Raw genomic sequence first — 72,089 nt, forward strand, 5'->3', positions numbered from 1 at the left:
AGCCTACTAAAGCAATTTCAAAGTGTTTAAATTGGAAGTGACTCATTTATATTATCCAGCATTTACTATACTGATGATATTTGTTTGTTTTTTATAAAAATGATGTATATATCTTTTGGTAGTTTTTTTATGGTTTAGAGGTGATTATTTGGAGAAAATACCGTTGGTTTTTGGAATTTGCTTCTAGCTTTTCTTCCTGGTCTTCTAATATATGTTTGATTGAGATTTTTGTCGATTGATTTCTCAGGTTTGGTTTCTAAAGCTGCAATCAAAAAAAAAATTGGACAATGTTACAAATGATTTTTACATGTTTCATGTAAATTAATTATTTAAAAAATTTGAAGGTGTGGCAAATGTCTAAATGACTCTTTTTCAATTGAATTTTATAAATGTGTTTTGAATGTATACATTTTTCACAAACACTGTCCAGCACTTACCCTACTGATGCACTTTACTGGAGTTAGAATAGTAACTGGCACCCCTACACTATCCAGCACTTACCCTACTGATGCACTTTACTGGAGTTAGAATAGTAACTGGCACCCCTACACTATCCAGCACTTACCCTACTGATGCACTTGACTGGAGTTAGAATAGTAAGTGGCAGCCCTACACTATCCAGCAGTTACCCTACTGATGCACTTTACTGGAGTTAGAATAGTAACTGGCACCCATACACTATCCAGCACTTACCCTACTGATGCACTTTACTGGAGTTAGATTACTAAATGACACCCCTACACTATCCAGCACTTACCCTACTGATGCACTTTACTAAAATTAGATTAGTAAATGACACCCCTACACTATCCAGCAATTACTCTACTGATGCACTTGACTGGTGTTAGAATAGTAAGTGGCACCCCTACACTATCCAGAACTTATCATACTGATGCACTTTACTGGAGTTAGAATAGTAACTGGCACCCATACACTATCCAGCACTTACCGTACTGATGCACTTTCACGGTGTTACAATAGTAAGTTGCACCCCTAAAATATACAACACTTACCCTACTGATGCACTTTCATGGAGTTATAATAGTAAGTGGACCCTACACTATATAGCAATTACATTACAGATGCACCTTTCTGGTTTTTTGAAAATAAATGAAAACATCAACAAATTCCAGCACTTAGCCTACTAAAGCAATTTCAAAGTGTTTAAATTGGAAGTGACTCATTTATATTATCCAGCATTTACTATACTGATGATATTGGTTTGTTTTTTATAAAAATGATGTATATATCTTTTGGTAGTTTTTTTATGGTTTAGAGGTGATTATTTGGAGAAAATACCGTTGGTTTTTGGAATTTGCTTCTAGCTTTTCTTCCTGGTCTTCTAATATATGTTTGATTGAGATTTTTGTCGATTGATTTCTCAGGTTTGGTTTCTTAAGCTGCAATCAAAAAAAAAATTGGACAATGTTACAAATGATTTTTACATGTTTCATGTAAATTAATTATTTAAAAAATTTGAAGGTGTGGCAAATGTCTAAATGACTCTTTTTCAATTGAATTTTATAAATGTGTTTTGAATGTATAAATTTTTCACAAAAACTGTCCAGCACTTACCCTACTGATGCACTTTACTGGAGTTAGAATAGTAACTGGCACCCCTACACTCTCCAGCACTTACCCTACTGATGCACTTTACTGGAGTTAGAATAGTAACTGGCACCCCTACACTATCCAGCACTTACCCTACTGATGCACTTGACTGGAGTTAGAATAGTAAGTGGCACCCCTACACTATCCAGCAGTTACCCTACTGATGCACTTTACTGGAGTTAGAATAGTAACTGGCACCCATACACTATCCAGCACTTACCCTACTGATGCACTTTACTGGAGTTAGATTAGTAAATGACACCCCTACACTATCCAGCACTTACCCTACTGATGCACTTGACTGGAGTTAGAATAGTAAGTGGCACCCCTACACTATCCAGCACTTACCCTACTGATGCACTTTACTGGAGTTAGAATAGTAACTGGCACCCATACACTATCCAGCACTTACACTAATGATGCACTTTCACGGTGTTACAATAGTAACTGGCACCCCTACACTATTCAGCACTTACCCTACTGATGCACTTGACTGGTGTTAGAATAGTAAGTGGCACCCCTACACTATCCAGCACTTACCCTACTGATGCACTTTACTGGAGTTAGATTAGTAAATGACACCCCTACACTATCCAGCACTTACCCTACTGATGCACTTGACTGGAGTTAGAATAGTAAGTGGCACCCCTACACTATCCAGCAGTTACCCTACTGATGCACTTTACTGGAGTTAGAATAGTAAATGGCACCCATACACTATCCAGCACTTACACTAATGATGCACTTTCACGGTGTTACAATAGTAACTGGCACCCCTACACTATTCAGCACTTACCCTACTGATGCACTTGACTGGTGTTAGAATAGTAAGTGGCACCCCTACACTATCCAGCACTTACCCTACTGATGCACTTTACTGGTGTTAGAATAGTAAGTGGCACCCCTACACTATCCAGCACTTACCCTACTGATGCACTTTCACGGAGTTATAATAGTAAGTGACACCCCTACACTATTCAGCACTTACCCTACTGATGCACTTTCATGGAGTTATAATAGTAAGTGGACCCATACACTATATAGCAATTACATTACTGATGCACTTTTCTGGTTTTTGAAATTAAATGAAAACATCAACAAATTCCAGCACTTAGCCTACTAAAGCAATTTCAAAGTGTTTAAATTGGAAGTGACTCATTTATATTATCCAGCATTTACTATACTGATGATATTTGTTTGTTTTTTATAAAAATGATGTATATATCTTTTGGTAGTTTTTTTATGATTTAGAGGTGATTATTTGGAGAAATTACCGTTGGTTTTTGGAGTTTGCTTCTAGCTTTTCTTCCTGGTCTTCTAATATATGTTTGATTGAGATTTTTGTCGATTGATTTCTCAGGTTTGGTTTCTTAAGCTGCAATCAAAAAAAAAATTGGACAATGTTACAAATGATTTTTACATGTTTCATGTAAATTAATTATTTAAAAAATTTGAAGGTGTGGCAAATGTCTAAATGACTCTTTTTCAATTGAATTTTATAAATGTGTTTTGAATGTATACATTTTTTACAAACACTGTCCAGCACTTACCCTACTGATGCACTTTACTGGAGTTAGAATAGTAACTGGCACCCCTACACTATCCAGCACTTACCCTACTGATGCACTTTACTGGAGTTAGAATAGTAACTGGCACCCCTACACTATCCAGCACTTACCCTACTGATGCACTTGACTGGAGTTAGAATAGTAAGTGGCACCCCTACACTATCCAGCAGTTACCCTACTGATGCACTTTACTGGAGTTAGAATAGTAACTGGCACCCATACACTATCCAGCACTTACCCTACTAATGCACTTTACTGGAGTTAGATTAGTAAATGACACCCCTACACTATCCAGCACTTACCCTACAGATGCACTTGACTGGAGTTAGAATAGTAAGTGGCACCCCTACACTATCCAGCACTTACCCTACTGATGCACTTTACTGGAGTTAGAATAGTAACTGGCACCCATACACTATACAACACTTACCCTACTGATGCACTTTCATGGAGTTATAATATTAAGTGGACCCTACACTATATAGCAATTACATTACAGATGCACTTTTCTGGTTTTTTGAAAATAAATGAAAACATCAACAAATTCCAGCACTTAGCCTACTAAAGCAATTTCAAAGTGTTTAAATTGGAAGTGACTCATTTATATTATCCAGCATTTACTATACTGATGATATTTGTTTGATTTTTATAAAAATGATGTATCTATCTTTTGGTAGTTTTTTTATGGTTTAGAGGTGATTATTTGGGGAAAATACCGTTGGTTTTTGGAATTTGCTTCTAGCTTTTCTTCCTGATCTTCTAATATATGTTTGATTGAGATTTTTGTCGATTGATTTCTCAGGTTTGGTTTCTTAAGCTGCAATCAAAAAAAAACATTGGACAATGTTACAAATGATTTTTACATGTTTCATGTAAATTAATTATTTAAAAAATTTGAAGGTGTGGCAAATGTCTAAATGACTCTTTTTCAATTGAATTTTATAAATGTGTTTTGAATGTATACATTTTTCACAAACACTGTCCAGCACTTACCCTACTGATGCACTTTACTGGAGTTAGAATAGTAACTGGCACCCCTACACTATTCAGCACTTACCCTACTGATGCACTTTACTGGAGTTAGAATAGTAACTGGCACCCCTACACTATCCAGCACTTACCCTACTGATGCACTTGACTGGAGTTAGAATAGTAAGTGGCACCCCTACACTATCCAGCAGTTACCCTACTGATGCACTTTACTGGAGTTAGAATAGTAACTGGCACCCATACACTATCCAGCACTTACCCTACTGATGCACTTTACTGGAGTTAGATTAGTAAATGACACCCCTACACTATCCAGCACTTACCCTACTGATGCACTTGACTGGAGTTAGAATAGTAAGTGGCACCCCTACACTATCCAGCACTTACCCTACTGATGCACTTTACTGGAGTTAGAATAGTAACTGGCACCCATACACTATACAACACTTACCCTACTGATGCACTTTCATGGAGTTATAATATTAAGTGGACCCTACACTATATAGCAATTACATTACAGATGCACTTTTCTGTTTTTTTGAAAATAAATGAAAACATCAACAAATTCCAGCACTTAGCCTACTAAAGCAATTTCAAAGTGTTTAAATTGGAAGTGACTCATTTATATTATCCAGCATTTACTATACTGATGATATTTGTTTGTTTTTTATAAAAATGATGTATCTATCTTTTGGTAGTTTGTTTATGGTTTAGCGGTGATTATTTGGAGAAATACTGTTGGTTTTTGGAATTTGCTTCTAGCTTTTCTTCCTGATCTTCTAATATATGTTTGATTGAGATTTTTGTCGATTGATTTCTCAGGTTTGGTTTCTTAAGCTGCAATCAAAAAAAAACATTGGACAATGTTACAAATGATTTTTACATGTTTCATGTAAATTAATTATTTCAAAATTTTGAAGGTGTGGCAAATGTCTAAATGACTCTTTTTCAATTGAATTTTATAAATGTGTTTTGAATGTATACATTTTTCACAAACACTGTCCAGCACTTACCCTACTGATGCACTTTACTGGAGTTAGAATAGTAACTGACACCCCTACACTATCCAGCACTTACCCTACTGATGCACTTTACTGGAGTTAGATTAGTAAATGACACCTCTACACTATCCAGCACTTACCCTACTGATGCACTTGACTGGAGTTAGAATAGTAAGTGGCACCCCTACACTATCCAGCACTTACCCTACTGATGCAATTTACCGGAGTTAGATTAGTAAGTGGCACCCCTACACTATCCAGCACTTACCCTACTAATACAATTTACTAAAATTAAAATAGTAAGTGACACACCTTCACTATCCAGCACTTACGCTACTAATGCACTTTACCGGAATTAGAATAGTAAATGGCACCCCTACAATATCCAGCACTTACCCTACTGATGCACTTTACTTGAGTTAGAATAGTAAGTGGCACCCCTTCACTATCCAGCACTTACCCTACTGATGCACTTGACTGGAATTAGAATAGTAAGTGGCACCCCTACACTATCCAGCACTTACCCTACTGATGTACTTGACTTGAATTAGAATAGTAAGTGGCACACCTACACTATCCAGCACTTACCCTACTGATGCACTTTACCGGAGTTAGATTAGTAAGTGGCACCCCTACACTATCCAGCACTTACACTACTGATGCACTTTACTGGAGTTAAAATAGAAAGTATAACACAACTTCACTATCCAGCACTTACCTACTGATGCACTTTACCAGAGTTATAATAGTAAATGGCACCCCTACAATATCCAGCACTTACCCTACTGATGCACTTTACTGGAATTAGAATAATAAATAACACCTTCACTATCCAACACTTAATATACTGATGTACTTTACTGGAGTTACAATAGTAAGTAGCACCCCTACAATATTCAGCACTTACCCTACTGATGCACTTTCACGGAGTTATAATAGTAAGTGACACCCCTACACTATTCAGCACTTACCCTACTGATGCACTTTCATGGAGTTATAATAGTAAGTGGACCCATACACTATATAGCAATTACATTACTGATGCACTTTTCTGGTTTTTGAAACTAAATGAAAACATCAACAAATTCCAGCACTTAGCCTACTAAAGCAATTTCAATTTTTTTAAATTGGAAGATATTTATTTATATTATCCAGCATTTACTATACTGATGATATTTGTTTGTTTTTTATAAAAATGATGTATCTATCTTTTGGTAGTTTTTTTATGGTTTAGAGGTGATTATTTGGAGAAATTACCGTTGTTTTTTGGAGTTTGCTTCTAGTTTTTCTTCCTGGTCTTCTAATATATGGTTGATTGAGATTTTTGTCGATTGATTTCTCAGGTTTGGTTTCTTAAGCTGCAATCAAAAAAAAAATTGAACAATGTTACAAATGATTTTTACATGTTTCATGTAAATTAATTATTTCAAAATTTTGAAGGTGTGGCAAATGTCTAAATGACTCTTTTCAATTGAATTTTATAATTGTGTTTTGAATGTATACATTTTTCACAAACACTGTCCAGCACTTAAACTACTGATGCACTTTACTGGAGTTAGAATAGTAAGTGGCACCCCTACACTATCCAGCACTTACCCTACTGTTGCACTTGAGTGGAATTAGAATAGTAACTGGCACCCCTACACTATCCAGCACTTACCCTACTGATGCACTTTACCGGAGTTAGATTAGTAAGTGGCACCCCTACACTATCCAGCACTAACCCTACTGATGCACTTTACTGGAGTTAGAATAATAAGTGGTACACCTTCAATATCCAGCACTTACCCTACTGATGCACTTTACCGGAGTTAGAATAGTAAATGGCAACCCTACACTATCCAACAGTTAGACTACTGATGCACTTTACCTGAGTTAGATTAGTAAATCACACCACTACATTATCCAGCACTTACCATACTGATGCACTTTCATGGAGTAAGATTAATAAGTGGTACACGTACACTATCTAGTATTTAATTTACTGATATACTTTTTACAAGTTAAAATACTACGTAGCATATTTACACTATCCAGCACTTACCTTAGTAATAATTCTAATTTTTTTGATGTTTGTTTTTGGCTTTCTTTGACGAGATATATTCTCAGTTTGATTCTTGATTGGAGGGCTTCAAAAGATAAATTTGAGTATCTTAAATGAATTAAAAAAAAATTGGGAAAATTTCAGAATTTTTTTTTAGCGAATGATAATTGAGAAGTGCATATTTGACTCTTGCTTTCTGAAATGTAATCCTATTTTTATTTTTAAAAAATATTTACCTTTTTAAAATTATTTTTATCTTGTTGTAAATTGAAAGGATGTTTTTCATAAACCAAGATAGTTTATCTGTATGAAAAAAAAAAATAAGAAATATGGATTATTATTTACTAATGTTTGTAAAATATTTAGCCATGTTTTTTTGGTAGATAGATAAAAAAATACCTTATTGTAATTCGCACTGAGTTATGTTGATTTGTAGAAAATTAGCTTTTGTTGAAAAGAAGCTTATGTATTAGTCTCACTTGTTTGGAGAACTGTTTCAGAAAGAAATAAAAATTTGTCGTTGCTTAACACAATTTATATTATTTTCTGAAAATATTACTGTCAGATGAAATGTTAAGAACGTTTTTATAAAAAATACATATATATTAACATTGAATTCTTCAGAGATATTTTTAAATATAATCAAGTATTTTTTTAATTTATGGCTACTGTACTATTATTAATCGTGTTAATAAAATTAAAATGTTTAATTTAATGTTGTTTAAATGTTCTACATAAACATTTGTTTACTTCGTTTTAATTACTTACTTGAATATCCTTGAATAAACGCTTTAAAGTTGACTACAGCAGATCGCTAGTTGGACAGGTCAGAGACACAGCTTTTGATGTCTGCTTACTCTGGGAGTTGATAATCAACTGAATTTAAAATGGTGTCTTGCTCCTATTTATATCTTTTAGTCACTAGCATCATTAATTTTTGACTTTACACCGTTAGTTTTCTAATTTTAAATTAAAACATATACTGAGGAAACGTATAATTTAAAATGTTTACTTTTAAAGTGATGTTTTAATACTTTCGTTCCGTTTTGGCATCCATTTTGAGACTACTGTTTATCTATAATGCCATGGAAATGGTTGATGGACTTCTTTGTAAACATCAGTACTTAAAATGGCGGTTCTATATATCCAATATCTTTCTGTTCATATAACATGTTTGTTTGTGATATAATATGTCATGTTTTAAAAATAAGATAACTTTTCTCTTTGTGAAATTAGTGAATTTTTATAAATGCGAGTACTAAAATTGTTACTCGACTATTAATTTTGTTACTCGAGTAATTTTTTTAAAAAATGTTTAAATTCTGAGCATTTCTGTGCAGTTTATCTCCACATTTTAAAACACTTCCCCACCCAAAACCCCTAATTTCCCTGCATCCCGTGCCAGATTGTATATATCTTAAATAAAAAATTAAAAATAATTGTTACTTGAGTATTAATTTTGTTACTCGAGTATTTATTTAAAAAAAATCCTTAAATATCTGAGCATTTCCGTGCAGTTTTTCACCACGTTTTAAAACACTTCCCCACCCAAAACCCCTAATTTCTCTGCATCCCGTGCCAGATTGTATATATCTCAAATAAAAAATTAAAAATAATTGTTACTTGAGTATTAATTTTGTTACTCGAGTATTTATTTTAAAAAATCATTAAAAATCTGAGCATTTCCGTGCAGTTTTTCACCACGTTTTAAAACACTTCCCCACCCAAAACCCCTAATTTCCCTGTATCCCGTGCCAGATTTTATATATCTAAAATAAAAAAAAATAAAAAACATTTAAATGCGTTGTAAAAGTATGCGTTGTAAAGCATTTCGTTGTAATAGTACTTTTCTATTACTTACTCTATATTGCGTTGTAATAGTATGCGTTGTAAAATATTGCGTTGTAGTATACTATGCGTTGTAAAAAATGCATTGTAAAAGCATGCGTTGTAATAGTATGCGTTGTAACGTCGTACATCCCTCCAGAATATTCCTGAATCCATCACTGTGTTGTCTGGGGCCCAAAAAAATTCTGTGCTTGATTTGTCCTCAGCTTACCACCAGGTGCCTCTTCATCATGATTCAAAACATCTTACCTCCTTTGTTACACCTCTTGGAGCGTTTCGTTTTGTGAGAATGCCGTTCGGGTTGGCATCCGCGGCGGCATGTTTTCAAAGGATTATGAAACTGGTGGTGGGTGATGTTTCTAATGTCATTTTTTTTAAAGATGATATTCTTGTTTTTGGCAAGGATGATAATGAGCATGACAGTGTGTTGAGAACTGTTTTGAGTAGATTGGCTGATAAGGGCTTAACTGTAAAACTTACCTTGGCCATGTGATCACTGGTGAAGGAATACAGCCTAAGTTGGAGTTGGCTAAGAGAATTGTTGAGGCTCCCACTCCAAGTGACAAAGATCAGGTTAGATCTTTCCTTGGTCTGGCTGAATTTTATGCGAAATTCATTAAAAAATGTGCGTCTGTTGTTGAGCCTATTAGGAATCTTTTTAAAAAAGGTATTCATTTTGAGTGGAATGCTGGTTGCAATGATGCGTTTTTGGTTGTTAAAAGGACGATCAGTCAGTTACCTAGTTTAGGTAATTTTGATACTAAAAAAAAGACCTTCTTAACTACGGATGCAAGTCTGTCAGGTTTGGGAGCAGTCCTCTCTCAGTATGACAATGGCGAAGAAAGAGTGGTAGCGTTTGCCTCTAGGGCTTTGAAGAAAGCTGAAGGACAGTATTCGTGTAATAAATGAGAGGCTCTTGCTATTGTTTAGGCAGTCAAGCAGTTCAAGTTTTATTTATGGGGTATTCCTTTTTTGGTAAAATCTGATCATAAACCATTGGTACAGGTGTTTTCGTGTATGGAGAGTGAAAGATTAACCCCGAGACTTAAACGTTGGAGTGAGGGGTTGGAGGAGTTTAATTTCATTGTGCAATATTTTCCTGGGTCTTTAAATAAGGCTGAGGATTGTCTTTCGCGGTTGCCTCTACAAGATCAAACTGAACATCTGGAGATGGGTTGTGTCAATGTTTCTTGGGTGTGCGAAAGTGCTATTTCTATGGAGGATTGGGTTTGTGCTCAATCTGGCGATCAGATTTTTCCCTTAGTAAAGGATTTGGTGATTAATGGTTGGCCTAATGATAGTAGAGGTATTGGCAATGACCTTTTGCCGTTTTGGTCTGTACGAGATGAGCTTACCATTGTTGATGATGTCTTGATGAGAGGTGAGAGGTTGATTCCTCCTTGTCTAATGAGATCAAAGTTAATCAATCTCGCCCATGATGGACACATGGGTAGAAGTCTTAGCAAAGCACGCTTACGAGAAAGATATTGGTGGCCCAATATGGATGGTGAGGTTGAGTGTGTGGTTAAAGACTGTTATCAGTGTTCAATCAATGACAAGTCTAAGGTAGTGAGTAAGGCCCCATTGTCACCAGTGTGTATTCCTGATCAACCTTGGTTCAAATTAGGTTTGAATATTATGGGTCCATTTGATTTGTTACTACCATCTGAAAGATTTGTAATTCTTCTCGTGGATTATACATCCAAGTGGGTGTCTACCAAATGTGTGGGCTCAGTTACTACTAAAGTTGTGATTGATTTTTTGTGGGATGAATTTGTGTCTGAGGGTATTCCTAAGTGCATCATAACAGACAATGGTGTACAATTTGTCTCCACTGAAATGGAGACCTTTTTGAAGGACCATGGTATAGTGCATTTTAAAACTGCACTTTATGCACCTCAAGCCAATGGTCTTGCGGAGCCTATGAATCGTGTTGTGAAAGAGTGTGTTCAGAGAGCTATTGATATGCAGATTCCCCTTAGAGAAGAATTGAGAGATACTTGGTGAGCCCATCGTACCACTGTTAATTATGTTTCAAAATCTTCTCCATTTTTTTTGTTGCGTGGAAGGCAGGCTTGTTCTAAATTGAATCCTGCCTGGCTTCCTCCTCAATCTTCTCTCTCTTTTGATAAGGGGAATGTGGAGGATAGAATTCATCGTTATCAACAAAAATATAAAGAACGTTATGATGTGAAGAATTCTACTAAAGTTAAATTGTGGAGTGTGGGAGAATGGGTTCTTGTAAAAAAAAAAAAAGATATTCCAAGAAAGGTATCTCTGAATTCAGGGGGGGCGTGGCTAGCAGCTGATGAGAGCGGACGCAGCCTAGTGAGGCTCCCGACCCTCGGCCTGCTTATCCGTACTAAATCCGGAACTGGACGTGGAATCCCCGTGAATTTCGGGTCGATTCCACGTTTCCCATCTGTGCCTGCTCCGGTCAAGCGACTAGCCGGCAGACCAGCCACAAAGAGCACTAAGAGCTGAGGAGTGCCCGGGAAGACGGAGCACAAAATGGCGACGTCCGGCGGCTGCAGACTGCAGACTGTCGTCGGCGGAGGCCCGGAGCGCCACTGAGCGGAGCCCGCGGACCAGTGAGTTAGGGATTAACCCCGAGCGGCGCTCCGACGGCGACGGACCCTGAGGGAACGGGCGCAGAGCCCAATGGCCTGAAGGGACTCTGGCCCCGTAAGACCCGGAACTTTACGCCCCGGCTTCTGGGCCTACAGCCCGTCTGGTGATAGCACGTCAACGCTTGGGGGCGCAGTGAGAGCGGAGCCTCGGGCGAGCGGCGAGAAGACCGGAAAGCCCACGTCGTCGGCAGAGCCTTGCCGAGGGGCTGCCGAGATTCAGGGAAGGCAACACCGGACAACTGCTGGGAGTCCCGAGGGGGAGAAAGAAGCAAGGAGAGAAGCACGGGGCCTGCCCGAGAAGCCGACTGCCTTGACTCTGGGGAGGCTGGTGGGGGACCCGGACATCCCCAGCAAGACACTGCTCGGCTGAGTGAGGAGCCCTGTGCCCTGGTTCTGGACCCGGCTGCCCTGCGGGCGCACTCACGTGTTCCACTCCCGGGGGCTCCCGAAGCGGGAACCGGCGCCCTGCATCGACCCGGGGGAGCGCTCGGCCCAGCATTGAACGACGGGCCGATACACTGGGAGAGAAGTACGCTGGCGAGCGAGTGCCCCACCACCCCCGGAAGTACGACAACCGGGCAAGGGCCTCGGGGCCTCCAAACAAGGGGGATGTGACAACTGACTGGTACCCCTATCCTGGACCAGTGTGGAGACTTGGCGGCAGGCTACAACGAGGACCGACTACTCCGATCCTGGAGCGACGACCCGACTCCCTGGCGCTGAGATCGGCTCCCGCCAAGGACCGCGAGTGAACGTTCGGAGATCCTGTGCAGCAGCCGGAGGCGCAAACGACCACAGAGGGAGGCGGTCTCCAGGAGCAATACCCCAAGAAACTGCTCGAGAGCCCGACCCGAGCGCAGACGAAGACCGGACTACAGCTGGGCTTTATCACTGGGGAGAGCGACTGCGGATACCCCTACTGATCCGCTGAGGGAGGAACGCACCGCCACGGCGACAGGGCCCTGAAGCGAGACACCCACCGCCACCAGGGGGGCCCCGACCGCGCGGAACGTGAGACGCTGCTGCCTGGACGGCGCTTACCCTTACTTAGACCTGCGGACCGACCACCTGCTGCGTGGCCTACCTATCTCGACCTGCCCAGCCGAGCTCGGCTGCTACATCGGAGGTGTAATGGGGAAACCGCGGGGACCAAAAGGGGACGGGGGCCCGGCCACGGAGGCCTCAGAAGACATACAACAACCCCAATCAGAGTTGCAGCTGATGCAAGACAAAATCTTTGAAGCTATTGCAGCCACGAAAGACGCTCTACATCAGGACATTGCTCAGGTAGCGACGGGCCTGGGGCTTCTGAGGGCGGACCATGGGAAACTAGCCGATAGGGTCAAAGAAGCGGAGATCACTCTAAAGGACGTTGTGCCGGGACAAAAAGCATTGGAAGGAAGGCTCACGGATGCCCTGGACCGCATCCAAGCACTAGAGAGGAGAGCGGAGGACGCAGAAAATCGCAGCCGTCGGAACAATGTACGCTTAGTGGGCCTTCCGGAGAAAAAAGAAGGGACGGACATGATGGGTTACTTAGACAACTGGCTGCGAACAGTGGTGGCCCCGGAGGGCCTGTCCCCCTTCTTCACATTAGAGCGAGCACACCGGGTACCGGCCAGGCCCCCGAAACCGGGTCTACCCCCACGACCGGTGGTGATCAAATTGCTCCACTACAGAGACAGAGACTGGCTTCTGCAGCGTGCAAGGGAAGCGGGGCCATTCCAGGTCGATAACAGTAAAGTCACGCTATTCCCGGATTACACCTTTGAAACACAAAAACTACGAGCCTCCTTCCTGTCCATCAAAAAAGAACTGCGCACGGAGGGGCTGCAATACTCACTTTTATTCCCGGCAAAGCTCCGAATTTCAATCGATGGGAAAGCTTTGTTCTTCACATCATCGGCGGAGGCATAGTCCTGGTGGGACACTTACAAGGCTGGAACGGACGGGGCCCGCTTTCGAGGAGGAGTTCCAGCGGGGCTCGGTGCGACGATCCAAGCGGCTCCGGAAACGTGGACAACACCGGAAAAAGCCGACGGAATCTCAAACAGAAGAGGAGCGGAAAGCGGCACTGCAAGCGGTAAAGGAGGTCTCGGGCGTGGTATCGGCGCCGCTGGAAAGAGAATTGATCTCGGAGGAAGCGAGAACGGGCTCGGAAACTGAACTATCAGAAGTGGACAGCACAAGGGGTCCGACAGTAACGCCACAGACCGCGGAAGAAATCTTCGGCAGCTGAAAACGGGGACGTGGGGGGACTGGCTGCAACAGTCTGGCTGGTATGGCAGGTGCGACCGCTTGAGCAGGCAGCCGTGAGACTGGACTAACGTGAGTCTGGATGTATATTGAGGGGCGGGGGCACAGGGAGGCGACTGTCCATAGCGGAGGCTAGTACACGCGCCCAGAGGCCCGTAAGGCTGCCGCAGTACAGACTGCGGAGTAGGAAGTTTTGAGAGCACGTTGCTCACTTGTTTGGATGGGGGTAACTCATTTGCAGTTAGGTCCTGTTCTAGGGGGGGGGGGAGCCTAGGGAAGTTGGGGTACCTCGGTACAGGGACTGGGGAGAGGGGGGAGGGACTGAGCTGGGAGGGACCGTAGCACAGAGGGAGGTGGGGGCGAGGTTGTTGGGAACGGGTGGGAATGGTGTCTTGCCTGGTGTCTGGCCGCTGTTGGAAATGACCTTAGACCGAACACATCGGGATAATGGATAGTGTGGGGTCGTTAAAATGTGTGTCCTGGGATGTGCGGGGTCTGAATTCAATGACAAAGAGACACAAAATCCATTCTTACCTTGTCCGCAGAGGGGTTCACATTGCCTTTCTACAGGAGACTCATCTAATTAAAAAAGAAGGGGCTGCACTACAGAGGAGGTGGAGGGGCCATCTGTTCTACACCACGTATTCAGCGTTTGCCAGGGGAGTACTAATTTGGATTCGGGCCGGGGTTCCCTTCCAGGTCACTAGACACACTGTAGACCCAGAGGGGCGATTTGTAGCAGTCGAAGGCTTGCTCAGGGGCCGCGATATAGCACTCTGCGGCATTTATGAACCGAACGCTGAGCAAGCATCATATTTTACTAAACTATCCAGGCTGTTAGCTACCTATTTTACTGGACCGGTGCTGATGGGGGGGGACTTCAACTCTATTGCGGACACCACCTTAGATAGATCACACCCACCATTGCATGCTTCCCCAATACACAGGTTGGCGAAACACAGATCAAATTGGCAAGAAAAATGGGACCTGACTGATGTATGGCGAGTACAACACCCTGCAGAGAGGGACTATTCCTTCTACTCCAGCATGCACGACCTCCACGTCCGTATAGATGCATTCCTATGCTCCCAGCCGCTATTGCCAATGGTTGCCCGGACAGAATACCTAGCACGCACGATATCAGATCACAACCCCTTACTACTCATGCTAGCTTGGATGAACGGGATTACTCCGATCCCGACGTGGCGGCTTCGGCCAGACACGCTGGATGACCCACCGTTCAGCGCAGCCTTAGAAGTCAGAATCTCACAATACTTTGCAGAGAATGGGGAGACTACCTCCTCCAGAGCCGCTGAATGGGATGCATTCAAGGTAGTGATAAGGGGACACTGTATAGGGAAATCTGCGGGTGCACGACGGACACTAGTAGACGACTTAGACAAGGCTGAACGGACATTGAGAGATGCAGAGAAGTCGCGACCCAACCACCCCAAACTGCAAGATAGGGTGTGTGCAGCGCGGGAGGCGGTGGCAGTGGAGGTAGAGCGCCTACGCAGATTTGATTAAAAATCTTATTTGACTAAGGCTCTTGCAGAGGGGGATAAGACAGGGGCACTCCTAGCCTGGCTGGCCAACCCCACTCGGGGTAATACCCCGATACTATCCCTGAAAGGATTAGGCGGGGAGGTATATAACACCCAGCCGGACATATTGAGGTGTTTTAGAGACTATTACGGCAGGCTGTATGGGAAGAGCTTGGAGATTCGAACCGAGGCGATAGAAGCCTTGTTAACGGAGATCCAGCTGCCTCAACTAGAAAAGGAACACACTAAAACCATCGGGGGCCCGATCGACCTCACGGAAATCAGAGGGGCCATAAAGAGAATGGCGCGTAATAAAACGCCAGGAATGGATGGGCTGCCTGTCGAGTTTTACGGGAAGTATATAGATTTACTAGCCCCGAGGCTACGAATAATATATAATGAAGCCAAGGAGAAGGGCGAGTTGCCCCAATCGATGCGCGAGGCGATCATGATTCCCCTGATAAAACTGCGTAGAGATAGCTCGGATCTGGCTTCGTATCGACCGTTGTCAATGCTGACGACAGACTATAAAATATTAAGCACAATCCTAGCCACGAGACTGGTAGTACATATGCAGGGTCTGATTCATAGAGACCAATCGGGCTTCATTCCCACTCGAAACACGTCCCACAACATTCGTAGGCTGCTTAGACTAATCGCGGATCCTTCACCAACCGCAAGAGCCCCTATGGTGTTGTCGGTCGACATAGAAAAGGCTTTCGATAGCCTGGAATGGGACTATTCATATAAGGTGATGCAGTGTTTTGGTCTAGGCGAGGGTTATATACAATGGACCAAGGTGCTTTATGCATCAGCAGGCGCTAGGGTGAGAGTGGGAGCTTTAATATCGGATCGATATGAGGTGAACAGGGGAACAAGGCAGGGGTGTGCACTTTCTCCCCTATTATTTGCTCTTGCGATGGAGCCGTTAGCGACACTGGCTAGAAAAGGTGATTCTTACTGCGGATTAGAGGTTGGAGGAATCCACCACTATATATCATTGTATGCGGACGATCTGCTGTTATTCTTAGATAATGCCGAAGAGGCGGTGAAGGGTGCGGAGGACCTACTGGCGAGATTCGGAGGTGTCTCAGGATTAAACGTGAACTGGGCGAAAACATGCCTCTTTCCACTCCGGAAGGCGGAGAAGTGCCCGTCGAACAACCTCAACCTACGCTGGGAACCTAACTGTCTGCACTATCTCGGGGTTTATATCTACCACGAGCCCGCAAACCTATTGGACGGTAATATTGGTCGGTGTATCCGAGCATTGCAGGGCAACATGACCTTCTGGGCTACCCTCCCGCTCTCCATGACGGGCAGAGTGTCCCTACTCAAAATGATAGCCCTCCCACGATTATTGTACTTTTTTAGGACCCTCCCTATATGGATACCGGGAGAAATGTTCAAACACCTAAAGTCTAGCATAGTGTCCTTCCTCTGGGGAACAGGCAGGCGGAGAATAGCATTGGCGACTCTGATTCGCCCGAAGAACGAGGGGGGATTGGCGGTCCCTGACCTCGAGCTCTATTACCTGGCAGCACAACTGCAGTTCTTCACGCAGGAGGTGGCAAGGGTATATCGGGGTCTGGAACAAGAGAGAGACGCTGGCACCCCCCGCCATGTGTTGGCGTATATAGCTCTGCAGCAGAAACTGATACTCAGAGGGCTGACCCAAGAAGAAAGGACGCTGAGGCTATGTTGGAACCGCATGCAAAAACGAGCTGGTCCCGGGCACCCGTATGCGCCTGAGATCCCACTAGGTATGATAACAGCGCTCCCACATGGGGGAGACTGGTCGAACCTCCAACTTTGGGAGGAGGCTGGTCTACAAATGGTGGGAGACCTTTATACCGACGGGGTGCTAACACCATACCAGAATCTGCAGGAGCAATACGATCTCCCGAGAGGAGACTATTTGCTACATGCGGCTGTAGTAAGGACTATACAGGCACATTGGGGGGAGGGACTGGTTGAACCCAAAACGTCACAGGCGTGCCAATACACGATGATGGCAGCAGGGACGTTCAAGGCAGTTACGTGTCTTTACTCCAGACTGCACACGGAGAATATGCCACCTCTAAGGCGACTCAAGACACAGTGGGAGACTGACCTACAGAAAGAAATCCCAGATACAACATGGTCCCAATTGGTTCAGAGAGCTCGGAAAGGCACCAGAAACGCCTGTTTCCAATTGATACATCTTTACATCCTTCATAGGGCCTACCTCACCCCGAATAAAATAGCACAATACTTTGGCGCAGAGGACGCAGCATGCCCCAGATGTGCGCTACTAGGTGCTGACTTATTACACATGCTAAGAGGCTGCCCACAGTTGCAAGAATACTGGAGAGAAGTGAGGGACACCCTGAACGAGGTAACAGATAGAGACTTGCAATACGACAGCGCGGTTGCACTCTTACACTGGTTTCCACACACCCGCAGAAATAAACTGTCAAGTAAATTTATTGACATGGGACTACTTATTGCAAAGAGGGAGCTCACCAAGGGGTGGAAATCAAAGGCAGCACCGACACACCGGAAATGGCTGAACGAATTTCTGAAATGGGCCGCAGCAGAGAGCACGATTAGGTACCAGCTAGCCAGGCGTAAGGCAGATGAGAAAGCTCAGGAAGCAGCTCTTGCATGGGAGATTCTAGTCCAGGCTCTTAGGGACAGTGCAGTAGGGAGTGACGAGGAGGAGGAAGCGGGGGACCCAGGGGCACCGGGGGAGGCGGTTCTGATCCCAGCACTAATACCGGACACGCACACCCAATAACTGACTTCGAACTCCTGAGACTACCTACACAACTGAGAATACGAACACCGAGTACAGGCACAGACACCAGGGGGGGGGGAGGTGAATTAACCTAGTTATGACAGAGGGCTCATCAACCCACTGCTGGACGATGGGGAGGAGCAGGTTTGAAAAAGTTGAAAGCGGAGAGCGGTGGCCCGCCGGGAACGACTGCACCAGGAGATTAGGAGAATATTATTGATGTTAAATCGCCGCCCGGCCTCCGGGATGCGGGTTGTAAGGCTGTGTACGCAATGACTGGACATAGCGATGGAATTTACGGCCCCGCCGAAATATTTTGCACATATGTTGTATACCTTGCATTGAACTCTGCAATAAAAATTGTTTTACAAAAAAAAAGGTATCTCTGAATTCATTGGTCCTTTCATGATCACTGATATTTACAAGAATGTTGTTACTATGCACAATGGCTGTAAATGGAGCATGTCTAGGCTGGTTAAGTTGTCTGATGTTGCTTCCCCATCTACATCTGGTCTTGATTGTACTACATCCACTTCTTCCTCATCTGGTCGTGGTGAAGTTCTTTCAAGGAAGTTTCCACAGAGAACTCATCGTGCTCCTGTACATTTCAGAGACTATGTTTAATTTTTATGTCAAGTTACTTACCTGACTGATGTGTTATACTTTTGGGGGTATGTTCTTCTTCTCTGCTTGTTTTATTCTTTTCTTCTTATTTCTTTTAGTATAGGGGATGTGTTGTAATGTGCATGACATATTTTCATAGGTTTGTACTGTGACATACTTAGTGTTCTATTCTCCCTGCATTCCTGCTCTTCATGATTCTCTGTGGTCAGTGGAGCATTGGAGTCTGTGGGAGTTGGAAGAGTCTGAAGGCGACTGTTGGTGATGTACAACTAATACATCTTCTTTTGAACTATATTGGAGTAAAGTACTTCTTACAACAGTTTTTAAGTGGGACAACGCTCCTCTGCTCCAACAGAGGAGCCGCTCCTGCTCACTCTTAGGTTTGCCATCTTGTCCTGAAGTCGCTGTTTATCTTTATGCTCCTCATCACCTTCCTCCTTCCAAAGGATCCATCTGTAAAGCACTCTGAATTTGTCACTGAACCCTTCACATTCCGGCAAGATTCCTCAGTGAATTAAACACTCTGTTATTCACATCTGCTGTGGCACACTAGATTGGAGTTTGAATTCCAGTAAGCCTAAATTGGGTAATATATACAACGTGTATATAGTTCTTATAAACATTTGGAATAAAGAGCTATGTAAAAGACTATTTAGTATTGCTAATACTTGAAACCCACTTTTCCCTATCAGTTCAACTCTTAGAAAGTATTTGCTCTCACTTCTCCATACAGTTTTGCTACATTTTCCAGTACTTGTGCTGTACTTGGCTATTTTCTGGTCATGCCTACCCATACACGGGTTACACTTGTTCGAACTTCGACTACACTTCCACTACTTCGAGACACTTAACCAAACACAAGCTACAAGTAGTCATATTTTAAACTAAGACTCGCCAACCGGTACTCACCGACCCATACTCGGACATTACTTGCCCATTCTCAGGCTTCTTTTGCCCATGCTCTCGACCCACTTACCCATTCTTTGGCCTAACTTCCCTATGCTCAAGCTTCATTTGCCCATTTGTTCATACTCAGACTTCACGTACCCATATTCAGGCCTCATTTGATCATACTCAGGCCTCACTTGCTGATGCCTCACTTCCCCATGCTCAATCTTCATTTGCCCATACTAAGACCTCATTTGTTCATACTCAGACTTCACTTGCCCATGCTCAGACCTAGCTTGCCCATACTAAGCCCTCACACGCCCATACCCAGAGCTCACATACTCATGCCTCACTTCCTCACGCTAAGACATATCTTGCCCATACTGAGGCCTCACTTATGCGTGGACTCACTTCCTCATGCTAAGACCTCTCTTGCCCATACAAAGGCCTCACTTACCCATACTTAGACCTGATGTGACGATTCTCTGACCTCACTTGCCCATGCTCAGGCCTCACTTGCACATAAGGAGACCTCACTTGCCCATACCTAGGCCACATTTATTCATGCTCAGACTCAATTGCACATACTCAGGTCTTGCTTGACCATACTCACGCATCACTTGCATGTACAGGGACACACGGAGTTACCCAAATCTGATACATCAAGTTGGTCCTTGCCTGGTTCATCAGTTCGTGGGATACGCAGGTGGGATTTCACAATATCATCTCCGGTACATGGGCTCAGGTGCACTTCTGGAATGGGTTTTCAAATTCAAGAAGCAATAGATAAATGCTATTAATGGACATGCCAGATGTTGGGTTCACCATGACTAGCTTAACAAATGCCACTTCATTCAACCATGTTGAGCAATGGGGCATCGAGTGCTTGTAAAGACCTTCTGCGTTCCAGTGGTCCATGTGAGGTTAGTACGCTCGATGTCTGTCCCATTCTGTGAATGCCCAAAGCAAAGGCTGATAGACCTCTGTGGGACTATCCAGGTGGCAGTATATAAAAAACGCTTTTCGTAATGAAACGAATTAAAAAATATCTATAAAATAAACCTGTTTGCGCTGGAATTTCGCTTATAATTATATGACTTATCTTGGCACCTAGCCACGCTTCTGAAATAAATGGTTGAGTCAAGTGTGCGGCGCATGTTGTAAGGCAGTTAAGAACGTGCTGTCTTTTCAGAATTTCCCTCTTCGGAAATGGATGTTGTGAGTGAGAAGCAGGTCCTTTTTGCGTCCATGTTGAAAAACATGTATTCGCTGTCATTTTAAGGTGAAGCACAAGAAGACGGAGTAGTTTTGGGTTAATCAGCTAGAGGACTGTCCGGAAAGACATTTTCTCAACAACTAGGACTGTCGGGTGCTTTGTGCATGGCTCTAAACTTTGTAGGAGCTCTTCCTCCAAAGCATGAACGACCACTCTACCGCTTGGTGAATAATGCAGACAACAAAATCCGTCTGTCCTACTCTCTGCAAAGACATCTTGATAGCTTTACTGTTTTGGGCAGGGCTTGTGTAAGCTGTTTTTTGCTCACCCAGGTTCATGCTTCAATTAATGCAAATGTCTTTATCCTGGCAAATCTGCCTTCCATCTCCAGAGACTTTAAGTGGTGCAGAACATTGCAGCACACCTCACTCTCAGTGGCGGCTTGCATCCACGGGGGTGAGTGGGTGCGAGCACATTTTATCTAAACAAAAGTGTGCAAATAATATATTTAAACAAGCATTGGCATAGCCAATAGGTCTTGCCTTTGGAACCTTATAAGTATTTAGTTATCCAGTAGAATATCCTTGGTGCAACAACATCAACTGTTGCATGTCTAAACACTTATAAGGTCCCAAAGGCGAGACCTATTGGCTATGCCAATGCTTGTTTGAAAAACATCTGTGTCACCTGGTAGGATTCTGTGTGTGCTGCTCCCTCTGTGTCAAAGTTTGTTAGCTTTTTTTGTCTGCACTTATTTGTTTTATTCTTGACAAAGCACTTGTTTCCTAAGCAGTTGCCCCTCTTCACCTGGCTCTGGTGGTGCTGGATGCTGTCCCCTCCACAGTGAGGTGTGTCAGGGGTCCTCTGCCACAAGTTTGTTGTTTTGGGGGCACCCCTTATAGTGAGCAGTCACCCCTCTTCATCTGGCTCTGGTAGTAGTACATTCTGACCCCTCCACAGTGAGGTGCATCATGGGTCCCCTGCCCCAGGTCTGTAGTTTTGGGAGTACCCCTGCAGTAAGCAGGCTCCCCTTTTCACCTAAGCTGCGGTAGTGGTATATTCTGACCCCTCCACAGTGACGTACTTCAGGGGTCCCTTGCCCCAGGTCTGTGTCACTCCCTTCTGAGGAGCTTAGCCCGCCAGGTTAGGTAGGATACCTTGCATTACCTGCAACCCTCGGGCTGCTGCTGGTTCTACTGTGTATTTAACTCTGGTTCGATGGCAAGTGGTCGTAGGAGCATGTTTGTCTTCCAAGTGCCATGCTGATAGAATACTTAAAGTGCGTGTGTGTTACCTTACGTCACGTGTGACCCCCACCTTGCTGCACCTGAATGAGTAAATCTGTCTGGACGGGTCATGGACGTCGGCGCGTGTGTTTGTTTGCTGCATGTGGGGCGGCATTCCACCTCTCTTCACCTGGGACCCCTTGGGTAACTTCTGGCTCTGCTGACTGCGTGGAAGCGGCACGATAAGGGGCGAGTGTTTTTGTGCATGCATGTCCAAGAAGGTGGTCCGTGTTCTTCAGGTGGACCGCGGAACCGTGCCCCTTTAGAAACCCAGTGTTTGAAAACTGATGGTATTAAAATAGGGAGGTGGGTTATACCCGTATGTGTAATGCAAAGCCCTCATCGTCAACCGCCTGAAAAAGGTACATTGACAACGTTAAACTCTGCGGGTTGGGGCGCCCGCTCGTTCTGTTCCACCCCCCTCCTTAAAATCCCTTCTTATAAGTCCACTCGCCTGCTGAGTCTCTATAAAGTATCTCTTCCAGTTCTTCCCAACGTCGGGCGCCTCACTGAACACTCCGCCGGTATTTACCCCCCCATACTGCCCTCTGGTATTTTTTATGGGTGGTGTATTTTCCACCACCCTTCCCTGCTGTGACCCCAAATATACTAAGAGATTCATACTTGTTAAAGTTTCATATCTGCTAACTCAAGCATCGTGGGGACGACTGTGGTTAGTATGGGGTCAGTTTTGATGTTTACATTGCTTTACTCCAACCCCCCTCATTTGTTTACTAATTTTGGTGAAAGACACAAAATATAACGGCGCCGAACACACGGTTTTACTTGGAAGGCTCTGTGTTTCAAGCACCGCGGCGGGATTCCGCCAGGGAACCATGTGCCAGAGCGTTCGCGGACAAGCAAGGCAGTTTCCAAAATATTCTATTCTTGCAAATAAATTAACGCGCGCTACTTTTTATATTCCCTGTTTTTAACACCACCAGGAAAAATAACCTCTCTTTCTACACAGTTATAAAGGACCGAAATAAAGGGGCGCCCCTTATGTTTATGTTTTAAAACTTTGCATTGTTGCAGGAACTGATGACGAGTAGGTTACTTTCCAGATTGGAAGCACACAGAAGAGGCTTCAGTTCACACTTAGGAGTTTGGATAAAAATATGTCGACGAAAGCCAGAGTCGACATTCGAGCACATCAAAACGAGCACCACGATAGTGCCTCTGCGAATATTAAAACCGCAAACTGACATTTTTGTTTAAGTAAAACTATTCAATATACTGAAATTCTAGTTTCAGGCCAGGTGGGTTTAAAAACTAAGATAAAATGTTAAGCAAACTTTTTTTGCATGTTTTTTCCAATAATAAAAACAATTTCCTTACGGGGAACATATGGTGCATTTTTGGGATGGGCACAATTAAAAAATGCTTTTGATGAAACAACTTACGAGATTAAATATATTCAGCTAGAGACGCTAGAAGAAACTAAAACAAGCGCGGTGCGCGCGCACTACAAGAAATGCGAGGTATACAGCTGGCACCCGGCCACGCTGCTGCTCGCTCCCAAGCTCCCTAGACCAGGGGAGAGAGAAGGCGGGACATGCACCCGCCTTTAGCCAATTGCGTGCTGTCTTTCTTAGAAAGACGCACACAAAGGCCAATAACGTGTGAGCAACAAAAAAAAGCACATGCGTGTGCTCTGAGTTGAAAGTCCTTACTAGAAGCTCCGCAGAGCAGCGCATATGCGCTGGCTCAGGTGAGACCTAAAAATGAACTTACTTTGCACGAACACAACATCCTCTGGCCCGACCTCTACTTTGGAACTGGAAGCAGCAACTCCCCTGGCCAATCCTAGTGCTGCTCGGTGGGAGTGGCCTCACTCTGCGTTCCACAGCGCTCTTGAGGATTTAGCTTTCTCTAACCCAGCTGTCTTAAGACAGCTAGGTTAGAGCTGTGTAAAGTGCTCACGTGTGACTGGTCGTCGCAAGACAGCCGGCCAAAAAGACAAGTGCACTTTAAACAGTGCTTTGCCAGCCCACCCTCTTCCCCGCTGAGTGACATGCTGCTGTCACTCAGCAGCGGCCCCACCCCCATCCTGATGCTCTGTTCGGGATGGGGCATGAAAAATGAAATGGTCAAAAATGAACAGTCTATTTTTCAGCTCTGGGGCTTTGGGTGGGTGTTTAAGGGGGATGACGCTCCTCTGCTCCAACGTAGAAGCCGCCCCTGCTCACTCTTAGGTTTGGCATCTTGTCCTGCTGTCGCTGTTTATCTCTTTTGCTGCTCATCACTTTCCTCTATGCAAAGGATCCATCTATAAAGCACTGCATTTGTCACTGAACCCTTCACATGCTCAGACTATACCAAGGCTCAGCTTAGAGCCAAGAGGACTTTTTTTTTGTGTTTGAGGTGTCTGAAGTTTAAACACTTAAATCAGAATTTCCCCCTCCAAATGAGTACATGAAAAGTAGAAATATGGTTATTTCTCTTTGTTATTTCCTCTTTCTACATGTGCTGAATTCTTCAGCCCACAAAGAAAGACGAAAATGCCCCTTCCTGCACAAAAACAATCCCGCCTGTAAAACAGGCACCCTTGCACCATGGCGCAAGGGTGCCTGCAATGGTGCTAGGCAGCACTCAGTACACAGCGCAGTGAGAGAGCAGGATGTGACATTTTAGTAGTAAATATGGCAAATTCCTTTTCTCTCCATTTGTCGCAGCAAACACAGCAAGTTGTCTTTCTGCATTGCGTTATGTCAAAAGTCACTATATCTGGCCCCTAGTCTCTCAGTGCCTCCCCTGAGGCCAGGGGAGGGGTGGTTGAAGGGGGGGGGTGCTTTAGAAGTGTACTCATGTGATGGATTGGCACTTGAAGGGCTAAAGTCAGAAGATAAAATCTTTGACTAGGATGAACCTGGTTGGTGTTTCTGACTCACGCTCCATTATGGTCAAAGTCAAATTGTGCCTAGGTCCTGGTCTACCCTGACCATTGACTATCATTGGTACTTAATGCTTCTTAGCGTTATTACTTCCTAAAAATCATATCTCCAGTTAGCCTTACTGAATTTTGTCATTTTGGTGTCATTTTGTTTAGTATATTCTATTCTATTTTTCTAGTTTGATTCTGGGATTTTTATTGTTGTTCATTTTGACTTTATTACTGTTTTGGTACTGTATAAATACCTTACTCATTGCCCTCTGTTCTGTGCCATAGCTACCAGGGGGTGGAGCTCAGGTTGGATTAGTGATTTTGAGGAGTTACCCTGCCATGAGATGTGACTATTTTTTGAGGAGGGTAGTCGCCTGTCCCTAAATCATAATCCAGTTTTTAGAGCCATACTCACCTATCACCTCAAATTCAGGTATTTCTTTGAAAGCTTAGATGTGGCAGGGCCATGCTCTCACTCAGCGTGTCCATACTGTTGCTTTACAGGCCCATAATCAGGCAAATGTTTACGTCACACAGTCAAGCACCATCTCCACATACCAAGACCTTATATGCCCAGGTTCAGGCTCAAAATACATGTTTGACTACTAATACATTGCATGCACACAGTCATCCATCATTGTCAAATACTTAACTATCACTTTCACATACTCAGGTACCAAATAATATATTAGTTCAAAGCCTAATATCCATCACCTCTGATATAGATAATTATTGTTGTTCCACCAGGGCGATGGGTAAGAACAGACACTCCCTTTCACAATCCAATAACAATCATGCAAGACGGATGTCACCCCTCACATCCAATGAGACCTCAGCAATCACAACGTCTCCTATTTGACCTGGAACACAATTCCCTTCCCCAACGCCGCCACCCGGCCCATCAGGATGAATGATACACTATCGACAATGATATGTACTCCCTCCTCTTCTCCTACAAATCTATACTACGACACTCCAGATAACTTGGGTCAAATCCAAACAATTCAGTCGAATCCACATAGAGATCCTAGGCCCAATCCCAGAGCAGTTAACAATTCCAACCTCAAGCAAATTCCCATCACTCAAGCTACCTCCCCTGTCATAATACCCCACATAAAATGTTTGCTACTCAAATGCAGATTGGCATCTAAACATGTGGCGGATATTGCTGACCTTATCCTTACTCATGATCTCGACATCATAGACCTGGATGAAACTTGGCTTACAAATGCTTGATCAAAATTAATCCTGCCTCCTAACCCTCCTCGACCTCAGCATTTGATAAGGTCAAACATGACAGCCTCCTTGATTTATTGGAATGCAGGATGGGGCTTTCTGGTCCTGTCCAGGACTGGTTTGCCTCCTTCCTCCACAATAGATCTCAAATAATAAAGATTAATCATTCCCTGTCCAACTCCACACCTGTCTCATTAGGGGTTCCACAGGGTTTCTTGCTCTCACCAACTCACCCACTCTCTTTAATCTGTACATGGTGCCGTTAACCCAAATTTTTAAATCATCAAACATCAATTATCACGCTCATAACAACAAAATCTCCACCTTTGAAGATATCAGGTCTCTTAATGCAACTCTACAAAAAACTCAACATTGGTTGAGATGCATCCACCTCAAGCTAAATACTCTCAAAGCCGAATTCCTTTTAATTGCACCCCAAACCATCACTTAACATTGCTGAATGGATGAAACATTTAATAGTCCTCAATTGCATTCCACACGTCATCAATTCCACGAAATCGTTGGGAATAGCTCTGGAAGGAACTCTAACATGCAGGAGCACATCTGTTCAGCAACCAGAGGAGCTAACTTCCAAATCAGCCTCTTAGGAAAAGTCAAACTCTTCCTCCCCTTCGATGAGTTCAAGTCAGTTGTTTAAGCCCTAGTAATATCCGGACTGGATTATGGAAATGTAACCCTCTGTGGCCTTCCTAGATCTAAATTGGCCGCCCTTAGGGCCTCCCTTACTTCAGCTGCAAGGCTTATTTCTGGATCTAAACACAATAACTACATCACACCTGATTTGAAATCACTAAACTGGCTCCCTTACGGGTAAAGAATTCGTTTTGCATGACACACAAAACCAAACACTCCAAAGCCCGAGGTACTCTGCACAAAAACTGGAGCTGTCAGGTGGCTCTAGAACATGGATACTCACAAACGTTCTCTCGGGGGCCAAATTTACAGTGTGGCTTGTGGCCGAGGGCCGCACTGGTGGGGGCGGGGTCAGTGGGGGACGGGGCGGGGCTAGAGCAGCAAAAAAAACTGACCATGAGGTTCGTCTACTGAGCCACCAGACCTGGCATACACATCACTCACACACACACTCACACAAACACTCACTCACACTCACTCACTGTCTGTCTTCCTCCCTCTCTCTCCCTCTGTCTGCCTGTCTCCCTCCCTCTCTCTCCCTCTGTCTGTCTGTCTCCCTCCCTCTCTCTCCCTCTGTCTGTCTCCCTCCCTCTCTTTCCCTCTGTCTGTCTGTCTCCCTCCCTCTATCTCCCTCTGTCTGTCTCCCTCCCTCTCTCTCCCTCTGTCTCCCTCTGTCTGTCTGTCTCCCTCCCTCTCTCTCCCTGTCTCACTCTGTCTGTCTGTCTCCCTCCCTCTCCCTCCCTCTCTGTCTCTCTCCCTCTCTGTCTCCCTCTCTGTCTCCCTCCCTCTCTCCCTCTCTCTCTCTCTCCCTCTGTCTCCCTCCCTCTCTGTCTCCCTCCCTCTCTGTCTCCCTCCCTCTCTGTCTCCCTCCCTCTCTGTCTCCCTCCCTCTCTGTCTCCCTCCCTCTCTGTCTCCCTCCCTCTCTGTCTCCCTCCGTCTCTGTCTCCCTCCGTCTCTGTCTCCATCCGTCTCTGTCTCCATCCATCCCTGTCTCCCTCCGTCTCTGTCTCCCTCTGTCTCAGTCTACTCCTCTCTGTCTCCTCCTCTCTGTCTCTGTCTGGCCCTGTCTCTGTCTGGCCCTGTCCCCCTCCCTCTGTCTCCCTCTGTGTCTCTCTGTCCCTGTCTCTGTCTCTATCTCTGTCTGTCTCTGCCTCTATCTGTCTATGTCTGTCTGTTTCTGCCCCTATCGGTCTCCGCCTCTTTCGGTCTCTGCCCCTATCGGTCTCTGCCCCTATCTGTCTCTGCCCCTATCTGTCTCTGCCCCTATCTGTCTCTGCCCCTATCTGTCTCTGCCCCTATCGGTCTCTTCCCCTATCTGTCTCTGCCCCTATCTGTCTCTGCCTCTGTCAGTCTATCCCGGTCTCTGCCCCTATCGGTCTCTGCCCGTATCGGTCTCTGTCCCTATCTGTCTCTGCCCCTATCTGTCTCTGCCTCTATCTGTCTCTGCCTCTGTCAGTCTGTCCCTATCTCTGCCTCTATCTGCCCCTGCCTCTATCTGCCCCTTCCTCTATCTGTCTCTGCCCCTATCTGTCTCTGCCCCTATATGTCTCTGCCCCTATCTGTCTCTGCCCCTGTCTGTCTCTGCCCCTGTCTGTCTCTGCCTCTATCTGCCCCTGCCTCTATCTGCCCCTGCCTCTGCCTGCCCCTGTCTGCCTCTGCCCCGGTCTGTCTCTGCCCCCTATCTGTCTCTGCCACTCTGCCCCTATCTGCCCCTGCCTCTATCTGCCCCTGCCTCTATCTGCCCCTGCCTCTGCCTGCCCCTGTCTGCCTCTACCCCGGTCTGTCTCTGCCCCCTATCTGTCTCTGCCACTCTGCCCCTATCTGCCCCTGCCTCTATCTGCCCCTGCCTCTATCTGCCCCTGCCTCTGCCTGCCCCTGTCTGCCTCTTCCCCGGTCTGTCTCTGCCCATGTCTGTCTCTGCCCATGTCTGTGTCTACCCATGTCTGTCTCTTCCCCTGTTTGTCTCTCGGGCAGTGCACACATACTGTGTCTACACGTCGTCCCAGAGACAGCCCCCCCCCAATGCAAAAGCCAGCTCGTTTTCTTTCAGAATGTGCTGCTTTGTAGGGTTTGTGTCCCACCACCTGGCCTGGGGGTCACAGCTGTCTCGGCACCCCCGAGCAGTCAGATCAAAGCCCCCTTGGCTCCAGTCACCGAAGTACTTCACAGGTCTTTAAAAGACCATTTAATTGTTAATGGGGCCTTGTTGTATTTGACCTCCTCTTAGCGCCCCTGCATCTCCACTCTCTGCCTGAAATCACCCGGCCCCCATAAATCAACAACCGGCGGTGTTCGCAGACACTTTACAACAAAAACAAGCATTTACAATGCAATGGTTTTGCCTTCGTTAAAGTTAGAGCTATTGGCATTGCTCTTGACATTATTTTTATTTATGTTTTGTTTTAACATAAATACATGGCATTGTCATTTACAATGCCACTAGCTTTATCTCTCGCAAATGACACACACAAACACCCACAGAGAGCCCCCCCTAAACACACACAGAGCCCTTCCACACACACACCCACACAGAGCCCCCCACACACACAGCCACACAGAGCCCCCCACACACACAGCCACACAAAGCCCCCCACACACACAGCCACACAAAGCCCCCCACACACACAGCCACACAAAGCACCCCACACACACCCACACAGAGCACTCTACACACACTTACACAGCACAAGCAGGCAACAGGGGCACACGGAGGCACAAGCAGGCAACAGGGGCACACGGAGGCACAAGGAGGCAACAGGGTCACGAAAACGGAGGCACAAGCAGGCAACAGGGTCACGAAAACGGAGGCACAAGCAGGCGACAGGGGCACGAAAACGGAGGCACAAGCAGGCAACAGGGGCACGAAAACGGAGGCACAAGCAGGCAACAGGGGCACGAAAACGGAGGCACAAGCAGGCGACAGGGCACGAAAACGGAGGCACAAGCAGGCAACAGGGGCACACGGAGGCACAAGCAGGCAACAGGGGCACACGGAGGCACAATCAGGCAACTGCAGGCAGGACACTACCGGGCTGTGCCTTGGGACTGAGGACGCCGTGAAAATGGGGCATGTTATAGCGCCATAATTCTGTGAGTACTGACCCCCCTCCTTAAGGTGTGGAGCTCTCGGCACTGACCACTCGGCCGCCCGTAGCACAGGACACTGGTGGGCATCATCACTGTACCAGCCCTCTCTTGGAAACTGGGAGCCCCGGCTCGTGCTGCTCTGCGGGGACAGGGTAGGTGGACAAATTCTGTCCGGGCAGCGAACGAGGGTGCGGCGGGCCTGCTGTTGCCCGGATCCTCCTGCTGAATACTGTGAGGAGCGAGGGAGTTCTGAGTGACCAGCCCGACACTACCTCACAAAGACTGAGGGCGCCAAATGGAGTGGGGGGGGGGGCACCGCATGCTGCCAAGGAAGAGAGCGAAGGGGGGCTAGGGACGAGAAAAAGGGGGCCATCAGAGGAAAGGAATTTGTGGAGGAGGAGGCCGGCGTGGGCAGTCGATGGTAGGGGATGGCTAATTGGGTTGGCAGGGGTGGGGGGGGTGTCGCGGGGCATGCGGGCGAAGGGAGGATCAAGCATGGAGAAGGGGGCGGTAGGGAGGACAAGCACGACTGTTACTGTCAGGCATCCATCCTTCAACAATTTCCCACTTACCTGTTTCCCACAGTCGTCCTTTTTGGTAAATAGAGCATAACATGTTAAAGTCTATTCAGATTGCATTACAAAATTCTGAGCAGGCACTCTATCAGTGACATGTTACTACTCTGTTTTTCAGACCTATTATCGAAATAATTTGTTTAGTTAGTCGTTTCTACTTTCTCGCAAAGGAAGATAGGCACGGCACTTCACTATGATTCACAAAGAATAACTGCGGTGGTGGGTTTTAACGCGGCCCTGAATAAATAGTGTGTATTGTAAACAAGTAACGCAATTATTGTGTCAGTGACTTCCCTGGAAAGCATCTTAGGTTTTGGTAATGTGGGTTTGGAGTACTCAGCTATGCTCCCGTCTTTGCCTGGACTGGAGGCATGAGGGGGGGCAGACGCACAATGAAGGGTAATAAAGGTTGCATACGCTAGGTGCGGGTCGAGGCTACATCTGGTAGGACAGTGGCGCGTGGCAGGGGTGCCACAGTGCTCAACACAACAGTGATCGCAGCAGAGGGGAGGGGGGCGACGACAAGGAGAGCCGGTGGGCGTGGGTAGGGGGCTGGCTACAGATCGTTGGGGGCACAGCGGAAGGTTTGGAGGTGGGATGGGGCCGGTCTAGGGGGCAGATTTCAGTGGGAGGGGGCCGGCAGCACAGGGTGGGGGCTTGGCTGGGCTGGGAAAGGGGGGGGTCTTCCACGGGCGGATGGGTGGCGCTCGGTCCACCTGAAGGACCCGGCGGCATCAGGCATGGGGGCGGGGCAAAGGATTAACGTGAGTGAGCTATTTATTTATTTATGTGTTTGTTTGTGCAGTCTTGTGTGGCGCGGGCTTTGCCCGGGGGTGTCGGGGCGCTTCGCGGGGGACCAATAATGATATACAGGAGCGTAAAACGGAGGCAAACAATAAGTTGCATGGATCAAAAGTGACTCTAGTGAGCAACAAAAATACAGGAGGTAGCAATCGGTGCATTAAAATAAAAAATAAAAAGTGAAAGGGGTGCAGGTTACAAAAATGTACTAAATACGCATAGACGTGCAATACTGCAATAAAAGGCAGACACTCCATCACAAGAACAGACGTTACGTAGGCAATGGAGGCACCAGTGCAAGTATTTAAAACAAACAAAATGTGTGAGGTAGCAAACACTATGTTACAAGGCGGAAGTGGCGTGTGGGGATGTTGCTGGGCATCTGGACTGTCGGGACGCGCAGGGGGGGGGGCATGGTCCGGGCCGGGGGCTCTCCGGTGGTGGGGGGGTCTTGCGGGGGCGGGGGGGCCTTGCGGGGGCGGGGGCGTGGGTTGGGCTTGGGGGTGTCCTTGGGCCTGGGGGGGAGGTGGTCTGGGGCGGGGATTTGCTGGGCCTAGGAGTTCGGAACGGGGCACAAGGAGGGGGGTTGGCTGGATTGAGGAATTAATGCCATGGAATAGTGGATGTATGGGATGCGGGCAGAGGGGAGAAGGCTGGGGGGGCAAGGACTCAGCAGAAGGAAAAAGAGGGGCATTCGCCACAAGCGCAGGAGGGCAGACGACACACTCAAAGGGACGCCGTCGCCTGGGCAGTGCCAAGCAGAGGAACGCCGGTGCGGAGCCTGTTTGGCCGCAGCTGCAGAGAGGGCGGGGGCGCCTGGGGAAGAAAGTGCAAACTCCGCATTACAAATTGTACAAGAAGGTGCTTGCGTATGCGGGGGTGTGGCTTCCATGCGCTGCAATGGGTGCGAACTTCGTGCATGGTGGGGGGGGGACACGTGGCATGAAAGGACGTGTGGACACGGGGCAGGCAGCAGGGGACACATAAAGCGGGGACGGAGGCCTTGGTAAAAGGTGCTGGATGGACTGGGTCGGAGCCCGTGGGGTGCCCTGCGGCCGCACCTGCAGACTTGTATGGGCCAGACTGGGGTTGTGCTTGTCCGGCAGGCGTTTCACGAGTACAATAGGGCAGGTGTAAAGCTCTCGCCCGGTTTACATTGCACGTAAAGCATTAAAAGCCCGCTGCGTAGCTTAGAGTCAGGTGCAGGACTTGCTCCCAAAATGCCTGGACTACCGTAGGGGTGATGGGCATCGTAAGTGCCGCGCGAGGCGGCTCCGAAGGGCTGTAATGGAGCTCTGATAGAGGGTACAGCGCCGTTAAGGCCAGACGCGCTGTCCCGGTGAAATTACTGTATTAGTTAATTTGCACTAACACGCCACACATTCTCAGTTGGTATATGGTATTCTGCCACTTGTAGCATCATGTTAGCAGGCCGAGCAAATGGTCTGTCACTGTGTAGCGTTCGGCTGGGAGGACTGGTGCACAGGGAGGGGTGTCGGAAGGGTCGGTTGGTTATTTGGTGATGGGGGGGGGGCTCAGGGGAGGTTCGCGGATGCTTGGTTGGGTCGTGGGCCAAAACTCCCTCTCCCTCCCCTTCCCCTCCCCCACAACGGACCGTCCCTCCCAAGTGCCCACGGCCCCTGCCTTTGTCCATCTGTAGGGGTACAGAAGCTGTGTTAGGACAGGCGAGGTCAGGCACGCTGGACACTGATGGGTGTCACAGAGAGCTGGGACTAGCTGTCCAGGTGGCTGCTTGTTTACAAGAAAGGATTCTTGGCAGAGGTGTGTAGGAAGTCATTGCGGAGGGAACGGACACACGGAGAGCGGGAGGGGGGGGCAGGGGCGGAACGGCACAGACGACATGAGACGCGAGGGGGGGTGCGGGGGCGGGAACGGACACACGGAGAGCGGGAGGGGGGGCAGGGGCGGGAACGGGCACACGGAGAGCGGGAGGGGGGGCAGGGGCGGGAACGGGCACACGGAGAGCGGGAGGGGGGAACGGGATAAAAACATGCTGCTTACCTGAGCATTGAGCAGGAGAAACAGTGGTCCACGGGCCCCGGCGCCATCTTCGGCGGAATGAGAAAACACGCCCTGACAGAAAAAAAAAACAACACGCCCACCGCCGAGATGACGCGCACAGAGGGGCGGGACTTAAAAAAAGCCAGAGAAACGCCCCCGAATCGCGTTTTCCCGAGAAAGCGTGATTGACAGCCTCTGTCTCCCAATGGCTAGCCTCCATTTATGGAGCTAGCCAATGGGAGGAGGGGGCGGATACCCGACCCCACAGAGAAAAACATAAGGTTTTCCTAGCGTATGCGTACTTCGTACGCATTTGCTAGGCAAAACCTAAAAATATATAACACAGGCACATGTCTGCAGGGTCCGCGGGACCCACAGGAAGGCTTGCCGTGGTCGTACTATGAGTACCCGTGCTCTAGAACTTCAAGAAGCACCTTTACTGTTGAAACCACAGAAATTCAAGAAGAAGAAAACTTACAATCGAGCCTTCTCTGGGGTGTGTATCACTTACAACGCAACTTTTACGTCGTAATGCTGTTACAACGCAGCTATTACAACGCAGGATCCATTACATCGGATGCCATTACAACGCATGGCATTACATAGCAGATGGTATTACAACGCATACCATTACATCGTAAGTATTGGTAAGTATATAATTTTTATTTATTTTATTTAATATTATATAATTGATTTAATTATTATTAATTATAAATAAAAATAAATAAAAATATTTATTTATGTTTTTAAATATTATAAATTAAATTTATTAATGTAAGTAATTTTTTAAATAAGTATGAGTATAGGAGTATATGTTTTGGGGTACTGAGGTATATGTTTTGGGGTGTTTGGGTATTTTTAGGTTTTAGGGCAGGGTTTGGGTTTTGGGGTACAGGGGTGTTTTTAGGTTTTAGGGTTTTGGGGTACAGGGGTGTTTTTAGGTTTCAGGGTAGGGTTTGGGTTTTGGGGTACAGGGGTGTTTTTAGGTTTCAGGGTAGGGTTTGGGTTTTGGGGTACAGGGGTGTTTTTAGGTTTCAGGGTAGGGTTTGGGTTTTGGGGTACAGGGGTGTTTTAGGTAGGGTTTGGGTTTTGGGGTACAGGGGTGTTTTTAGGTTTCAGGGTAGGGTTTGGGTTTTGGGGTACAGGGGTGTTTTTAGGTTTCAGGGTAGGGTTTGGGTTTTGGGGTACAGGGGTGTTTTTAGGTTTCAGGGCAGGGTTTGGGTTTTGGGGTACAGGGGTGTTTTTAGGTTAAATTAAATTAATTATATTATATTAATTACATTTCTTAATTAAAATAATTAAATTAAATACATTATTTTAAATAATTTAATTTAATTACAATCAAAAAAATATTTAAATTAAATTAATTTAATTATATTAATTAAATAAAATTAATTACAATTTTTATTAAAATTAATTTAAATAAATAGATTTAAATTTATTAAATTAAATTAATTAAATTAACTTAATTACATTTTTTTTAAAAAGGTATACTTACCTATACTTACGATGTAATGCCATGCGTTGTAATAGCATCTGCTATGTAATGCCATGCGTTGTAATGGCATCCGATGTAATGGATCCTGCGTTGTAAAAATTCCGATGTAACGGAATGCGTTGTTATAAACAGCGTTGTAGTGACACCAATCCTTCTCTGGCCGTGCTCCAAGGATCTGGAATTCCCTAACTTCTGAAATCTGAGTTAACCCTTCACCTGCATCTTTCTAAAGACAAGTGAAAGTGCTATTGATGAACAAATTCTTGCTCTAGCTCCCATGATACTTTTATTGCGATGGTTATTATTGTTTATTATTGCCTGCTTTACCTGTTTCTCTCACCCGATCATTTATGTAGCGCTACATTGGACTAATGGGAGTTCTTTACCCCTGCCTGTATAGTGCTGCTTCCTATACCGCTACTGTGGTTATTACTATTGGTTATTATTGTCGGCCTTGCCTGTTTCTCTCACCCTGATCATATGCAAAGTGTTCTGATACCCTCTCGGGAAATGTATGCGCTATATACAACTTTAAATAAATAAATAGTATAGAAAATGCATATTATGGCATCAGTTTCTGATATTTGTGCCTCACTCGATGAGGCTAAAGCTATATGTGCTCCAAATTAAGACACCCCGAGTGCAATTTTTTGGTACTTACCTCTACTTAGGGCACACATTCCCGGCAAGATACTTCATTGAGTTAAACCCTCAGTGTTCACATCTGCTGTGGCACACCAGATTTTATATTTTTTATTTTTATTTATTAGATTTTATGCAATTGATACACAACTTGCAACAGATATTCATATTGTTATTTCCAGTACTGGAGAAATACAATAACAAATAAACATCCCGACCCCCCCCCCCCCCCCCTCCCCTACAAGGCGAGACAACTCTTCATTATGCAAGACATGCTATGACGTTATACATCCTTTAAGCGTTGGAGGAGCTTGTTCAGTTGTCTATGTCTGCTCAGTTCCATGTTGGCACAAGGGTAGTCCCAGGGGGACTGTACATATAGCACATCTCAAGAGCAGTAAGTTCCATAATCTTTGTTACACTCTTAACAACCTATAGCTATTGTTCAATCACAGCCATTTCAATCAACAGTATTCTTGTTCCCCCCCCCCCCCGATCCCAATCCCACTAGATGTTGCTGGTATAGGCCCCAAAAACCCTTAGGTCTACACTGCGGGGGAAGGAGTTCATTGTATACATCAGATTGTGTGCTACAATATAGCATGTCCGAGTTCTAGTCTTTAATAAGCAGGGTTGGCCCTTTTGTCCAATGCAATGCAATCCTACATTTACCCAATAGCAGCCCTACAGCTACCAGTTTCCTGCATTCGGGCTGAATCTCCCAGTCATATCCCAAGAGCGGAGCCAGAGGATTAGGTGTGAGGCTATTCCCAACTACCTCGCAAAGAGTCGCAAACACTTTCTCCCAGAATAGCAAGATCCTGGGGCAGCACCATGCTACCTGATAAAATCCATCTTCTGGCTCTGTACATCTGTCACACTTAGCTGTGTCTCTCAATCCATACCTCAACAGACTACTGGGTGCATAGTAGACTCTATTGATGTATTTTAAAAAAATGGATCAGAGGGTGCCTGCCATTCAGGGACACCCTTTTCGTGGCCTCACAGCAGTACGTCCAGCATTTATCACCAATTACCATGTCCAGGTCTCTTTGCCATTCCACCCTTGCTTTATTTAACTGCAATTTCCTCGGTTCTTGGGCCATGGAGTATAATACTGTAATAGGTTTCACTAGTGAATTAGCTTTGATAACGTAAGACGGCACCGTGAACTCTGCTGGCTTCTGCAGGTTGTCTCCCAGCAGCTACCGCCATGCATATCTGACCCTAAGCAACTGTAATCTATCCAGTGACAAATGTCCCTGCAAACCTGCAGTACAGACTTTCCAGTTACGTAATTACCCGTCATGATAGAAGTCACCCAACGTATTGAAAAATATGTGCATCATCGATCGAAGGACAGCCAGGTCCCCAATCGTTGGAAGCCTGACACACCAGTCAAGTTGCATGAGCGGAGAAAACATGAGTGCACCCTCTGTAATTCCAGTAGCCTGCCCAAGGCATGCACTGTGGAGTTTAGGGAGTCTGCGACCCCATGCCTACGGATTGGAGGAGTAAATAGGAAGTGTAAGGGGGCAGCAGCTTTCCGCTCAAGAAACAGGTGGGGCAGATCAAGAGGCCCAAGTAACCAGTGATATGCATGAGAAGCCTGAGCGACCCTGAAATAGAGTTCTAAGTTTGTGGCTGAGTCATCCTGCAATGTACAGGAGAGTCAGTATATCCCACTGGACCCTGGGCTGCTTTTCTGCCCATGCCAGCATTATCATCAATCTACGCAAGGTCTCAAATACGGAGTATTGCAATAATATTGGGATATTCAGGAAGACGAAGAGAAACTGAGGTAATACCAACATCTTCATTAAGGAGATGCGCCCCATTAAGGAGAGGGGCAATTTGATCCGTCTGCTGATGTCTTCCTATAGTTTAGAGATGGCCCTCCCGTAATTTCCTGCTATCACAACTGCGGGGTCTGTATGAATCTGGATACCTAGATAGTGGACTAGGTCTAAGGTGCATTGTAGGGGGTAGTCCATTCTGACTGGGGCAGTCATTGGGGTCAGTGGGAACACCAGTGACTTGGTCCAATTAATTCAGAGTCCAGACAGACCCCCGAACTGAGCAACCTTGGCGAGAACTGGGTTGATGTTGCTTCTTGGGTCGCGAGCGTATAACAGAGAGTCGAGAGCATATGCAGAGATTTTCAGGCGATATCCCGGGAAGCCCAGTCCCTTGTGCCTATGGTATTCCTGCAGTGCACAGGCGAGTGGTTAAGCAACTAAAGCGTAGAGCAGTGGGGACAGAGGACAGCCCCGCAGTCGGTGGTAATGTCTATTGGAGCAGTAACCTCCCTGCCAAGTCCGACCTGAGTGTAAAAGGACATTACTAATTGAATGAAAATATCCCCAACCCCTATTCTTTTCAAGACGCCCTTCATGAAGGCCCATTCTACAGAGTCAAATGCCTTCTTTGAGTCTAAAAAAATCGCTGCTGCTTTAACCCCGGGGTCCAACCTCTGAATAGTGTCAAATATTGTGCATAAGTTCGAGGTGAAACTACAACCTGGAACAAATCTCAACTGCTCCAGGCGTACCTCCAGGAGCAGTGGTGGGGCAAACCCGTTCTGGCGTAAATCTTTGTGTCGAAATAAATCAGGTATAGGGGCCTGTACAAGGAACACGCCTCTGGTGGCTTCCCAGGCTTCAATAACATAATTATCAATGCTTCTTTCATAGTGGGGGGCATGCTTCCTGCTTGGGCCATGTGTTCATACAAGGTTATGAAGTGAAGGACCAGCTGGTCCTGGAATGTTTTATAAAATAAGACTGTGAGCCCATCCATGCCAGGGGCACTGCCTATTCCCATTGATTTAATTGCTGCCTTAATCTCTCCTGGGGTAAGAGGGGACATAAGATATTCTCTATGCGCGTTCGTCAACCAGGTCATCTGGATGTGATCCAGGTAGTTCCGAATAGTGTCAGTGTCTGGGGGAGTCCGGCAGGTGTATAATTGTGTGTAGTACCCATGAAATCTGCCTGCTATATCCTGACTACTGCGTAAAAGCTCTCCCTTCTCGTCAAGTATTTCGGAGATAATGTTGACTTCTCATTTGGGGTGAGCTATGCTGCTAAGGTGGCTCCTGGTTGGTCTCCCTCTGCATAAACCCTGGTTGTGACGTATTTGCCCATGTGTTTAACCTCCCTGTCTGCTGTATCCTGGAGGTCCTCAAGTGCCTCCTTAATTTCACCAAGTAACCTGTCGCCTGTAACTCATGCTCAAGGGCTAGGATGTCTTTTTCTAATATAGATAATCTGTCCCTCAGTGATTTTAGGACTCTGGAGTGTTTGGCTATTACCAGACCTCGGATATAAACCTTGAAGGCTTCCCAGATGTTAGCAAAATTATCAACTGACCCTATGTTTTCTTTGAAATACAACTCAATGTCTGCTGAGATTTCTGCCGTACATACTAGATCCATAAGGGAGTATGGGGGGAATCTCCAGAGGAATGCTGGTATCTGCCTAACAAGGCGGTTCAGGTCAAGTTGTATTGGGGAGAGATCAGAGAGAGTGCGTGATTGTGGAGGCTCCCCTTAAGTTGCCCGGACATGAGCCAGTAGTCTATCCTTGTGTGAGTATTGTGTGGTGCAGACTAGTGGGTGTAGCCTTCAGTGTCAGGGAGGACAGGCCTCCAAGCAGCCATCAACTCCAGACGTTCCATAAGATCTAGGATAGCCCCCGCTGAGAGGGGGCAAGATGGTACGTTGGAGTGGTCTTTCTGTGGACCCAAAATGCAGTTAAAGTCCCCTCCTATTATATCAAGATGAGGGCTTTATATTTGTGGCTATGGCTGTTCTACGCCTATGTATAGCAACTGCATGGAAAGATAAGACACCACCCCCGTTTCAGCACTGGCTGGCTAGGTTATTGTGCATCCACAACTTAGAGAAAGCTATTTATGCCAGAAGGGGGAAAAAGGGCAGAGAACTTCGTTTACAGTTGTGGAAGCATATTGCAGATTGGAAAAGAAGGATGGCAAATGTTTAGGGGGGCGAATAGCTAGAGGTGTCCATTTGTACTCATGTTTTGTACTCATGTTTCTTGTTTTTGCCTCTTCAGTGGTTTAACCTGTCCTCTTGCTTTTGACGATTTCTGTTCTTGATTCTTGTTCCCCTTTTGTATCTTGATTATCGTGCTTTTGAGCTCCTTTCTCTATTAATTTGTGTCTCACTGGCTTTATTATATTTATTCCATCTCATGTATTTTCTTCTAAATCTGTTTTTCTACAAGACGTATAAATTGTGGAAGTATGTAATGGAATCCCTTTTATTATGTGATTATTTAGAAGTATACCTGCTGTTAAAGGATATTGTCTGGTGCGGGGGGGGGGGGGGTAAAATGTGCTGTAAAAATTGTCAATAAAAATATTAAAAACAATAAATAAATAAAGTCCCCTCCTATTATTATGAAGGCGTCCCTGACCCGAAGCAGAAGGTTGTCCCAAGGCGATTATAAAATTGCGGGTCATCATGATTGGGCCCATACGGATGTATGACAATACAACGCATGCCATTAGGACGCAACTTTTACAACGCAAGTCGTTACAACGACTTGCGTTGGGGGCGCTGGATAGTGAATAGTTTAATTTACTATTCCAACTCCAGTCCCCGTGGATAGTAGGGAAGGTGTTGGATAGTAATTAAACTATTCCCTATCTTAAGGCGCCCTCCAGCGCAAGTCGTTGTAATGACTTGCGTTGTAATAGTTGCGTCGTAATGGTAGTGCGTTGTAAAAGTTGCGTTGTAAAGGATGTTTCCCGGCCCATACACATTAATAACTTTAATGTCAAGTCCTTTTTTCTGACTTTTGATTATCACATTCCTGCCATTAGGATCTGTTTCAATGGTCTGTACAGAGATCCCTAAGGCTGGGTTTACCCATGTCATGACTCCCCCTGGCATGCGACGTGAACCCTGCTGCGCTGGTCTTTCTTTGGAGCAATTTGTGCGCAACAGGTTACTGTGTGGCGGCATATGTGATTCCTGCAACATAGCAACATCTGTCTAATGAGGTTTCAAGTATGCCACCACCTACCTAATTTTCCTTTGATCGTTAAGCCCACCTGACGTTCCATGTCAGGAGACGAACTGGGCTACCCATGGACAACAGGTGTAGTTGCTATTCTAAATGCCATCTCTCCTCCTATGCGGCAGGAGTGAACATTGATCACAACTTTGTCATATTTGCATTGCATTATTTTACTTTTCGAACATGTGTCTCGCCATCCCAACAACATCCCCCACCTCCCACACTATGCAGACCCCATCTGTACATGACCAGATCCCCCATGCCCTCCTATAAACAATCAAAGTAGCCCAAATAAAACCAGGTAAGGTTTAAAACAAAAGCTCCCCTTTGTGGTGCACACTGCAGGGCAGATGTCACCAAGCTCCGGACCAAACCTGAGCCAACCGGCTAGTATTATAGCGTATGTGCCCTTCAATCTATCGTAAGTGTCCTCACCTAATGTTCCCCGTGATTTGTCTCAACCCATATATGCAAGCAAAAACTTATATCAAGCAGTAGATAAACCAGTAGGAACTAAATGCACACTCCACCAGGACCCAAGAGGCAAGGATTGCTAACGCTCCTCTTCAATCTAACACAGTACTGGTACCTGAATCTGGATATGCTGGCCTATGACTGACAGACCCAATTCATAGCACTATAAGCCCATCGTTATGCACCCACCAGTTGCGGGGTGCTCCCCAGCTGCAGCAGGGTCAAGTTCAATAGACCCCCCTCACAGGTCATGTGCTGCTACTTAAGCGTTCTCGTCATCTTCACTGCCCAGTTCGGGAGACTTTTCTGACCCGTAATTGTTCCGGCGTTTGATGAACTGCATCACCTGCGAAGGATCTGTGAAGAGGTGCATCTTGCCATCTACTGCAACATAAAGTTTGGCTGGGTACAGCATGTTGTAGTCTAGTTGTAGACTACAACATTCTAGACCTGGTTCCTCGAAGTCTGCGACTGGGCCCACTCCACACCTCACTGACTTTCTGGGAGCCTGAGCGAACCCTGTCCTTCAAAAAGAGTTTTATGAGGCCATGCACTTACCCCTCTGATGTGCCTTTAAGCCCTGCGGGGTTGGAGGGGGCTCCCTCTGGTTCCAGCTCCAGTGTGCCCCAAGGATCCATTTCTGGATCCATACTGGAGCCGGTTGTACCACCTCGACGTTTCCATGGCAATTATGTTGATGCTCCCGGAGCACCATCCCCATTGTGATCCTCGACTCTGCCTACTTGTTTTTAGAAAAGGTCTTAAAACCTGGTTGTTTAGCCAGTAGGCTGTATAAATTCTGTCTGCCCTATTTTATTTCTGCTTTCTTTTAACTGTGTTGTGTTATTGTATGGTAGTCCTCTTTACTCAAAGCGCCGGGACACTCTTTTTGAGTAGCCGTGCGCTATACAAAAATAAATATAACATAACATAACATAACATAACATAACACAGAACCGGATGGGTGTCGGCCAGCTCCAACGCTGGGAGGAGCCTTGCCTCCTAGATTGGAGACTGAGCCCAACTCCCTTGGGCTAAGCCTTGGGGAAGAATAGAATGGCTTACCGGACCCTACAGAATACCAGGCCTATGAAGAAGACCCATATATGGACTGGTGTAAGGAACTGGGTGAAGCCAGTGGACTTGATATTTCTCCAGATACTGGCATGCTTTTTTCCCCTACAGTGGCGACTGAGGAGGGAGCCTCACATGCAATGGTGGCACGGAGGGCGGCTGAAGTCCATGACCTTCAGTTGCCCTCGGTGGTAGTCAAGACTAACATCTTGACAGAGGTGTTGCAACGGTGAGTTTCCTCGTCTGAGCCCTTACTCCCATTCAATGACGCCCTTAGTGATGTCCTTTTGGGGACTTGGTCCAAACCCAACACAGGGGCTCCTGTGAATAAGAAGATTGCTGCCACCAGTGCCTCGCCCCAGGGGACACAAACTTCCTCACTCAACATCCTACCCCAGAGAGCTTGGTTGTCCTAGCCTTGACATCCCAAGATCATTCCATACTGCTCCCCCAGACAGGGAATCCAAAAGGCTGGATGTTTTCTTCTGTCAGTCAAGCATTGCTGTCCATGAACACATGGATGCCTTTTGGGCCATTATTCCTACACCTTGTGGGACACAGTTGTGCAAGTGCTGCCACAGGTCCTGGAGAAGGCCCGGGCCGTGCACTTTCAGGCTGTTGCCAATAGAAGAGATGCAGCAAAGTTCACAATACGATGTGGGGTCAACAAGACCAGCTCACTGGACAGAGTGGATTAATTTACGGTGGCCCTGAGGCACCATGCCTGGTTGAGGACGACTGGCTTTTCGGGTGGATGTCCAGGCTTCCCTTATGGACATGCCCTTCGATGGCACTCGTCTCTTTGGAGACAAGGCAGATTCGGCACTTGAAAGCTTTAAGGACTCTCATACGGTCAAGTCCTTGGGCCTCTCTGCAGCCCCATGTCACTCCCACTCTGACTTTCGCTCAATTTGTGGCTATGCAAGGGGCTCTCAGCAGCGCCAACTCCCTCCCAGCCACCAACCTGCGCATGTCCCCCATCCTCTGGGTGGCCAAAGGCATGGTAACCCCAGACCTCGTAGGTCAGGTAGGAAGCGGTCTGGTCAGTACTCCATCCTCCTGGCAGCTGCAGCCTCCAAACCTTCCCAAACTTCCTCTTTACCACCCTGGGCATCCAATTGGTGGCAGGATTTGCCATTACCTGCCCCACTGGCAGTCCATTGCATAGGACAGGTGGGTTTTGCTGATTGTCCGAAGTGCCTACGCCCTCCCCTTTGAGATTACCCCACCCTTCATGCCACCATCTCATGACCGGCTAACGGAGGGTCATCTGTTCCTTCTCCGCCAGGAAGTCGTGGCTCTCTTGGCCAAGGGAGCCATAGAGGGTTCTGGTGCCAGTTTGCTTTTTCTGCTATTTTCTGGTCCCCAAAAAAGACAAAGGCCTTCGTCCTATTCTAGATCTTCAAGACCTCAGGTTCTTCCTCAAGAAGGAGAAATTCAAAATGCTCACATTTGCTCAGGTCATGTCTGCCCGAGACCCAGGAGACTGGATGGTAGTGTTGGACTTGAAGGATGCCTATTTTCATATCCCTGTCCTGCCCCTCATCAGCACAAGCTGTGGTTTAAGGCAGGCCAAGTGCATTTTCAGCTCAATGTGCTAGCTCTTGGCCTTACCAGCACCCCTTGGGTATTCACCAAGTTGATGGCTGTGTTTGCAGCTTATCTGCGAATATCTGGGGTGCCAGCCTTCCCCTATCTCAATGGCTCGCCCCAGGCTGTCGTCTTCCACCTCCAGACTATGGCAAACCTCCTGCACTCACTGAGGTTCACTATCAACATGCCAAAGTCACACTTGACTCCCTCTCAGACGCTTCTTTTCATTGGAGCTGTTCTGGACACTACGCTGTTTTCGTCTTATCCTTCCGAGCAACCAGTCCAGGATATCCAGACTATGATACCGATGTTTCAGCCTCTGTCCTGGGTTTAAGTGAGACTAACTTTGAGGCTTCTGGGCCTCATGGCCTCCTGCATCCTGCTGGTGACACATGCCCGATAGCATATGCAGGCTCTACAGTGGGGCCTTAAGTTCCAGTGGATGCAGCATAAGGGGAATCTCTCCAGCATGGTCCAGATCTTGGAGGGAAATGGAAAAGATCTGCAGTGGTGGCTAACGAACTGCAATTGGGTCAGAGGCAGAGCCCTCTCCCTTCCCCAACCAGATCTGACAGTAGTGACAGATGTGTCACTCCTAGGATAGGGCAGTCCTCTGGGAAAGGTGGGGATCAGAGGACTCTGGTCTCCGGCTGAATCCCTACCACACATCAACATGCTGGAGCTCCGAGCGATCCGACTAACATTGAAAGCCTTTCTACCCTCCCTCAAGGGTAGCCTAGTGCAGGTGTTCATGGACAACACTACCGCCATGAGGTACTACAACAACCGGGCAAGCTGGAGTCGAAGACCCTTTGTCAAGAGGTCCTGTGCCTCTGAACATTGATGGAACAGTAGGGCATATCTCTAGTGCTTCAACACCTTGAGGGCTCTCTGAACACAGGGGCAGACAAACTCAGCATCGATGCCTAGCAGATTGCGAATGGTGTCTCCACCCAGAGGTGGCACAATGTGTCTTTCAGCAATGGGAAGAGCCTTGGGTAGATTTGTTTGCCTCCGCCGTGAACGTGCAATGGCAGCAGCTTTGCGTGCTGGGGCTTCCAAGGCACCTCTCGCTTGAAGACGCTTTTTGTCTCAAGTTGAGCTCAGGCCTTCTATACACCTTTCCACCATACTACTTCTGCCCAGAGTTCTCAAGAAGATATGGAAGGACTGAGGCCAGGTCCTCCTTGTGGCTCCAGACTGGACACGGAGAGCTACTTAGCATGGCCTTCGATCCTCCGATCAGGCTAACCCTTCAGGAGTATCTTCTGTTGCAGCAGCAGGGGAGGGTTCACCACCAGAGACCTGTCCATTCTCCACTTTCTTGCATGGAGATTGAGCCCGGCAGTTGACAGCTTTCGACCTCCTTCCTGAAGTCTGTCACATCATTCCCGCAGCCAGGCATCCCTCCACCAAGACTGTATATGCCTGCAGTTGGAAGAAATTAGTGACATGGTGTGCAGGAAAACATATTGATCAACTTTCTGCCCCTCTTTCTGAAGTCTTCCTTGTCATTCTTTCCCTTGCCCAACAGGGCTCTGCTTTGTGAACTCTTAAGGGCTATCTGTCTGCTCTTTCTGCCTTCTTGTGGCTGCCTGACCAACCCTCATTGTTCAAGTCCCTTATTTTACATAGGTTGTTAAATGGTCTTGTTCATCTTTTTCCCACTTTACCATTTATCATGCATCAACTGTACCTTAATCTTGTCTTAACATTCTTAATGTGTGCTCCTGTCGAGCCTTTCTGCAATTTTCCCCTCAGCCTTCTGACATTGAAAAACAGCATTCCTAGTGGCAATTACATCTGCCAGCAGAGTGAGTGAACTGCAGGCCTCATCATCTAAGCTGCCTTACCGCTCTGTCTATCCTGACAAAATGGTGCTTCTCAAAAGGGCATCCTTTCTACCGAAAGTGGTCACCTCATTTCATGTAGGCCAATCAATCACCTTGCCACCTATTTCTCTCCTTCACATCCCTCTAAAGAAGAGGAGCAACTCCAGTGTCTGGACCTAAAAAGAGCATTGTAGTTCTACTTTGACATCACACGAGAGTCCCGTGGGACGACCATTCTTCATGGGGTATGTTGGTGCAAAGAAAGGTTGAGTGGTGTAGAAGCAGACCATCTTTAGATAGGTCATGCTCTACATACAAATCTGTTTTGCACTGGCCAAGAAGCAACCTCCTGAAGGGTTGTGGGCACATTCCACCAGAGCTAATGCTGTGACCACTGCATTAGCACGTAGAGGTCCAGTCCTGGTCATCTGGCAGGCAACAACGTGGGCATCTCTGCACACGTTTACCAAACACTACTGTCTGGACAGTCAGATCCGCAGAGATGGGCACTTTTCCAGTTCGGTCCTGTAGTACTTCTTTGTTTGAAATTGTTCTGCAGACCCACCTCTGGGGAGGTATTGCTTAGGTATCTATTCAAAGCCTCTACCAGATGAACAAGTCACTAACCTTCGGTAATGCCTTATCTGGTGGAGACTAAGGGCCTGATTTAGATCGTGGCCGACGGGTTACTCCATCACAACGGTGACGGATGTCCCGTCCACCGAAATATAAATCCATTAATATCTTATGGGATTTATATTTCGGCGGCGGAATATCCATCACCATTGTGACGGAGTAACCCATCCGCAGAGATCTAAATCGGGCCCTATATCTAGCTGCAGATTCCCTAACGACCCACCCATCCTACCCGCTCTGTGAACAAATTTCTAGAGATAGGACTGCACCTTTTCAGGGCCCTAGTTTTACACTCCAGGGGTCAGTGATCTTCATGGCTCAGTGCTTCTGGCGTGGAAAGTCCTGAAAAGTAACTGACGTCAGCGCGCCTGGGTGGCGCCTTTATATGTACTGTGACATCACTTCCAGCGAGAACGATTGCTGACGACAGATGCAGAGCCGATCGACGCCCCCTTACTGCAGCACAGGGGTACTGCTCACGAAAAATCTTCAAGATCCAGTCTGACGCCTGGAGAAAATCAAAGGTAAGGAATCTGCTGCTAGATATATTCTCTACCAGATAAGGCCTTACAGTAGGTAAGTAGTGTGTTCTTTATGTACAGAGATGGGAAATTAAGGGAGAACTTTACAAATAGACAGCAGTAAGCCAAAACATTTATAAACCACAGTCACGATCTGCGGAGTGAAAGATAAACGGGAGTCAAATAACACATCTAGGTTCCTGGTGCAAAAGGTAGCAATGAGAATAGGACTTGATTCAGAAGGCCACCAGATAGAAGACCAACTAGAACAATTAGATCTTTGTCTTATTAGAGTTCAATTTATAAAACTGCAATTCTTCCATTCTGCTACATCCCTCATGCAGGCAGCAAAGCAATCGTGTATCACCAGAGTTGTCCATGACAGAGACGATAATTTTAGTGTCGTCATCATAGAACTTCCAACCTGATTGGCGGTGCCAGAGAATTCATATATATGTTAAACAGAGTGAGAGTGAGGAAGATCCCTGAGGGACACCGCAAGCGAAATTGCTTGAGTAAAATGGGGGTAAGAATACACAATTAGATCTCTCGGTCAAAAAGATTTGCTCCTTCCCAGAGCCAGACCACAAATGCCAATGTTCATTAAACATAAGTCCTGGATGAGAGTCGGTGTCAAAAGCCACAGAGAGATCGAGTAGGACCACTTTGGCAGAACCTCCCTGGTCCAAGATGGTGCTAAGATCATCAACTATGGTTAAAAACAGGGTGTGCCTTTTTGTAAGTGCTCTGAAACCAGTTTAGGTCTCATCCAGGTTAACTTCTAATACAGGAACAGCTGAGAATTTGCATGTATAATAACTTAGGGCCTGATTTAGAGTTTGCGAAATGGGTTACTCCATCAAAAATGTGACAGATGCCGCTTCCGTTTAACATATGCATTATATCCAGTGGCACTTTTAGTGCGACAGACAGGAAATTCGTCAATTTCATGGCGAAGTAACCTGTCCATCGAACTCTAAATCTGGCCGTGAGTCATGAAATGGCAGTAAGGAAATAGACCTAAACTTAGAGAGAACGTTATGGTCTAGGGGGAGTTTCTTAGCGAGAGGAACAATAAAAGCATGCTTCCCGCTGGTGGTAACTTCTGCCCTACCGAAAGACCTAATACAAAATCTCTAAAACCAGAGGTCCTTTGTAATTTTCTAATACTAAGGATCAACTTCCACAAGAAACCTTGTTAGGAGGTCGCAGTGTGGGAGCACATTGGAATGACAGCGGTGGGCATTGGCAAAATATGGCAAAACTCGAGTAATGATGATAGAAGGATAGCCATCAGTTGAAGAATTAACCATGAAACCGACTCATTGAAGGTACAGAGGTAAATTGTGACCTGAACATATAACAAATGGAAGCGCCTCGGCATGCAGAAGTAAAGAATGAAAGCACTTACAGTTATGTGAACCAACATTTATAGATGCAAACGGATTGCCTGTAAGCTGTAGAGCTTGCACGTTGCAATTCTTATCGAAGATTGCTGTCCGTGTGCTGGGGATCTCTGAAGGTGCCTAGGCCTGAATCGTCATATTGAGCACCATTCCAATGGTTGCACATACATTGAAACGCTAAGCAGAGTTACAATCTGTTAATAAAATTCTGTTCAAATCATAATCTACTTACAGTTTTGAAAGTTCAGAGTGTGGGCACAGGTTGGTAAATCAAGTGTGAGTAATGTTTTGGAATTCATTGCTTCTTAGCACTTTGGAAAAACAAATACAAACATCCATCCATTCTGAGAGCTGGTAAAGCCTGCACCTTAATATGGAACCTTTATTGTTTCTGCAAAGCCTGTTACATTCTCGTTTTCAAACGTTTACAAAAACACTGTGCACTTCTACATACTAGACGCATCAGTTCAGTGTCTGAGCCACTCACTGAGGTGATATTCCAGATCCAGTTCTTAAAACACCATGTGGGAGTCTTTTAGAGCAGCTCCAAAAGTAGCTGAAATTACTGCAGTCACTTCTAATCCCTGGCCCTCAAGTTGTAGCGGATGGAGTGAATGCCATAGAGTGGAGGGGGTAAATTAATATGGAGATGGCTCATTCATGGAAACTTTTTTGATTTAATGTGACTATTCAATTTGTAAAGAGCATTGTTTCTTCAATGCTGTGGTCTCTTGGTGCTCAGGGATCTTCTTAGTTACCTGGGGTAGCTGAGTGTTGTGAAGCTTTATTGATGCTGTGAACCCTGTGTTTGGCTGTCCCATGTTAGTCTCATTGTCTACCACCATCCCTGTGCTGTGTCTTCTTGTTTCAGAGACAAATCCTATTGGTCCAAGTTATCCAATCCCAGAGATTTTGTTCTCTCTGTCCACATGGTCGTCTCTAAATGCCCTTGTGTTCCTGTCTCCTTGTTGTCTCTGTCCCAGCTAATATCTCTCCCTGTCCAATTGCCCATATTGAGGCTTGCCTCTGTCTTTCATTTCATAATGTTCATGCAACAGTCGCCAGTGGTCAAAAGCCTAGACATGATGGATTTCTCCTTACTAGATAGACTTAATATGGTTTTTTATCAAGTGTAATATTTGAACAGAGGTGTAATGTCACACACAGGATTGGCCTGCGGCGTCACTCTAAACTGCAATCTCAGCCAAATCTAGAACTAAATGACCCAAGTAACTTTGTAACTGTTACTTTGTCAATGCCTTCTAAAATCCTTCATTTTGATTGGTCTGTAGGGCTGTAACCCTATTGGGAGTTTTCCATAGAAACAGTCCTGGTCCCTTTTTAGTGTCATTTGCTCAATTCACTTGGCAACAGCGAATGGCAAAAGAGTGTGGAAAGTTTGATGTGAATTTTGCATGTTTCATTTCAGGTACACGGTGAAAGTGATATCCCCAAACACACTGTACCAGCTGTATTGAAACACCTGCCAGTGGTCTCGCAGGACATGAATAAATTATGAAGCAGATTGATATTACAGCACCAGGGCTCTGGGGAGAGCGTTAGCGCAGAACAGAATGTTGGCTGTGCGGTCTGCATATGAACCAATGATCTAATTTGATATGTCATTCATGTTCGACTTTCCGATGCCCTGTCTCTCTCATCTGCACTTATCTGTATCAAAACTGGGGCAAAGAGATTCAAAATGGGTAAGAGCGTCACAGCATGTCAATATTCTATTCATAAAAAATCCGAATAACTGGAGAAAGGGTTTAGAAATGATTGACGCACAATTTTATTAAAGCCGGATAGCCAAGTCAATCCAGTGATTATGCAACAACTGCTTGTGCAGAAATGTATTCTGAGGCACAAGATTCATAATCCTGATTGCCGTAAATGGGCTACGTTCTATGTTTTTTCATTTTTTTTGTCCTCATACCACCATTGTTTGCAAAGTCTAGCCTAACATCTGACCTGTACCGCTCCAGGCTATTTGCAGTAACGCAACAGTCCTGCGTACAAGCCTGCCCAGTTACCTGGTTGCTAGTTCCACGCAGGTGTAATCATAGGACACGTGGGATTAAGTTCTTATAGTACCATTCCAGTTCAAAAATTCATCCCAGATCTTAGAATGTGTACCGGTCTCAAGTCCTATGTCCATTTTGCAAATAGTTTTAACCGCCTGGAGCCAGTCCGACCCTTGAGGCGGTATAGCGTCTGTTAATTTTTTACAAATTTCTCTCCTAGCAAGAAAAATCAGATAAAAGAGTAGGGCCCGCCTGATCGTCGATATGGGAAAATTCAGCTGATCCTCCAACCTTATCATGATCAATGTTAAGCTTATATTTATATTGGTATAGAAAATGTTGTTTATTACTTTCTCAACTGAAGACCAATAGTCTTGTAATAGGGGGCATTCGAAAAACATATGCCGATCACCCGCACTTAACAAACCACATCTGTGACATCTTGGGGCTACAACTGTTACAAATTTTGCCAATTTGTTTGGTGTCCAATATAACCTATTGACTGTGAAGAAATGGTTCCTTTTTAGATTTGCTGGCTTGACCACCTTATACAGTAGTTTAAAAGAAAGTTGCCACATTCTCTGTGGCTCCGTCATCTGACTGGCACCATCCCAGATCTCATGTGGTGCTTTCAGCTTCTTTTCTTCGGAGGACACCAGGGTGCGGTACCAGTCAGTACCTTCCTTCCTTTTCGGGGGCTCATTCTGTAATTTCTTTTCGAACTCCCAAGTTCCTCTGATCTCTCTCTTATTTGCCTCCCCCAGGATAACAACTGCAAATATTTAAACTTTGAGAGGGACCCCCCTGTCTTTGCTGTCGAAATTTCCTTGGCACCACCTCTTTCATCGCCATGATATACCCCCATAGTTCAATTTCCGCCCTCCTTAGTGGAATGCTTAGCTGGTCTTGCAAATATTCTGGCGTACCTGGTGAATCCCACATTGGTGCACCATCCGAAAAGCACCCCATTCCCAATATTTTCCTTATTCCTACCCAAAGAATAAGTGCTGCCTTAAGCGTCTTCAGTCTAATTTTTTTGAAGAATTTATTTGCCCCAAATTTGTTAAGAAACCCTTTCGTTCCCCACTCCTTAACCATCTCCTCCAACAGCCCACTCCACACCATGGGCCCCGGTGTACCTAAGAAAGCTCTACAATTCTTGAACTCGAATGTCATACAGTATAGTCTTTGGTCCGGAAGTGCCAACCTACCTTCTGCCAATTTATGCCGCAATTCTTTCCAGGATATCCGTGCTCCCCTGGCTGCCCAGACACCTAATTTGCCCTGTATTTTATCAGTCAGGCTTTTGGGGAAAGTAAGAGGTACACAATTAAAAAGACATGTCAACTTAGGAAGTGGCACCATTTTAATTAGATTTACTCTTCCATATAATGACAGTGTGAGGTTCTTCCATCTAGTGAGTGTTTTCTCGATGTCCTTTACTACCCTCTCTAGATTGCGCTGGGGTATTCTCTCAAATGAATTAATGATACTTATTCCAAGACATCTGATCTCTCTTGACACTTTCCCTCCAGTCTGAAATATTCCAGCACATTATCCCAGTTTTCTCATTATTTACCGAATATCCTGCGAAAGCTCCATATTCTTTCAACAATTGCTCCACCCTGGGAATTGTAACAGCCGGATCTGCTGTATAAATTATAAGGTCATCTGCGTATAACACGATTTTCTTTTCATATTCTCCTACCCGGAAAGCAATAACCTGTTCATCCTGGCGAAGCATCTGGGTGAATGGTTCGATATATATATCGAACAATAATGGGGAAATGGGGCACCCCTGTCTCGTCCCTCTAAGTATCAAAAAACTCCTAGTGAGAGAGCCATTAAGAAGAATCCTAGCTGTCAAGCGATGATATAACACCTTTAATGTTGTTATAAAATGTGGTCCAAACCCCATGATCTTCAATACTGCCCATAAATAATCCCAACACACACAATCAAAAGCCTTGATCAGCTGCTGGGTCAGTTCATGCATCTGCCTCCCGGGGATAAAACTCTTTTGATCTTCATGTATAAGCTGAGGGACAATTCTGGTCAACCTCCCTGCTAACATGCTAACAGAGATCTTATAGTCTGCATTTAGCAGGGATTTTGGTCGCTACGACTCTGCTTTTACCGGGTCTTTGGCTGGTTTTAATATCAGAACTATGGAAGCCTCTCTCCAAGATTCTGGGGCCTGTGTCTCCTCCATATATACCATATTAAACAAACTTCCCCATACAGGCAGTACTTCCTCTGTTAACATTTTATATACTTCTGAGGGGACAGCATCTAAACCAGTGGCTTTCAGTTTCAGTTTTTAACGTCTTTATTTCGATTTTTCATCATAAAAGACACATATATACAAAAAAATTTACATAATCTACAATGGATACATCAGAGTCATAACGATATAAATATTTAAATACATGTAGTAATCAAAAAAAGAAAGGAAGAGAAACAAAACCAATCCATTGAAGACAAAACAAATAAAGTTAAGATCTCAATTAAACGTGCATATAAAGACGTCGAAAAAGATAATAAAATCATTTGATCATATATAAAATTAGCAGATCATCAATACTATTAAATTCATAGACCAAGGAAACAGTCAGGGAACATAGTATACAGGTTATTTGGATCGTGATTTATGAACTGATTGACTTGATTGACTTAGACCTTATCAGCCAAGCCCACCCGAGGAATTTCGCCACCCCTATAGTTAACCATTCAGAAGTATTCGTTTTCAAGGTGTACAATGCTTCACTGCTCACTCGGGTGTTTAGTCTAGAACATACAGGTTTCAGCCACTTATTACGGGGTTCGCAATAGGCAGTACAAACAAATAAAAAATGGCCTAGTGTTTCTTCACAAGCGGCACAACAGGGACAGAAGCTAGACTCCCGCCTCTGCCAGCCGCTACTAAAGGCCCTCAGGGGCAACGAGCCCACACGGAACTGATGATACAGTTTCCTGTCTAATGTTTTAAGGATTGCATCCCAATATACTTCTTTATTAGGAATTACTTTGTGGAGCAAGAACTGGCCTGTCAAGTTCATTTTCTCGGAAAGTGCAACATGTTCCGTTTTTACCATGGACCAGAAGAAGTGTTTGAATTCATCCTTGGTAGGAAAGTTTTGGGAACCCGGCTCTGACCATAGCAAGGGTAGGCCCATTTCAGTAAGGGTGTTCTTAATTTGCTTTAGCCAAGGTATGTTACCTGCCCCTTGTTGCAGTCTCACATCATGCAACTCACGGGCAAACATGGCCAGTTCCGGGGTGGACCATATGCGTCTCCATAGAGCCACCATCCTGTACTGGGCCTGATGTTTAATGCTGTGCAAGCCCATGTCCATCAAAAGTGGAAGGACTGGTGTTGATGGAGGGAGACTAACTAGGTTACGAAGAAATTTATTCTGTAACCTATCCAGGACAGCCAAGTCCACACAACCCCAGATATCTGCCCCATACAATATCGCTGAGCTGATTTTTGCACTATAAATTTTGAGCGCGGGCAGTACTCTTTTGGTCAGAGAGCACCGCTGCTCTTTTACTAGACAACCAGTCAAGCGGGCAAATTTCAAACAGAGTGCCTCTACTTGCTCTTTCCATTTCAACCTATAATCCAAAGTAACTCCGAGATAAGTCATTACATCGACCTGTTCCAATCTGGACCCATTCATTAAAATGTTGCCCCTCAACGGCTTTTTCTTGGTCAAGACCATAAACTTGGTTTTGTTAATGTTAATCTCAAGATCATTCAAATTACAAAAGTCCATAAATTTATTTATTGCAACCTGTAAACCCTTCTGCGTTTTGGCCAATATAAGGGTATCGTCTGCAAAAATTAAAAGGGGGAATTTTGTCCCACCCAGAGAAGGAGCATCAGTGGGGGTGTTTGAAAGAAACTCAACCACCTGATTAATGAAGAGCACAAATAGGGTGGGGGCCAGGACACAACCCTGCCTCACACCACGAGTCACGGGGAAGGATTCAGTGACCTGGCCCTGACGACCCCATCTGACCCTTGCAAAGTTACCCTCATGCATTCTAATGGTAAGATCTAAAAGTGCAGAAGGAACCCCCATCCTTCTCAATGCAGCCCACATCTTCCCTCTAGGAACCAGATCGAACGCTGATTTGAGATCCACAAAAGCAGCGAAGATCTTCCCATCTCTCAGTAACACAGTTTTCCAATAAATCATGACAAATCTTAAGATCTGATCAACTGTGCTAATGTGTGCCCTAAACCCAGCCTGCATTGGAGACAGGATATCTACGTCTATCATCCACAGATGAATTTTCCCCAACAACATTCTGGCTATTACTTTTTGAAGGGCGTCGATGAGACTGATGGGACGATAATTTCCCGGATCCGATCTGTCCCCTTTTTTATGCACTGGCAAAATCTCGGCCCCTTTCCAGGAATTTGGGATCCTAGTGCCCCTAGCTATAGCATTTGCTAATGTTAATATATACGGGACCCAGTGTTTTTGATCATATTTGAAGAGGTCCGCGGGGATACAATCTATGCCGGGGGCTTTGCCATTCTGCACTTGTTTAAGAGCAGAGATGGCCTCGGTTTCTGTAAAAACAACGTGATCAAATGAGGGCAATTCAGACTGCACACTGGCATCTTCCCTAATGGTAGTAAGGGAGGTCCGTTCCGTGTGGCTGAACTGCGCCTCGTAATGTTTGACCCATTGCTCTGCTGGAACGTAGTTTACCGGACTATGTAGTTCCCCCGATTCTCCCCATTTCACAACCTCCCAAAATCGTTGTTGGTTGGATGAGGTACTTGCCTGGTATAAATCCAACCAACGCTGGTCATCCCATCTAGTTTTTGCCTCTTTTAATGCCTTCTTATAATTCACCCTAGCTATCCTTATATCCACACATGATTTAGATTTAATGGCACTTAGCAGAGAGCTGTGGGCAATACCACAGGTCTTATCGTACCATTTCAACCTAGGATGTGCTTGGGCTTTGTTACTTCCTCCCTTAACAGTTTTAATAAAAAAAGACTTAATTTTATTAAAAAGAGTCTCATGAATTGTACCAATTTGGTCAAGTGAAGTACCAGCATCTAGTATGGGTGCCATCTGTTTTGTGGCCGCTAAGACCTCCATGGCAACGCCGCTAATAGTAGCGGTGCTGTCTTGGAGCCCAGCCCATTTTACCCTTCTGCAGTCGTTTGTGAGGCCAACATCTGCAGTTTCGATGTTTGTAACAGGGTTCATACAGAGACCCTCAAATACCAATAATGAAATCACCAAGGGATTGTGGTCGCTCTCGGATCTGCTGACTACTTCCATATCCACCAACATTTTCCAGAACTCTATCTTAAGTAGAAAATAATCAATACGACTTGAGTTAATGGAATTATCAAATGTGACTTTACCCATCGGGTCTGATTTGGTCCTACCATTCACTGCGCGTAAGTCCCATTCAAGACAAAAACCCAACCATTGCATAACTGCCTCCGTGACTTTTTTAATAGGGGCGACAGACAAAGGGGGTATGTTCCAGATTTGATCAATTTCCCCATATCCCCCACTATCAAGGTTGGGGAATGGTTCGAAACAACAGTTAAAATCGCCTGCCACCATGACACAGCTATCACTGCTAATGTCATTCAATAAGAAGTCAAGTTCAGCTACCACTCCCGCCGGCTTCCCACCTGGTATCCCTCTAGCATATATATTAAACAGAAAAAATACCTGATTGTTGTTATCTGTTAATTTCAGAGCTAGGATGTCGTTACTCAAAGTAGGGAGTTCAGTGATGGTAATAGCTAAGGATTGTTTGATCCAAATGACTAAACCCCCTGACGGACGGCCCTTCGGCCCTTTGCTGGCTGGTTTGTAATAATTAAGATAGCCCACCCGATAGATAGCTTCTGTTGACCAGCTTTCCTGCAGGATGATTACATCATGCAGATCCACAAAAGAACCCCAAGCGGCCTCTAACATTTTCCCCTTCAATCCCGCTATATTCCAAGACAAGACTGCAAGGGTATATGTTGTTTTCTCTGTCGTATTGACAGATAGGTCAACAGTGGCCTTGGTGATTTTCTGTCTGGGGTTACCTAACAAGAATGTTTCCCTTTTTTCCACCCTCTTAGTTTTAGTGCTAGGTATAGAAACAGTTTCTACCCCTGAAACGCACACTATTTGTGGAGAGCAAGTTAGTACAGCACTAGCACTCCCAATATTCAGTTGTTCTACATCAAGTCAATCCACACCTTCTAAGCCGGAAAGGGGAGCAAACCGGTTCGTAAGGTGAGGATAGAATATTGGATAGAGCGGGGTATCGAAATGAAATCTCCCTCTGGGCCTGTCCCTTCTCGTATGTTGGAACGGAGTGTGGGATCTATTAGCTTGTAAGGCTGGATAAAAATAGTGCAATAGTAAAGTTTGTACGTCCCCAACTCTACCAAATCTTGGTTCCCTGCCAATGAGTTCGGCTACCCAGGGCTCTCTGAAACTAACCACCACACAGTCCCCCTCAAGGTCTTTCTTACCATAACCTATCCAATCCACCCTCCTTACATTGAGTATTTCAGGATTTAAGTTGGGAGGGAGTGGCCGATTTTTATTAAGCCAAAATGTGACCTTATTATAAAGATCCTTGTGTGTTTCCCTCTTACCGGGTACAAGTGGAGCCACTCCTGTTAAAATGATTGTATAGGGCACTGACTCCGGTGGAAGGTTCACACACTGTTTCTTTCGGATAGGTTTGGCAATAGGTTGGTGAGTGGTGTTTAGGCCCCTAGCTGGTGTTGGGTTGTTCTGAACCTGCTGGTTTTTGGTGGGCTTAGGCCTCGTAGGATTCTCAGAAGGGACTATTTTCATATGAGCGGGTCCTGTTTTTTGCGGGGCCTTTGGTTTAGATACTCCTACTTGTGTATTAATACCCCCTGCATTATTATTTGTCACAATTATGGGCTTCGGGTTGGACGGGACAGAAGGGGACAAACCTGCTTTTGCTAGGCTAGAAAGAATTCTATCAGAAGTCGCTAAGTTATCCTTCACCAGAAGATCTAAGGTGTCCATTTTTGCATTTAGCAACCTTGTCCTTTCAAAAAGAGGTAAAACAATAGATTTAAATAGCAACTCGATTTTGGCCAAAAATATTTCTTCTGAGATGCTAGTCATGGTCATAGTCTCACCCCCCCCTTGTTGGGTCGAGGCGTTATTGTCAGGTGACTGTGGGGGTGAAACTGAAGCATTTACCACCCCCTCTGTTTGTTCCTCCAGATCTGGTGAGGCTACCCTCTTACGTTTCCCAGGATTCTGAGTCGGTGTCTGTTCTAATAAAGAGGGAGAGTCCATAGGATCATTACTAATATTAAGTTTTGGAGAGTTTGAAAGACCCGAATTATCCCCGGACTGATCTAAACAAATAGTCCCACCATTGGGTAAGTTCTCATGTGCAGTATTAAAAACATTATCCTGGTTAGAATTCATAATCTCCCTAGTATGAATCTCAGGAACAGGTGCCAACATTACATCTACATTGCTATCCGCATTCAACATAGAGAGTGGGACAGGGGAGACAGCCTCACTTATTTTCCCTAATGAAGAACGCTTGCCAGTAATGATATCAAATGAGAGGCGTTTTTCAACTAAGGCGATCTCCTTCTCTAATATGGCAGTTGAACGTTTAAAAAATTGATCTATTGTACCAGTAAAAGTACCATTAGAGGTGGAGACCTGAACCTGTCTCTCCTTGCCTGATCTAAGGGTCATTTTTGCTAAAAAAAAACAAAATTTTTTTTTTTTAATTTTTTTTTATTTTTTTGGGTATAACAGGCAAAAATGTGACCAACCTGAACAGGTGGCAAAGCCACTCAATGCACAAATTTAAACTAACCAAATAAAGGGACTTTAACAATAATATTAACACAAATTATAACTATAAAAATAAAAATTAAAAATGACCAAGGTACAATTAGATTGTTTAAAAGGATCTGGAAGGAAGATGTTAGTGGTGGGGCCCAGCCCAGCCTCCTCCGGCCACAGACGGTCCCGCCCTTGTCCCGGGCTTCTCCCGGGACGCTCCCGCACGCTCCCGCGTAGCGGGTGTTTACCTTCACTTAAACAGGAAGTCCCGCAAATCAGAGCGAAGGGCGTGGTGATGGCCAGGGAGAGCGGCCAGCTGGTCAGAGGCGCGGTAAGCAGGGACTTCTGGGAATGGAAGTCCTGCCCCGCTCGCTCGCAGCCCTGGTCCGTCCACGCGGGTGCAACACAATCTTCCCTTGCCCTCTGAGGCGCAGCGGGACCCGCGGAGCGGGTTCCACAAGTCGTAGGATAATTACAGTGCCCAAAAGGAGTGACTGTTAAAGGCAGCAACAGGCAGCAAACGCCAAAGGATTCCCACGTCGGACGATCTACTTCCGCCCTTTAAAGAAGTAAAGGCGGGGCGCGGTGATGGCCAGGGAGAGCGGCCAGCTGGTCAGAGGCGCGGTGAGCAGGGACTTCTGGGAATGGAAGTCCTGCCCCGCTCGCTCGCAGCCCTGGTCCGTCCACGCGGGTGCAACACAATCTTCCCTTGCCCTCTGAGGCGCAGCGGGACCCGCGGAGCGGGTTCCACAAGTCGTAGGATAATTACAGTGCCCAAAAGGAGTGACTGTTAAAGGCAGCAACAGGCAGCAAACGCCAAAGGATTCCCACGTCGGACGATCTACTTCCGCCCTTTAAAGAAGTAAAGGCGGGGCGCGGTGATGGCCAGGGAGAGCGGCCAGCTGGTCAGAGGCGCGGTGAGCAGGGACTTCTGGGAATGGAAGTCCTGCCCCGCTCGCTCGCAGCCCTGGTCCGTCCACGCGGGTGCAACACAATCTTCCCTTGCCCTCTGAGGCGCAGCGGGACCCGCGGAGCGGGTTCCGCAAGTCGTAGGATAATTACAGTGCCCAAAAGGAGTGACTGTTAAAGGCAGCAACAGGCAGCAAACGCCAAAGGATTCCCACGTCGGACGATCTACTTCCGCCCTTTAAAGAAGTAAAGGCGGGGCGCGGTGATGGCCAGGGAGAGCGGCCAGCTGGTCAGAGGCGCGGTGAGCAGGGACTTCTGGGAATGGAAGTCCTGCCCCGCTCGCTCGCAGCCCTGGTCCGTCCACGCGGGTGCAACACAATCTTCCCTTGCCCTCTGAGGCGCAGCGGGACCCGCGGAGCGGGTTCCGCAAGTCGTAGGATAATTACAGTGCCCAAAAGGAGTGACTGTTAAAGGCAGCAACAGGCAGCAAACGCCAAAGGATTCCCCTATATTCACATTACAAATATATCTCCAAATGCTATATTATTAATTAATAAATGGAATGAAATACAAACTAGTCAAACGGAGAACATTCTCCTGCTGAAAAGATGGTTACGATTAAGTTGTATGAGGAAAATGGAACCAGTGGCTTTCCCATTCTTAGCTCTTTTAATTGCCCCCTAATCTCCTCTGAGTGAGTGGAGCTTCAATCCATTTTTCCCCTTCTTCAATCAATACGGGGAGGCCAAGCGTGCTAAGCCAACTTTTTAATTTTTGGGGTTCTTGAGTAATATCTTGCTTATAAAGCTGTGAAAAAAGTTGTACAACATGTTTCTGCATAGCATCCCAACTATCAAGCACCTCCCCCGAATCCCCCCTCAGCTCCTTTTTTTTTTTAATTCCACACTTCCAGATACATGATAAATATTTCAAAGTATTACTCTTACAATGGAATTCTGTACATTAGACCCACCATTTAAGTGCGAAAACATACAAAAACAAAAAATTGCATAGCAATTGCCTATCAAGAGAGTTAAAACATCAAAAAAGAAAAAAAGAATTATTAAAGTGGAGTTACAGATATCCTCTATACAAAAGAAGATATAGCGGGGGACTGGCTATGCCCTGAACCTCCAAGATTTGAGGTTTGGCGGGCTAAGATGTATAGAATAGCTAGTTTGGAATTTAGTTTATATTCATTAAAGGGGGTAAGGAAACGGAAATTGGGCCTTATGATTTGGGAACTTTTTATGGCCCATATGAACAATTGAGGGTATTATTACTATGCAAGTATATGTGGAGGTATGACTTGTATTACAAGATTAACTGTGGATCTAAAAGGACATTTGAAATGATAATTTTTAAGTTAAAGTACATCATGGGGTACTCTGATGGTGAATGATGGGTTATTGTTTGCATGACTAGAGCTGGGCCCGGGTTCTATTTGTGTTGCTTAACCCCTTCTTATGTATAGAGGATATCTGTAACCCCCCTCAGCTCCTTTATCTCATTTCTAGTTCTTTCGACCCTAGCCTTCCAATCCAGGAATGCCCCCGCTTTCTCTCCATACTCTCATTCCTTCACATTTGCGGCTTGCCATCTTGCTTTACACTTTGACTCCAGCCTGATTTTAAATATTAGTTGGAACTCTTCTCACCTCCTTTCCAACCTCTCCCTTTCCTCTCCCATGCTTATAGAGTACAAAGCTTCCTCCGGGGTTCCTACTTCCTTTTCGATGTTTATTAGTTCTGCCCTTTCTTCTCTACTTTTTGCGCAGGCAAGGCTTTTTAGGACCCCACGAATATATGCCTTAAAGGCATCCCATACTATCCAGGGGAGGCAGTATTTTTATTATTTTGAAGTATTCTACTGTAGCCTTTTTCAAAGCTATCTCAACTCCCCCTTCTAAAAGAAGGGCGTGGCTGCGGTCCTAGAGCTTGCACAGTAATTATGACTACTGAATGATCCGAGCTGGGAGATGCTTTTAATACTGCTTGCAAGGCATCTATCAACTAAGAAATAGTCTAATCTTGAAAAGTGATGGTATTTTTTACTGTGATTTGTGTACCCTCTCACCTTCACTCTCGGATGTCTCCAAACATCTAGTAAATAGAAATCCAGTATCATACCTTACGCATTCCTCATTCTAGGTACAGAAGCGCTCTCCCTCCGTGTTGAGAAGTCCAATACAGGATCCAGCAGTACATTAAAATCCCCGCCCACAATTGCAGGGGCTGAAGTATCTGCCAATCTTAATTCTAATTCTATATAGTACTGTGGATCATCCTCATTGGGTCCATATAACCCGACACATATGAAATCGCTATCTGCCCGTCTTATTTGGGCTAGAGCCCATCTTCCAGAGCTGTCTGTACTCGACAACTTAAGCTCAATCCCACTACCACTTCTAAGTAAAATTGCGACCCCCTTACAACTTTGTGCTTGATCAGAAGCAATGAAATTTTGGACCCATCCAACCTACCAAACAACTCCTTGCTTTCACTTACTAGTAAGTGTGCCTCCTGTAAAATCATAATTTGTGCCTGTTTATCTTCTAAATACTTCATCACTTTCCTCTGTCTAGGTTTAGACCTAAGACTATTCACATTCCATGTGAGTATATCAATACTTGCAATTCTGGCCATGATGCTTTCTTATATATTTCACCTCCTGCTTCGTTACTAGTTTAATAAGATTCTCCTGCATAGGAGGTTCTGAGTACTTTTTTTGTTTTTTTAACCCACTACACCCCACACGTGCCCACCCCCTAACCCCCTACGTTCTATGATTGTCAATCCAAGCACCTGCTTCATATAAAAGGAGGAATGTTAGCATCCAAGACTTGGTGGACTAGTTTGTTTTGTCTGTTCTTGAGCCATAATTGCTCAAGATTGCCTGAAGTATGCTAGTCTTGCTTGCCAATTCTAAAGCCCAGTTTAACCACACTGGGGCAATATTCGGCTGTACTTAGTACCACTTTAAGGCCATTGTAGGAAATGGCAAACTTTTCTATAGTGTACTCCCAGATTTTCGCCGTAACTGTTTTTGCTGGCTACAGAACTCTGTGCACTTTACCCTCATTAACAAACAGTAAAGTGTATTTGCTCCCCCTTTCAGCATGAGGAAATCTGTATACTTCTAATTGGCATATCTAACTTAACAATAAGTCTCTATTATATGGTGCAAAATGTACCCAGGTCCTGTAAGTTAAATGTCACTAATGGACTGCAACAATCGTATTGCTACCCACCATAATGACAGTGCAAACATGGCTTCAGGCCTTCCATTGTAGCCTGGCTATTGTAGTTTCTGATTGAAAGTTCTACCTGACAAAAGAAGCCATTTTGAAAGGCCTAAACTTTTCCTTTAAATATGAATAACTCTTCCCTAAGTAACCTTACGTCCCAACATGCGGGGGTATGGTATTTAGGATTAGGACACATACACGTTTAGGGTCTCATTACGAAGTTGGGCGGAAAGCCTCCGCCCAACAGTCGGAATCTTCACGACTGCTTTGGAGCCTTTCCGACCGACTCGGTTGGTTTACAGTCTGACCACCCAATTACGATGTTTGTGGTCGCAACGTAAACCGGCCAATCATTCTGACTCGGTTCCGACCGTCTCGCAGAGTATTCCTGTCAGTTGGGACCTCACCTTAATACCCTATGGCCGGCGTTTATGCCATCTGGATTACAATGTCGGTTTCCAACAGCCTTTCCGCGTCAGCCTGTCTGACACGGAAAGGCTGTCAGAAAGTGACTTTGGGGGCCCCTAGCAGGGCCCTCTTAACCCCGCCACCAAGAGTTGGGGGCCCAGGGAGTCCCTAAGGAACACATTCTGTGAAACCCTGCGCTGTGTGGCAGGCATCTTGGGGTGCCTGCCACAGGGTGCAGGGGTTTCCACACACCCCCCATTTCCCTGTAGGAGCCTGTGTTACGGACAGTTCTGTAGTAGGGGATCTCTGTGTATAGTCATAATCTAGTGAATAGTCCCGCCCATGTGCGTGGACCCCGGAGCAATCAAAAATAATCTCTTACAGTGTCAAAAAATGCAGAAAATGCATAGACACTTAAGAGAGAATTTAAAGACAGATAATGCAGCCAAAAAGGCTACACTGTCCAGTACTTCAACTAGAAATTCCACCATAAAATCCACAAAACAGCAAAGCCTGTACAGATTTCCCTTGCTTAACAGCAAAATCCCTCAGGAATGATAGAGAGAAGAACCTGGACAGACAAGCCCCATAGGCTGCCATTATGTGGCTTAATTAGGATACTGTGCCTTTAAGGAACCTTCCAGAACCTTCTCTCAGTATCCCAGAATGCATAGCAGGTCCAACTTAGCCTCAGTTCTTTTTTCCGGCTCCTGCAAGCAGGACCCTGGAGCATTGAGCTCTCCCTTTTCAAGGGTTTTTTGTTAGTGTTTTACACTGATTTCGATTTTTGGTGCTTTTAAAGTACTTTGGTGACTTTCTTTCTGTGTTTCTGCACTCTTTTTTGTCCATAATGCCTGCATTATTCGACAAATGCCCTGAGTGCTCAAGAAAGAAGGCCAGGACAGACTCCCATGAGGTCTGTATTCTCTGCCTTCCCTCTTCCCACATTCCTGAGGAGTGTAGGATCTGCAGAAGCTTCTCTGGAAGGACCCTGAAGGAGAGGAAGAAGATCAGGCTTCAGGGACTTGAAGAGAGAAAGCTGAAGGCACGAGGTGGGTCAGGAGGGGCTCCTTCTACCCATGCTGAGGCCTCTGGGGGGCTCCCCAGGGGCAGGAAGACCAGCCCTCGCCCAAGGTCTCCGTCTGGGTCAGTTGCGCTGACCACGACGTCGAGGGGACGGTCAACGGCCAGTTCCAGGTCTCCCCAGGGCTCTGGGTCGAGAAAACGTCGCCCGTCGACGTCGAGGAACGTGTTCCGGCCGCCGTCGAAGCCGGTGTCGATATCCTCGTCGTCGCTGTCGGCGTCGAGTGATCGACATCGGAGGGCCCGGCGTCGGCGCTCGCCGTCGAGGCGACACCGCCGTTCGCCGTCGAGGACATCGTCGTCGAGGGGATCCTCGTCGTCGAGGTCGCCGTCGAGACGAAAGGCGTCTCCGGCGCCGAAGAGGTCGACGTCGAAGCATTCCAAAAGGCCGACGTCGAGACGGTCGAGGAGATCGACGTCGAGAAGGTCGGAGAGGTCGACGTCGAGAAGGTCCAAAGGGTCGCCGTCGAAGCGATCCAGGAAGTCGACGTCGAGGCCGGCGAAGAGGTCGAGGTCGCCGTCGAGGCACCATCGCCCGTCGTCGAGGTTTCGTGGCTCGTCGATCTGGTCGGGGTCGACGTCGAGACGGAGACACGGTTCGACGTCGAGGAGTGTGATTCGGTCGACGCCGAAGGACCGTTCGACGTCGAGGCACCGGTCTTCAGCGTCTGGAGGTCCTAAGGACAGGCCCAGGTCTGTGGGGGGCTCCCCACGCTCTGGAGGAGATGGTGGCTCGCCGGGACTGGCGCATTCCGGGGTGGATACTCCGATGAGGCCGTCTACACCTCCTCCGCGGCCTGCTATACCGATGGGTCCTCCTCCGAAGGCCCCTACCCCACCTCCGAAGCCGGCTCCGCGGGACCCGCGTCCGGTTACTCCTCCACCCCCGATCCCACCGAGGGGGGTGTCGATGCCTAAGTTTCCGACGCCTCCGAAGAAGACTCCTTAGAAGCCTAGAGCTCCTGACCCTGGGAGGCCGAAGGAGCGTCCGAGGCCCAAGAGGTCGAGGTCTCGCTCGGGGAGACGGGACAGATCAAGGAGTGGCCGTGGATCTTCTTCACGATCCAGGCGTCATCACAAGAGACGTCGGTCCAGGTCACGTTCTCCATCTGGGACCCGTTCCTACTCGCCCACACTGTCCGATTCGCCGGAGACTAGGGTGTCTCCGATAGACGATATTAGCACATTTCAGGAGGTTCTCCTGCGTGGTGCGGCGAAGTTGGGCATTGAGGTTGAAGCGCCTACGGCTTCTACCTCGGTAATCTTTGAGACTTTACACAAAAGGCACTTGTCTCGCCCCCTGTTACCTCTGGTGCCGGGGCTCCTTGAGCCCGCCGAACAGCTATTCCTGACGCCGGCAACGGTGAAATCTGTGCCTTCCAGGATACTGAAAAAGTACAGGGCTCCGGACTCAGACCCAGCCTTCTTGAGGAAGGACCCGGTACCGGATTCAGTCATCGTGACTGCTGCTCGGAAGCTTCATGCCACCTCCCCTGCGTCCACGGTGCCTCCGGACAAGGAGAGCCGGTGGATCGATTCTGCTGGTCGCAAGGCGTGTGGGACATCCGCCTCGTCCATGAAGGCAGCCAGTGACTCGGCTTTGCTGGGACGTTATGACCGGTCCCTTTGGGACTCGATGGAGCAGTTCGCGGACCTCGTCCCTCGAGACCGCAAGGAGGACTTTGTGGAGATCGTCAAGGAGGGGATGCTGGTCTCTAATCAGGCCATCGGCGCCGCAGCGGACATATCGTTGCTGTCCGCGCACGGATATTGCCACGGGATTCACCAGAGACGCCATGCTTGGCTCAGGTTGACATCGTTGAAGCCGGAGGCACAGCAACGCGTGGCGAATCTCCCGTTTTCCGGAGATACCCTCTTCGGGAAGCACGCGGATGATGAGATGGCCAGGATGAAGGCCGAAGCGGAGACCCTGACGGCAGTGGGCTTGGAGAAGCCCAAGGAAAAGAAACCCTTCCGACAGTACCAACGTCGGTTTGGGTCGCAGGGTCGTGGAAGGGGGCAGTCTGCTGGTCAACATCAACAGCGGCAGCAGCAGCAGCAGTACAGGCAGCCCTTCCAGAAGCGGCAGGGTGGTAGAGGTCGTCAACAGTCCTCTACCGCGACCAAGGGCCCGGCCGGGTCCCGTCCCTGAGCTGTTACTTCCCCCTCGTCCGTTACCCGCTCCGGTGGGGGGAAGCGTTCAATTTTTTCTGGCAGAGTGGAGAAAAATTACTCAGGACAAGTGGGTGCTGAATATTGTTTGCAATGGATACAGTCTACGTTTCACCAGCCCTCCTCCATCGATTCCTCCAGTCAGCTCGCAGTATCAACTGCACGAGCTTCAGGCGGAGGCGGTCGTTCTGCTGAGGAAAAGGGCGATCGAAGAAGTACCTCTGTCTCAAAGAGGAAGAGGTCTGTACTCTCGGTTCTTTCTTGTCCGCAAGAAGGACAAAAACGAGTTCAGGCCCATTCTGGATTTGCGGCAGGCAAACAAGTGGATTCGCAGAGAAAAGTTTCGCATGCTGTCGTTGCATCAGATCTACCCTCAGCTGCAACGAGGAGACTGGATGTGTGCCATAGATCTACAGGACGCATACTTCCACGTGCCCATTGCATGCAAACACAGAAAATTTCTGCGCTTTCAAGTCGGCACCAATCACTATCAGTACACGGTGCTACCCTTCGGACTGAAGTCTGCACCCAGGACATTCTCAAAATGTATGGCAGTGGTAGCGGCACACCTGAGGAAGAACAAGGTGTTTGTCTACCCGTACCTGGACGATTGGTTGATCAAAGCCTCCTCCTTCTCGGAAGCTCAAGCACACTTCCGGAAGACGTGCGTTCTCTTGAACAAGCTGGGGTTGCACATCAACATGTCCAAGTCGGTCCCGATTCCGGTACAGTGCATCCAGTACTTGGGGGCCTCCATCAATACGCTGTCAGCAAGCGTGTCTCCTTCGGAAGAGCGACGTTTATCACTCGTTCGGAAGGCTCAGGCTCTCATGAAAACTCCGTCTACAACTGTGAGGACGGTGTCTTCTCTACTGGGTTCGATGGCCTCTTGCATCTTTCTCACTCCTCACGCACGGCTTCAGATGAGACCTCTGCAGGAGTGCTTGGAGGATCAGTGGGACCAGAGGAGAGGTTCTTGGGACGACAGGATACGACTGTCTCTACATGCTCTTCAGTCTCTGAAGTGGTGGTGCTCGAAGGAGAATCTCCTCGGAGGCGTTCCCTTCCACAAGGACATTCCCACGCAGACCATCGTGACGGATGCGTCTCTCCAGGGTTGGGGGGCGCATTCTGGAGACCTGCAAATTCAAGGGACGTGGTCCCCGACGGAGTCCACGTACCACATCAATTTCCTGGAACTGAGGGCTGTTCACTTGGCGCTGAAGGCCTTTCATCCGTCCTTTCAGACCAACTCTCTGCTTGTTCAGACGGACAACACGACGACGATGTATTACCTCAACAAGCAGGGGGGCTCGAGATCGCGCACTCTGTCGCAGGAGGCGCAGGCGATCTGGCACTGGCTTCTGGCTCGAGGACTGTCGATTACGGCCACCCATCTGCCAGGTGTGCAGAATGTTCAGGCAGACGAACTGAGCAGAATCGTGCAGGAAAACCACGAATGGGTCATAAACGACGAAGTACTGGGAGAAGTCTTCGCAAGGTGGGGAACTCCAGACGTAGATCTGTTCGCCACCGCCGAAAACAGCAAATGCCGAGGCTTCGCCTCCAGGTACTACCAGCCAGGGACGCTGGGGAACGCGTTATGGATCGACTGGTCGACCAGTTTTCTGTACGCTTTTCCACCAATTCCCCTGATTCCGGCGGTTCTCATCAAGTTGTCTCACTCCAGGGCGAGGATGATTCTGATTGCCCCGGAATGGCCCAGGCAGTGGTGGTTCACGGACCTACTTCACCGATCTCTCCTTCCTCACATGAAGCTGCCGTGCAGGCCGGACCTTCTCACGAAGTTCGGGGGGCGGATGGTGCACCCCAACCTCTCGTCTTTGAGTTTGGCGGCATGGCTCCTGAAATAGTACAATATGGCCATCTGAATCTCCCAGAGGATTGTATGGGCATACTGAAGGAGGCTAAGCGACCTTCCACTAGGACTTCCTATGCTTACAAGTGGAAGAGGTTTTGCATCTGGTGCAAGTCTAAGAACTATGACCCTACGTCATGCAAGGAGGATGTCATCCTTCCATATCTGCTTCATCTGGCGCAGTCGGGCCTTAATGTCCATTCCATTAAGGTTCATCTGGCTGCTTTGACTGCCTACAGGAAAGGACCTTCACAGACTTCCTTTTTCCAGATCCCTGTGATCAAAGATTTTTTGGAAGGCCTGAAGAAAGTGTTCCCTCCTGTCAGGCTTCCTTCGCCTTCATGGGACTTGAATGTGGTGCTGTCCAGGTTGATGAAGGAGCCTTTTGAACCCATTCATAAGGCTTCGTTGCAGCACCTGTCCTGGAAGGCGGCGTTCCTCGTGGCCATTACATCGGCCCGCAGGGTGAGTGAGATCCAGGCATTGTGTTGCCAAGAACCTTATACTGTATTTCATAATGCTAAAGTTGTTATGCGTACTCACCCTAAGTTTCTTCCCAAGGTTGTTTCTGATTTTCATATCAATCAGACTATCACTTTGCCTACGTTCTTTCAGAACCCTTCCTCTCCGGCGGAAAGGTCTTTACATTCCCTGGATGTGCGGAGGGTGCTGAAGTTTTATCTTGATAAGACTAAAGATGTTCGTAGGTCAGACCAATTGTTCATCAATTATGGCTCAGTCAGGACGGGTCTTGCTACCTCTAAGCAGTCCATCTCTAGGTGGATTGTGTCCTGCATTCAGTTGTGTTACTGCAAAGCTAATAAGACCTTAGGGGGCAAACCTAAGGCTCATTCCACCAGGGGCAAGGCTGCTACGACAGCTATGCTCCGTAATGTTCCCATTGCAGAGATCTGCAAGGCGGCCACTTGGAAGTCGGTCCATACCTTTGCTAAGCATTACTGCCTGGACTCTGATGCCAGGGCAGACGCTCAGGTTGGGCAGGCTTCGCTGCGGAATCTGTTCGCACAGTAGTGGCGTTATTTTACTCTCCACCGCCGCTTGGTGTGGGGATGGGCTTGCCATTCTATTCACTAGATTATGACTATACACAGAGATCCCCTACTACAGAAGGAGTAGTTTCTGTCCTGTAACTCCAGTTCTGTAGTAGGGGTATCTCTGTTATAGTCATAAGCGCCCTCCCGCCTCCCCGGTGGAGTGTTGTTCATGATCATAATGCTACAGGTCTGGCGTTTTCTACGCCTTCGAAAAGAACTGAGGCTAAGTTGGACCTGCTATGCATTCTGGGATACTGAGAGAAGGTTCTGGAAGGTTCCTTAAAGGCACAGTATCCTAATTAAGCCACATAATGGCAGCCTATGGGGCTTGTCTGTCCAGGTTCTTCTCTCTATCATTCCTGAGGGATTTTGCTGTTAAGCAAGGGAAATCTGTACAGGCTTTGCTGTTTTGTGGATTTTATGGTGGAATTTCTAGTTGAAGTACTGGACAGTGTAGCCTTTTTGGCTGCATTATCTGTCTTTAAATTCTCTCTTAAGTGTCTATGCATTTTCTGCATTTTTTGACACTGTAAGAGATTATTTTTGATTGCTCCGGGGTCCACGCACATGGGCGGGACTATTCACTAGATTATGACTATAACAGAGATACCCCTACTACAGAACTGGAGTTACAGGACAGAAACTACTCCTTCTCTGGATTAACACGAGTTCCCATAGGAAACAATGGGAATCCGACTGAACAGGATTCGGTCGCATTTTGATCTGGCAGTCGGAACGCACAACCACTAGATGCTTGGTCCCAAATCCAAGACGGTGCCGGGCGGATGCTTTCCACCTGGCATCGTAATGAGCCTGTTAATGTTAAACTTGTCCTCACAGTGAAAAGCCCTAAAAGTTATTTTTACTATAGCAAGGCAAGGCTGTTTTTTAAAAAAACACCAAGTTATATTAGTACACCTAATAATGCTAATTCTGATTAGGAAAGAGCAAGAAATATAATTCAATACTGTTTTTAATAGTTATTAAAAATCCAATTTCAGGTAAGAAAAATAATTTCCTTTCCTAAATGTTCTAAAGGCCCATTTGCATGAGCTCCAACTGTCAACTCATAGCTGAATAGCTGCCTTGATGAGGTGTGAAAACTGCTCCCGGATTAGAACAGAGGCCTTGTGCGGGGTGGTGTTACTGTTCCTCTGGCTGGGTGACCATATGCGCTGAGCCCAATAACTTTATTAACTTCAAAGAGGGCCCACCTTCAGAGGCAAATGTTAGCTGACACCTGTGCTGGGACTTTATTTGTTCCCATAGTCAGGCACCAATCCCAATGGGAGAGATGCTACCCCCACAATTATGACTGCAAATGAGGGGTTGATCATTGTCCTGGCCCCACCTCTATGGTGTGCACACAGGCTCTGCACAGGAGAAGGAGGGGTATACCATCTTGGATTTTGACTGAGAGGGACATTGGAGGATTATTTGCTGTAGGGCATACAGGAAGTGCTGTTGTGGGCAGGGTTACCACTGATTTACCGTATTGATTAGGGAGGGGTGAGTGATCAAACCACCCATAGGCTGGTTACTGGGATAAATATTGTACCCACAGTAACCTTTTTTCACAATACTACTTGACCTGTGGAACTTCAGAAGAGGGCCGAAAAGGATCACACCTGCTCTCCTCTTGTACCCAGGAGTGAGAAGTGATCTCCAAGCTTCATAGGTCTGACCTCCTATTCAAGTTACAGGACTACAATAAATAGGAGGCCTTTCCTGCAACTTCCCAGCTGACCAGTGGCACTGGACTGGACCCTACTTTTATCCTCTGACTGACACCCAGGCCCAGATTCACGATGCCCTTGCATTGCCCTTGCATCATGTAGGGCAACGCAAGGGCTTCAGTGAGATTTACATACACAGTGCCCTCTGCTCCATGCTGTGCTACCAGGGGTTGAGCTCAGGTTAACTTGGCAATTTTGAGGGTTACCCTGACACGAGTTGTGATTTTTCCTTGAGATGGCTAGTCACCTCTCCCTAAATCATAATCCAGTTTTTAGAGCCATACTCGCCTATCACCGCAAATTCAGGTCTGTCTTCAAAGGTTCAGGCATGGCATGGCTATGCCCTGGCTCATCTTGTCCACACTGGTGCTTTACATGCCCATAATCAGGCACATTGTTACATCATACAGTCAAGCATCATCTGAACATACCTAGGCCTCACTTGCACAGATTCAGGCTATACTGATCTACTCCCAATCTCCAGCTGTGCAAACACAGACTTCCTTCCATGTTCAGAAACACCCAACTATCACTTTCACAAACTCAGGTACCAAATAATATAGTAATGTAGAAAATGCACATACTATGGCATCAGTTCCTGATATTAGGGCCTCCCTCGATGAGGCACAGCTATATGTGCTCCAAACTAGGACACACAAAGAGTGTAATTTGTTGGTACTTTCCTCTACTTAGACCACACATTCTGGAAAGATACATCAACGAGTTAAACACTCAGTATTAACATCTGCTGAGGCACACAAGATTGGAGTTTGAATTCAAGTAATCCCAAATTGGGTAATAGTAACAACTTGTATATAGTTCTTATAAACAGCAACTTTTGGAATAACATTCTGTTCATGCCTACCCATACACAGGTTACACTTGTACACACTTTAACAACACTTCCAATACTTCGGTACACTTAACCAAACACAATCTACAAGTAGACATATTTTAAAACCTCACTTGGCCAAACTAAGACTTGCCAAACGGTACTCACGGAACCATACTCGGACATTACTTTCCCATTCTCAGGCTCTTCTTGCACATACTCTTGCCCCATGTACCCATCCTCAGGCCTCACTTCCCCATGGTCCAGCTTCATTTTACCATACTAAGACCTCATTCGTTCAAACTCAGACTTCACTTGTTTATAACCAGAACTCACTTGCTCATGCTCAGGCCTCACTTCCTCAGTTCAGTTCATTCTTTAGTGTTTGATTAATTAAAATCATTACAATTCCCCCCCCCCCAAAGTAGATAAAAAAAGAATTTAGAAGCGATATCATTACAGTCCCAATTAAAAATGCACCTGATTTTTACACAATACAATAATTAAGGTACTAGAATACAAAATACTTTTCGTTAGAACTCATGTATAGGTGTTTCTACTTTCAGCAGAATTCTCCTAACTTAAAACCCTTATTGCTCTTTGACTTATTTGGTGTAGTCCCTCCCCGTCTCCTG

Source organism: Lissotriton helveticus, chromosome 10 (assembly GCF_964261635.1).
Source record: "Lissotriton helveticus chromosome 10, aLisHel1.1, whole genome shotgun sequence".
NCBI lineage: Eukaryota > Metazoa > Chordata > Amphibia > Caudata > Salamandridae > Lissotriton > Lissotriton helveticus.